This window comes from Rhamphochromis sp. 'chilingali', assembly GCF_963969265.1.
Source record: "Rhamphochromis sp. 'chilingali' genome assembly, chromosome: 3".
Classification (NCBI taxonomy): Eukaryota; Metazoa; Chordata; class Actinopteri; order Cichliformes; family Cichlidae; genus Rhamphochromis; species Rhamphochromis sp. 'chilingali'.
This window is the reverse complement of record NC_137931.1, coordinates 11,327,496-11,399,584: the sequence shown is the minus strand read 5'-3', so window position 1 is coordinate 11,399,584 and position 72,089 is coordinate 11,327,496. Positions and strand designations below refer to the sequence as shown.

At 41.2% G+C, this 72,089-nt stretch overlaps 1 long non-coding RNA gene across 1 annotated transcript; it reads left to right on the top strand.

Moving 5' to 3' along the window:
• The first annotated feature begins 32,290 nt into the window (after positions 1 to 32,290).
• Positions 32,291 to 48,448, top strand: LOC308393388. Its single transcript, XR_013970970.1, has 3 exons — positions 32,291 to 32,525; positions 37,395 to 37,484; positions 44,689 to 48,448. It is a non-coding gene; the product is annotated as an uncharacterized lncRNA (long non-coding RNA).
• The last annotated feature ends 23,641 nt before the right edge of the window (positions 48,449 to 72,089 follow it).

Genomic DNA, 72,089 nt, shown 5'->3' with positions numbered 1-72,089 from the left:
ATTTTAAACTATTCTGCTATTTCTGCTAATTTGCGCTATGATTTTTGCTATTTTTTGCTATTATACTTTTTAAAATATTAAGCTTTTTTCCTTTAATTTGTCCCATTGAAATGAATGGAAAACTTCCAAAATTCTGCTAAATTTTGCTTGTTTTTGAAACTTAACTACTTGCTCATACTTTCGCCTAGAAAAACCATTCAAACTTTAAAATGTTCACAAATTATTGGGCTATTCATGTATGATTCAGCTTTTTCAAATCTTTTACCGTTTTACTTTTATGCCTCTTAAAGTTTTGAGTTGCAAAATTGTGATTTTTCACAAAATACATGCGTTGTTATGGTTGCTATGCTCTTGGCTTCCAGTGTGACACTGAAGCTTTTGCAGTCTTCTCTTCATGTCCGAACAACTTTTTGCTACTTGCTCAATTTTCACTCAACTTCCACAAATTATACATCAAAACGTAGGTATTTTTGCTGGCTTTCAGAAAATGTCACTATCATTGTTGTGGGATTTATAGAATTTTGGCAAATCTCCTCAGACCAACACAAGGTCTCAAAACTCTCCATATAAAGTCAATGGAGAGCTTGTTCAAAATCACCGCTGCAGTTCTGTAATGAGAGGCATATTCGAATCGTCATATCTCCTTAACGAAGCAAAGTTAAGACATGAGGCTTGTCCCAGTATATCTTCAGACACTCGTGACGCTCACAATTCAAGAATTTCTTTCTCACGTATTACCGTTCTGAAATGAGTTGGACTTGTTTGAGGGTAGGAAATTCGTCCGTCGCTCAGATTTCTTCAAATTTCAAACCCTGGAAATGAACCACTTTTTTCTCTCGTCATAACTTTTTGTTGGATTTCCACAGAGACCTGAAAATTTCCATGACTGTTCACCAAAGCCTGCTGTCTCTTATGGTGAAAGAATGATATCGATACTCCAAATAGATTTCGAGTTACAAAGCGTTGTTTGAGGGCAAGTCAAGCCAGTTTTTGCTTCGCTCTACTCAGTTATGGTGCATTAGAAGTCAAATATCTTTAATAATTCACATTTTAATGATAAATTGTCAACACTGGAAGATTCCCCCATCTCTTCTGAACAAAACGGTGTAAGAATGACCGCTCTAGCCCCTACGGTTAGGAAATTATGGTCATTTGTTTGAGGGGAGTCGTCATTATGAGAAATAGGCTGCAATAATCCTGTGCCTCTCTGTGCTGCATGTGTAAATAGATGCACCTGTTTTGGCGGGAAAAAGTACACAGGCTCTCTGATTGGTGGATTCAAATTCAGCAGCTCCCAGGCTGACCTAGAAACTTACTTCTCTCTCCCTGTGCATTTTTTTGCTGATTTTTTCATTTAACAAGTATATTTGAGGGACCCTCAGCATGTTCATCATTTTTTCAGCTGTCCATTTTGCTTTTCCAATTTTTCTGTTTAACTTATTACTATTGTGCTAAATCATACTATTTCTGCTATTTTATAAGATTTGTGCAAAATATAGTATTTCTGCCAAATATAGTATTTCTGATTATTTATAGTTTTTCTACTAAATCATAGTACAGTATTTCTGCTTTTTATAGGATTTGTGCTAAAACATAGTATTTCTACTAAATGTAGTATTTATGCTTAATCATACTATTTCTGCTTTTTATGGGATTTGTGCCTAATATAGTATTTCTGCTTTTTATACGATTTTTGCTCAAACATAGTATTTCTGCTAAATGTAGTGTTTATGCTTAATCATCCTATTTCTGCTTTTTATAGGATTTGTGCTTAATATAGTATTTCTGCTAAATTATAGTATTTCTGCTTTTTATAGTATTTGTGCTAAAACATAGTATTTCTACTAAATGTAGTATTTATGCTTAATAATAGTATTTCTATATATTTCTGCCAGGTCCCCAGGCAGCCAATCCTCTGTGAGGACTGAGACATTCAAATTTTCAAATCAGGGCCTGCACGGTTTCCCAGCCAATCATATAAGTGTCCTGAGGCATTCAAATTTGCATATTGGGGCCTTCATGGCTTCTAAGCCAGCCAATCATATCTGAGGGCTGAGGAATTCAAATCCACAAATCAGGGCCTGCATGGCTTCCCAGGCAGCCAATCATATATGTGGCCTCAGGCATTCAAATTTGCATATTGGGGAATTCGTGGCTTCTAAGTCAACAAGTCATCCATGTCGTATATCTCTAAAAATTCACATTTTAATGATAAATTGTTAACACTGGAAGATTCCCCCATCTCTTCTGAACAAAACGGTTTAAGAATGACCGTTCTAGCCCCTACGGTTAGGAAATTATGGTCATTTGTTTGTGGGGAGTCCTCACTATGAGAAATAGGCTGCAATAATCCTGTGCCTCTCTGTGCTGCGTGTGTAAAAAGATGCACCTGTTTTGGCGGGAAAACGTAAACAGCCACTCTGATTGGTGGATTTAAATTCGGCAGCTCTCTCCCTCTGTGTCTGTCTGTGTGTGTGTGTGTGTGTGTGTGTGTGTGTGTGTGTGTGTGTGTGTGTGTGTGTGTGTGTGTTTAGTGGGAGAGAGAGGACCCTGCCCTTATTTGGCAGCATGTCATTGTAGGATTTAAATTGAATATAGTTAGACTGGTTGACTGGATTAGAGCCTGTGTTTGTGTGTCCCTCTGTGCATTTCTGTTTCAATATGCCTCCATATTTGTAATTTTGTAAGTTATTACTATTCTGCTAAATCATAGTATTTCTGGTACTTTTCGGTACTTGTGCTAAATACAGTATTTCTGCTAAATCATACTATTTCTGCTTTTCATAAGATTTGTGCATAATATAGTATTTCTGCTAAATTATAGTATTTCTGCTTTTTATACTATTTGTGCCTAATATAGTATTTCTGCTTTTTATAGGATTTGTGCCTAATATAGTATTTCTGCTTTTTATAGGATTTGTACCTAATATAGTATTTCTGCTTTTTATACTATTTGTGCCTAATATAGTATTTCTGCTAAATTATAGTATTTCTGCTTTTTATAGTATTTGTGCGAAAACATAGTATTTCTACTAAATGTAGTATTTATGCTTAATCATAGTATTTCTATATATATATCTGCCAGGTCCCCAGGCAGCCAATCCTCTCTGAGGACTGAGACATTCAAATTTTCAAATCAGGGCCTGCACGGCTTCCCAGCCAATCATATATGTGTCCTGAGGCATTCAAATTTGCATATTGGGGCCTTCATGGCTTCTAAGCCAGCCAATCATATCAGGGCTGAGGAATTCAAATCCACAAATCAGGGCCTGCATGGCTTCCCAGCCAGCCAATCATATATGTGGCCTCAGCCATTCAAATTTGCATATTGGGGAATTCGTGGCTTCTAAGTCAATAAGTCATCCATGTCATATATCTCTAAAAATTCATATTTGAATGATAAATTGTCAACACTTGAAGATTCCCCAATCACTTCTGAACAAAACGGTGTAAGAATGACCGCTCTAGCCCCTACAGTTAGGAAATTATGGTCATTTGTTTGAGGGGAGTCCTCACTATGAGAAATAGACTGCAATAATCCTGTGCCTCTCTGTGCTGCGTGTGTAAAAAGATGCACCTGTTTTGGCGGGAAAACGTAAACAGCCACTCTGATTGGTGGATTTAAATTCGGCAGCTCTCTCCCTCTGTGTCTGTCTGTGTGTGTGTGTGTGTGTGTGTGTGTGTGTTTAGTGGGAGAGAGAGGACCCTGCCCTTATTTGGCAGCATGTCATTGTAGGATTTAAATTGAATATAGTTAGACTGGTTGACTGAATTGGATCTTGTGTGTGTGTCTCTCTGTGCATGTGTGTTTCCTCATGTGTACATATTTGTAATTGTGTGGCTGTCATAAATTTTTTTTCAGATTTTTGTCATTTAACAAGTATATTTGAGGGACCCTCAGCATGTTCAGCATTTTTTCAGCTGTCCATTTTGCTTTTCCAATTTTTCTGTTTAACTTATTACTATTGTGCTAAATCATACTATTTCTGCTATTTTATAAGATTTGTGCTTAATATACTATTTCTGCTTTTATAGGATTTGTGCTTAATATAGTATTTCTGCTTTTTATAAGATTTGTGCTTAATATAGTATTTCTGCTAAATGTAGTATTTATGCTTAATCATATTATTTCTGCTTTTCATAGGATTTGTGCTTAATATAGTATTTCTGCTAAATTTAGTATTTCTGATTAATTATAGTTTTTCTACTAAATCATAGTATAGTATTTCTGCTTTTTATGGGATTTGTGCTAAAACAAAGTATTTCTACTAAATGTAGTATTTATGCTTAATCATACCATTTCTGCTTTTTATAGGATTTGTGCTTAATATAGTATTTCTGCTAAATTATAGTATTTCTGCCAAATTATAATATTTGTGCTAAAACATAGTCTTAATTTAAAATTACAATATTCATAGTTCATCACAGTGTCTCTGGTAAATCACAATATTTCTGCTCTGTTGTACTATTTTTCTAAATCATAGTGTTTCTGTAATGTTTAAGTATTTTTGGCTAAATATATTCTTTCTGTTATCTTATACTATTTCTCCTAAATTCTTGTATTTTTGAGAAGTTATCATGTTTCTGGTAAGTTACAATATTTCTGCTAAATTCTGCTATGCTATTGTATCTCTGCCAAGTATTATGTTTCCTCTAAGATATTGCAGTTCTGCTAAGTTATTCCATTTTAGCAAACTTCTTTTGCTTCTGCAAAGTTTTTACAATTTCTGCAACTTTTCAGCTTTTTCAGCTACTTTTTGCATACAGCTTCAGCTTTAAGCATCCACACTGCATTTTCGCAGGAAATGCAAATTTTTCTAGTTAAGTGTGCCTATGCGAAGGCACACTTATTACTATTGCTCGGATTTATTATTATTAAGTGTGCCTATGCGAAGGCACACTTATTACTATTGCTCGGATTTATTATTAAGTGTGCCTATGCGAAGGCACACTTATTACTATTGCTCGGATTTATTATTATTGTGTGGATGCTTTAAGCATCCACACTATTGAGTTCCTCTTGGGACTTCCGTACACTTTTTGGCACTTAACTACTTCCGCAATTTTCAGCCGATTTTCACCGTTCAAATTTTAAACTATTCTGCTATTTCTGCTAATGTGTGCTATGTCTTTTGGTATTTTTCACTATTATACTTTTTAAAATATTAAGCTTAATTTGTCCCATTGAAATGAATGGGAAACTTCTGCAATTCTGCTAAAATTTGCTTGTTTCTGAAACTTAACTACTTCCTCATATTTTCACGTAGAACAAGCATTCAAACTTTAAAATGTTCACAAATTATTGGGCTATTCATGTGTGATTCAGCTTTTTCAAATCTTTTACCGTTTTACTTTTATGCCTCTTAAAGTTTTGAGTTGCACAATTGTGATTTTTCACAAAATACATGCGTTGTTATGGTTGCTATGCTCTTGGCTTCCAGTGTGCCACTGAAGCTTTTGCAGTCTTCTCTTCATGTCCGAACAACTGTTTGCTACTTGCTCAATTTTCACTCAACTTCCACAAATTATACATCAAAACGTAGGTATTTTTGCTGGCTTTCAGGAAATGTCACTATCATTGTTGTGGGATTTATAGAATTTTGGCAAATCTCCTCAGACCAACACAAACTCTCAAAACTCTGCATAGAAAGTCAATGGAGAGCTTGTTCAAAATCATCGCTGGATTTCTGTAATGAGAGGCATATTTGAATCGTCATATCTCCTTAACGAAGCGACTTTAAGACATGAGGCTTGTATATCTTCAGACACTCCTGACGCTCACAATTCAAGAATTTCTTTCTCACCTATTACCGTTCTGAAATGAGTTGGACTTGTTTGAGGGTAGGAAATTCGTCCGTCGCACAGATTTCTTCAGATTTCAAACTCTGGAAATGAACCACTTTTTTCTCTCGTCATAACTTTTTGTTGGATTTCCACAGAGACCTGAAAATTTCCATGACTGTTCACCAAAGCCTGCTGTCTCTTACGGTGAAAGAATGATATCAATGCTCCAAATAGATTTCGAGTTACAAAGCGTTGTTTGAGGGCAAGTCAAGGCAGTTTTTGCTTCACTCTACTCAGTTATGGTGCATTACAAGTCAAATATCTTTAATAATTCATATTTTAATGATAAATTGTTAACACTGGAAGATTCCCCCATCTCTTCTGAACAAAACGGTGTAAGAATGACCGCTCTAGCCCCTACGGTTAGGAAATTATGGTCATTTGTTTGAGGGGAGTCGTCACTATGAGAAATAGACTGCAATAATCCTGTGCCTCTCTGTGCTGCGTGTGTAAATAGATGCACCTGTTTTGGCGGGAAAAAGTACACAGGCTCTCTGATTGGTGGATTCAAATTCAGCAGCTCCCAGGCTGACCTAGAAACTTACTTCTCTCTCCCTGTGCATTTTTTTGCTGATTTTTTCATTTAACAAGTATATTTGAGGGACCCTCAGCATGTTCAGCATTTTTTCAGCTGTCCATTTTGCTTTTCCAATTTTTCTGTTTAACTTATTACTATTGTGCTAAATCAAACTATTTCTGCTATTTTATAAGATTTGTGCTTAATATACTATTTCTGCTTTTAATAGGATTTGTGCTTAATATAGTATTTCTGCTTTTTATAGGATTTGTGCTTAATATACTATTTCTGCTTTTTATAGGATTTGTGCTTAATATAGTATTTCTGCTAAATGTAGTATTTATGCTTAATCATACTATTTCTATATATTTCTGCCAGGCAGCCAATCCTCTGTGCGAACTCAGACACATATCACATATCAGGGCCTGCACGGCTTCCCAGCCAGCCAATCATGTCTGAGGTCTTCCGTTTCCTCTCTCGTCATATCTCAGCGACGGTTGTACAAAGAGCAATGAAAATTGCAGTCAAAGTACACCAAAGTCCGCTGATTCACCCAGCACAAGAAATATGCCTCTAGTCCACCTAGTTTTTGAGTTACACAACGTTTTGTAACTCCAAAAAACTGCGTTTTTCGCCTCTCACCGCGATCTAATTCTGACTCCTCATCACCCTGTTTTTCAAGACGGCTCCTCTCTTTCCCAGTGGCGCAGTTGGTAATGACACGGGTCTGCAAGCCAAAGATCGTGGGTTCGATTCCACCTTGGTCAACATGTTTTTTTCCCTACAAATTAATACACTGTCACAGACCAGTAATTCATATTCATCATTTATTACAATTCTGCAAACTGTTATGATTTTACCAGCTTTTCTAATATGGACCTCACATTCTTAACACTCCATGGCACAAATACTTTTCCCTTTAGGCTCTGTGTATGTGTGTGTGTATCAATATTTCTCCCATTTTAAAGTATTACTCCTCTATAATTGTATTTCTGTTAAATCAAAGTACTTTTACTACATCTTAGTACTTCTGCTCAATCATAGTATTTCTGCTCAATCATAGTATTTCTGCTACTTTTTGGTACTTGTGCTAAATACAGTATTTCTGCTAAATCATACTATTTCTACTATATTATTTTTTCTTTCTAAATATAGCATTTCTGCTATATAATTGTATTTATGCTATGTTATAATATTTGTGCTAAACCAGAGTATTTGTGCTAAAACATAGTATTAATTTAAAATTACAATATTCATAGTTCATCACAGTGTCTCTGGTAAATCACAATATTTCTGCTAAGTTCTGCTATGCTATTGTATTTCTGCCAAGTATTATGTTTCCTCTAAGATATTGCAGTTCTGCTAAGTTATTACATTTTAGCAAACTTCTTTTGCTTCTGCAAAGTTTTTACAATTTCTGCAACTTTTCAGCTTTTTCAGCTAGTTTTTGCAGACAGCTTCAGCTTAAAGCATCCACACTGCATTTTCGCAGGAAATGCAAATTTTTCTAGTTATTGTGTGGATGCTTTAAGCATCCACACTATTGAGTTCCTCTTGGGACTTCCGTACACTTTTTGGCACTTAACTACTTCCGCAATTTTCAGCCGATTTTCACCGTTCAAATTTTAAAATATTCTGCTATTTCTGCTAATTCCTGCTATGTCTTTTGGTATTTTTCACTATTATACTTTTTAAAATATTAAGCTTAATTTGTCCCATTGAAATGAATGGGAAACTTCTGCAATTCTGCTAAAATTTGCTTGTTTCTGAAACTTAACTACTTCCTCATATTTTCACGTAGAACAACCATTCAAACTTTAAAATGTTCTCAAATTATTGGGCTATTCAGGTATGATTCAGCTTTTTCAAATCTTTTACCGTTTTACCTTTATGCCTCTTAAAGTTTTCAGTTGCAAAATTGTGATTTTTCACAAAATACATGCGTTGTTATGGTTGCTATGCACTTGGCTTCCAGTGTGCCACTGAAGGTTTTGCAGTCTTCTCTTCATGTCCGAACAACTTCTTGCTACTTGCTCAATCTTCACTCAACTTCCACAAATTATACATCAAAACATAGGTATTTTTGCTGGGTTTCCGAAAATGTCACTATCATTGTTGTGGTATTCATAGAACTTTCGCAAATCTCCTCAGACCAACACAATGTCGGAAAACTCTCCATATAAAGTCAATGGAGAGTTTGTTCAAAATCACCGCTGCATTTCTGTAATGAGAGGCATATTCGAATCGTCATATCTCCTTAACGAAGCAAAGTTAAGACATGAGGCTTGTCCCGGTATATCTTCAGACACTCGTGACGCTCACAATTCAAGAATTTCTTTCTCACGTATTACCGTTCTGAAATGAGTTGGACTTGTTTGAGGGTAGGAAATTCGTCCGTCGCTCAGATTTCTTCAAATTTCAAACCCTGGAAATGAACCACTTTTTTCTCTCGTCATAACTTTTTGTTGGATTTCCACAGAGACCTGAAAATTTCCATGACTGTTCACCAAAGCCTGCTGTCTCTTACGGTGAAAGAATGATATCGATACTCCAAATAGATTTCGAGTTACAAAGCGTTGTTTGAGGGCAAGTCAAGCCAGTTTTTGCTTCGCTCTACTCAGTTATGGTGCATTAGAAGTCAAATAGCTTTAATAATTCACATTTTAATGATAAATTGTCAACACTGGAAGATTCCCCCATCTCTTCTGAACAAAACGGTGTAAGAATGACCGCTCTAGCCCCTACGGTTAGGAAATTATGGTCATTTGTTTGAGGGGAGTCGTCATTATGAGAAATAGGCTGCAATAATCCTGTGCCTCTCTGTGCTGCGTGTGTAAATAGATGCACATGTTTTGGCGGGAAAAAGTACACAGGCTCTCTGATTGGTGGATTCAAATTCAGCAGCTCCCAGGCTGACCTAGAAACTTACTTCTCTCTCCCTGTGCATTTTTTTGCTGATTTTTTCATTTAACAAGTATATTTGAGGGACCCTCAGCATGTTCAGCATTTTTTCAGCTGTCCATTTTGCTTTTCCAATTTTTCTGTTTAACTTATTACTATTGTGCTAAATCATACTATTTCTGCTATTTTATAAGATTTGTGCAAAATATAGTATTTCTGCCAAATATAGTATTTCTGATTATTTATAGTTTTTCTACTAAATCATAGTACAGTATTTCTGCTTTTTATAGGATTTGTGCCTAATATAGTATTTCTGCTAAATTACAGTATTTATGCTTTTTATACTATTTGTGCTAAAACATAGTATTTCTACTAAATGTAGTATTTATGCTTAATCATACTATTTCTGCTTTTTATAGGATTTTTGCCTAATATAGTATTTCTGCTTTTTATAGGATTTTTGCTCAAACATAGTATTTCTACTAAATGTAGTGTTTATGCTTAATCATACTATTTCTGCTTTTTATACTATTTGTGCTTAATATAGTATTTCTGCTAAATTATAGTATTTCTGCTTTTTATAGTATTTGTGCTAAAACATAGTATTTCTACTAAATGTAGTATTTATGCTTAATCATAGTATTTCTATATATTTCTGCCAGGTCCCCAGGCAGCCAATCCTCTGTGAGGACTGAGACATTCAAATTTTCAAATCAGGGCCTGCACGGCTTCCCAGCCAATCATATATGTGTCCTGAGGCATTCAAATTTGCATATTGGGGCCTTCATGGCTTCTAAGCCAGCCAATCATATCTGAGGGCTGAGGAATTCAAATCCACAAATCAGGGCCTGCACGGCTTCCCAGCCAGCCAATCATATATGTGGTCTGAGGCATTCAAATTTGCATATTGGGGAATTCGTGGCTTCTAAGTCAACAAGTCATCCATGTCATATATCTCTAAAAATTCATATTTTAATGATAAATTGTCAACACTTGAAGATTCCCCCATCTCTTCTGAACAAAACGGTGTAAGAATGACCGCTCTAGCCCCTACGGTTAGGAAATTATGGTCATTTGTTTGAGGGGAGTCGTCATTATGAGAAATAGACTGCAATCCGGTTGTTCAGTGATGACGCGACGAATCCTACTTCCGGGTCTAAAGTAGTCTGCGTTTAATATGGCATTTGTGTTGTTAACATGTTTAATGTTATGTATTTTCTTCTATTTGATCTCAAAAAGCTCCTAAAACAGTCAGCGATCACTGTTGACCTCCCTCGGCTTTTATTACCGCTAATCATTTATTTAAGCTCAGTTTTTAAAACCTTAGGATGTAACTACAGCCCAGCCCATGCAGCAGTATATGAATGACTAACCTCGTATTGTGGATGGATTATCTCAGTTGTTCTCCTGGCTGAAGTTTGGTCCGTTTACAGCATCCTGCCATGCGATTACATTTGTTCCTGACCACCGAGAACACTCACGGTAACTTTTATCAAGTGGAAAAAAAGTTAGCTTGTTTATATTATGCTAACATAGCTGTGTCGCTAGCGGTCACGTAGCACATCATTATATACCAGCTAGCCAAACTTCAGTAACCCTACAAACGTCACTGCTGTTTAGCTTTCTGTCTTCATTTATGTTGGAAGTGATAACAGAGCTGTACGTTTTAATTTGTTTCCAAAACCCCGCAGTCAGGACATGCTATATTGTATTTAGATAGAAGCTAGCGAGCTAACTCCCTGCTAACTTCTAACTCCGTTAAATGTCATAAATTCTGTTTTCATGGATGCCTGGATGTTAAACTCAATTGTTACACCTGGTAGAGCAGAACGCTGATCATTTTATTAAAGATGAAAGACTTTAGACAGTTTTTCAACTCTCAGTAATGCCATAGTGATCGTTTGATATATGGACCTGCAGCGGAGTTTAGACCCAGACACGGCTAGTGACGTCAGACTGAACAACCGGATAAACCTGTGCCTCTCTGTGCTGCGTGTGTAAATAGATGCACCTGTTTTGGCGGGAAAAAGTGCACAGGCTCTCTGATTGGTGGATTCAAATTCAGCAGCTCCCAGGCTGACTGAGCTAGAAACTTACTTCTCTCTCCCTGTGTGTGTGTGTGTGTGTGTGTGTGTGTGACAGAGAGAGAGAGAGAGAGAGAAGGCCTTTTAATGGGATGATCTCATTCTAAGATTCAAATTCAATATATTTAGACTGGTTGACTGAATTGGATCTTGTGTGTGTGTCTCTCTGTGCATGTGTGTTTCCTTATGTGTACATATTTCTGATTGTGTGGCTGTTATATATTTTTTTTGCTGATTTTTTTCATTTAACAAGTATATTTGAGGGACCCTCAGCATGTTCAGCATTTCTTCAGCTGTCCATTTTGCTTTTCCAATTTTTCTGTTTAACTTATTACTATTGTGCTAAATCATACTATTTCTGCTATTTTATAAGATTTGTGCAAAATATAGTATTTCTGCCAAATATAGTATTTCTGATTATTTATAGTTTTTCTACTAAATCATAGTACAGTATTTCTGCTTTTTATAGGATTTGTGCCTAATATAGTATTTCTGCTAAATTACAGTATTTCTGCTTTTTATAGGATTTGTGCTTAATATACTATTTCTGCTATTTTATAAGATTTGTGCTTAATATACTATTTCTGCTTTTAATAGGATTTGTGCTTAATATACTATTTCTGCTTTTTATAGGATTTGTGCTTAATATAGTATTTCTGCTAAATGTAGTATTTATGCTTAATCATACTATTTCTATATATTTCTGCCAGGCAGCCAATCCTCTGTGCGGACTCAGACACATATCACATATCAGGGCCTGCATCATATCACATATCAGGGCCTGCATGGCTTCCCAGTCAGCCAATCATGTCTGAGGTCTTCCGTTTCCTCTCTCGTCATATCTCAGCGACGGTTGTACAAAGAGCAATGAAAATCGCAGTCAAAGTACACCAAAGTCCGCTGATTCACCCAATACAAGAATTATGCCTCTAGTCCACCTAGTTTTTGAGTTACACAACGTTTTGTAACTCCAAAAAACTGCGTTTTTCGCCTCTCACCGGGATCTAATTCTGACTGCTCATCACCCTGTTTTTCAAAACGGCTCCTCTCTTTCCCAGTGGCGCAGTTGGTAATGACACGGGTCTGCAAGCCAAAGATCGTGGGTTCGATTCCACCTTGGTCAACATGTTTTTTTTTCCCTACAAATTAATACACTGTCACAGACCAGTAATTCATATTCATCATTTATTACAATTCTGCAAACTTTTATGATTTTACCAGCTTTTCTAATATGGACCTCACATTCTTAACACTCCATGGCACAAATACTCTTACCTTTAGGCTCTGTGTATGTGTGTGTGTGTGTGTATCAATATTTCTCCCATTTTAAAGTATTACTCCTCCATAATTGTATTTCTGTTAAATCAAAGTACTTTTACTACATCTTAGTACTTCTGCTCAATCATAGTATTTCTGCTAAATCATTGTTATTATGCTATATTGTAGTATTTCTGCTCAATCATACTATTTCTACTATATTATATTTTTCTTTCTAAATATAGCATTTCTGCTATATAATTGTATTTCTGCTATGTTATAATATTTGTGCTAAACCAGAGTATTTGTGCTGTATCATAGTATTTCTGCCAAATTATAATATTTGTGCTAAAACATAGTCTTAATTTAAAATTACAATATTCATAGTTCATCACAGTGTCTCTGGTAAATCACAGTATTTCTGCTATGTTGTACTATTTTTCTAAATCATAGTGTTTCTGTAATGCTTAAGTATTTTTGTCTAAATATATTCTTTCTGTTATCTTATACTATTTCTCCTAAATTCTTGTATTTTTGAGAAGTTATGTTTCTGGTAAGTTACAATATTTCTGCTAAGTTCTGCTATGCTATTATATTTCTGCCAAGTATTATGATTCCTCTAAGATATTGCAGTTCTGCTAAGTTATTCCATTTTAGCAAAGTTCCTTTGCTTCTGCAAAGTTTTTACAATTTCTGCAACTTTTCAGCTTTTTCAGCTACTTTTTGCATACAGCTTCAGCTTTAAAGCATCCACACTGCATTTTCGCAGGAAATGCAAATTTTTCTAGTTATTATTATTCTTTTTCCGCCTGAAATTTTGGACCTTAACTCGCCCCACAGTTTTGAGACAAGGTTCACATATGATATATCATTGTGTGCGGCTGGAGCTGGAATGAGTTGCTATGACTTTTGGTGTTTATTACTTCTATAGTTTTTTAAATATGAATATTTTAATGCAAGTTTTTTCCCATTGAAATGAATGGAGAACAAGAAAACTTCATTTGTGGTGTGCTGGCTCACTCTAGTGGTATGTCGGGAGTAATGCGAGGCGGCCACTGTGTCCCTGTGGACGCTTTTATTTTGTATAACTACCGGAAGTAGTTCCTGTGTACTGACGCTAGCTGGGTAGCTAGCGCCGCGTCGCTTAAAAAGCAGCCGGGCTTGTCTTAAACTTAAGAGGCTGACACTCGCTAAACCACCCGATCGCTCGCCAAGCGACTGTTTCACACTGGACTTATTTTTCGTTTATATGGGCCGATGATGCTGGTCGATGAGGAAAAACTAACTGAGTTGTTTGGTGGTGGCTAACGCGGAGCTAGCTAGCCACCGGTATGTGTCTCTTTCCCCTCATATGTGGGGAAAGAAACATGTGAGGCGGCCGCCGATCGACCGGTTTTCAGGTGAGAATGTAGGTGTGTAAACGTCAAATATCTGCTCGTTTTGTCAAAACATCCCATATTAGCAACAGATTTCTCACGATGTTGCTGCTAGCCGGCTAGCTAGTTTGGCCGGCCGGCTAGCCGGCTAGCTAGCTCGGCTAGCTAGCGCCGCTTCGCTCAAAAGCACCCAGGCTTGGCTTTCAGTGAGGCGTCTCTAACTCCTTTCACCCCCGATCGCTCCGCAAACAGTCTTTGTCTTAGCTGGACTTATTTTTCGTTTATATGGGCCGATGATGCTGGTCGATGTGGAAAAAATAACTGAGTTGTTCATATACCGGTGGCTAGCTAGCTCCGCGTTAGCCACCGGTATATGTCTCTTCCCCTCGTATGCGGGGAAAGAAACACCGATCGACCGGTGGTGGCTAACGCGGAGCTCAATCGTGGATAAGGGAAACCCAATGCAGGAGAAGCAGGCGGCTGGTGAACTGAATTTCAGGTAAGACGTTATTAACTGCACTCTATTTGGGTCAGATATAAACCGAGTTTAGGTGTAGTTTATTTTCGTTGTGCTGACAGTTACAATAACTGTACTGCGTGCTAGCTAGCACGACGGAGTTTCTATACAGCTGTGCGCGCTAAGTTACTGATTTTGAACTTTATGACAGCCTCCCCTATTTTCAGGCGAGAATGTAGGGGTGTAAACTTCAAATATCTGCTCGTTTTATCAAGAAGTGCCATATTTTATCAAGAAGTCCCATATCTCTCACGATGTTACTGCTAGCGCCGCATGGCAGCTAGCTGGCTAGGGCGGCTTGGCTGACACCTAGGCCGGGCTGACTGATACCCAGGCCGGCTCACGCTCTCGTTTCACCGCCGCATGGCGGCTAGCTGGCTAGCGCGGCTTGGCTGCCACCCAGGTCGGGCTGGCTGACACCCAGGCTGGGCTGGCTGACACCCAGGCCCGCTCACGCTGTCGTGTCACCCCTAGTCTTTCGTGATGACTCTTGGTTGGCTGCTGGACTTATTTTTCATTTATATGGGCTGGTGATTCAGTATGAGTGTCCGGTGAACTGAATGTCAGGTAAGACGTTATGTATATGTAAGGTAGTGACTGGAATAAGTCACAAGGTGTCGCTGTTGAGCTGCATATATGTTGTAAATTTTAGCAATTTTGACCATTTGTCCTCTGCAGGACACCGTAGTTCAGATTTCTCGTTCGCGTGGGCGCCATCTTGGTTCAGTGTTTACTGTGATGTGCAAAGGTAAGCACTGTCAGTGGCGAACTGCATTGGTTTTGTTTAAAAATAAGTGTTCCACTGTGTAAAATAGCGGTTTGTCATTTAAGCCGAGCATATATTTTGTTTATTGAGAGGTTCATGTATTGTCTGATGAGAGTATGAGACAAAGATATACTTTTCTTTCTTACTCTCATATAAAATATTTAGCTTTTATTAAATAGTTATCTGAATCTTACAACCAAAGTTTGTATAATAATACACAAGATTGGCTGTAGACCATTGTTAATCATTCAGAACACTGTGTAAAAATAACAAAAAACAAAAAGTGAATGAAAAGTGCATAAATATTTATTTTACGTGTTTGATGTGTGTGGCAGGGCGTGGTCTGCAGTGCCGCTGCAGGGGAGGTGGACCCACCTCAGCGGCATCTGCAATCACGCCTCTCAGGTGTAAAGTCTGTGCTCTCTCTGCTTTTTTTTTTTTTTTTGTGTATGTGTCGGGCTATGAGATGAAAAGCTACAGCCGGCTGTGTGGGTACAGCAACTATGTGTGAAAAGTGGTCCATAACGTAATGCTTCAAAGTGTGTTCATGCAAACATTGTCGGGTCTGCTTATGAACCTCTGCGCACAGCGTCTACAAATTGGGGCTGTACGAAGTCACCTCATCTTTACACAAAACCGTAAGCTGTCATCTGTGAGGCGCGAGCGGTGTTTGGTTTTACCATAGTTCATGGTGGAGAATGGCTGCTCTGCTGAGTTTTGCTCTCTGTAGCCGTTTGAATGGCAAACTATACTGATTAGCGGCGGCATAGGCACACTTAAAATTTCTTCAGAAATTTTCGCTTTCTAGTTATTATTATTCTTTTTCCGCCTGAAATTTTGGACCGTAACTCATCCCACAGTTTTGACACAAGCTTCATATATGTTATATCATTTTGTGCGGCTGGATCAGGAATGAGTTGCTATGCCTTTTGGTGTTTATTACTTCTATAGTTTTTTAAATATGAATATTTTAATGCAAGTTTTTGCCCATTGGAATGAATGGGAACGAACGAAAGTGAAACTTAACTTACTTTGTGGTGTGTTTGCTCACTCACTTAATTTGTGGTGTGTTGGCTCACTCTAGTGGTATGTCCCCGTATTTGGATTACCATAATGACGACAATATCAACGGCGCGCACAGCGTCGGTGCTTTCAGGAACCATTGGAATTCTTAAGGTTGCACGAAGCATTGAATAGTTACGGTAACGGCAAGGGTGTATGCTTGGTGGAAAACTGCATATCCCACAATTCAAAGCACGCCTCTACCAGTCAAACAATGGCGGCTGCCACTTGGTTTAATATATTCCTCTTATTTGTGTTTCTAGGTCACAAAGTAAACTTTTAAGATATTTTCAGGTGAGAATGTGGGTGTGTAAACGTCAAATATCTGCTCGTTTTGTCAAAACATCCCATATTGGCAACAGATTTTTCACGATGTTGCGCCGCTTCACTCAAAAGCACCCAGGCTTGGCTTTCAGTGAGGCGTCTCTAACTCCTTTCATCCCCGATAGCTCCGCAAACAGTCTTTGTCTTAGCTGGACTTATTTTTCGTTTATATGGGCCGATGATGCTGGTCGATGAGGAAAAACTAACTGAGTTGTTTGGTGGTGGCTAACGCGGAGCTAGCTAGCCACCGGTATGTGTCTCTTTCCCCTCATATGTGGGGAAAGAAACATGCGAGGCGGCCGCCGATCGACCGGTTTTCAGGTGAGAATGTAGGTGTGTAAACGTCAAATATCTGCTCGTTTTGTCAAAACATCCCATATTAGCAACAGATTTCTCACGATGTTGCTGCTAGCCGGCTAGCTAGTTCGGCCGGCCGGCTAGCCGGCTAGCTAGCGCCGCTTCGCTCAAAAGCACCCAGGCTTGGCTTTCAGTGAGGCGTCTCTAACTCCTTTCACCCCCGATCGCTCCGCAAACAGTCTTTGTATTAGCTGGACTTATTTTTCGTTTATATGGGCCGATGATGCTGGTCGATGTGGAAAAAATAACTGAGTTGTTCATATACCGGTGGCTAGCTAGCTCCGCGTTAGCCACCGGTATATGTCTCTTCCCCTCGTATGCGGGGAAAGAAACACCGATCGACCGGTGGTGGCTAACGCGGAGCTCAATCGTGGATAAGGGAAACCCAATGCAGGAGAAGCAGGCGGCTGGTGAACTGAATTTCAGGTAAGACGTTATTAACTGCACTCTATTTGGGTCAGATATAAACCGAGTTTAGGTGTAGTTTATTTTCGTTGTGCTGACAGTTACAATAACTGTACTGCGTGCTAGCTAGCACCACGGAGTTTCTATACAGCTGTGCGCGCTAAGTTACTGATGTTGAACTTTATGACAGCCTCCCCTATTTTCAGGCGATAATGTAGGGGTGTAAACTTCAAATATCTGCTCGTTTTATCAAGAAGTCCCATATTTTATCAAGAAGTCCCATATCTCTCACGATGTTACTGCTAGCGCCGCATGGCAGCTAGTCGGCTAGCTGGCTAGGGCGGCTTGGCTGACACCCAGGCCGGGCTGACTGATACCCAGGCCGGCTCACGCTCTCGTTTCACCGCCGCATGGCAGCTAGCCGGCTAGCTGGCTAGCGCGGCTTGGCTGCCACCCAGGTCGGGCTGGCTGACACCCAGGCTGGGCTGGCTGACACCCAGGCCCGCTCACGCTCTCGTGTCACCCCTAGTCTTTCGTGATGACTCTTGGTTGACTGCTGGACTTATTTTTCATTTATATGGGCTGGTGATTCGGTATGAGTGTCCGGTGAACTGAATGTCAGGTAAGACGTTATGTATATTTAAGGTAGTGACTGGAATAAGTCACAAGGTGTCGCTGTTGAGCTGCATATATGTTGTAAATTTTAGCAATTTTGACCATTTGTCCTCTGCAGGACACCGTAGTTCAGATTTCTCGTTCGCGTGGGCGCCATCTTGGTTCAGTGTTTACTGTGATGTGCAAAGGTAAGCACTGTCAGTGGCGAACTGCATTGGTTTTGTTTAAAAATAAGTGTTCCACTGTGTAAAATAGCGGTTTGTCATTTAAGCCGAGCAAATATTTTGTTTATTGAGAGGTTCATGTATTGTCTGATGAGAGTATGAGACAAAGATATACTTTTCTTTCTTACTCTCATATAAAATATTTAGCTTTTATTAAATAGTTATCTGAATCTTACAACCAAAGTTTGTATAATAATACACAAGATTGGCTGTAGACCATTGTTAATCATTCAGAACACTGTGTAAAAATAACAAAAAACAAAAAGTGAATGAAAAGTGCATAAATATTTATTTTACGTGTTTGATGTGTGTGGCAGGGCGTGGTCTGCAGTGCCGCTGCAGGGGAGGTGGACCCACCTCAGCGGCATCTGCAATCACGCCTCTCAGGTGTAAAGTCTGTGCTCTCTCTGCTTTTTTTTTTTTTTTTTTTTTTTTTGTGTGTATGTGTCGGGCTATGAGATGAAAAGCTGCAGCCGGCTGTGTGGGTACAGCAACTATGTGTGAAAAGTGGTCCATAACGTAATGCTTCAAAGTGTGTTCATGCAAACATTGTCGGGTCTGCTTATGAACCTCTGCGCACAGCGTCTACAAATTGGGGCTGTACGAAGTCACCTCATCTTTACACAAAACTGTAAGCTGTCATCTGTGAGGCGCGAGCGGTGTTTGGTTTTACCATAGTTCATGGTGGAGAATGGCTGCTCCGGTGAGTTTTGCTCTCTGTAGCCGTTTGAATGGCAAACTATACTGATTAGCGGCGGCATAGGCACACTTAAAATTTCTTCAGAAATTTTCGCTTTCTAGTTATTATTATTATTATTATTCTTTTTCCGCCTGAAATTTTGGACCTTATCTCGCCCCACAGTTTTGAGACAAGGTTCACATATGATATATCATTGTGTGCGGCTGGAGCTGGAATGAGTTGCTATGACTTTTGGTGTTTATTACTTCTATAGTTTTTTAAATATGAATATTTTAATGCAAGTTTTTTCCCATTGAAATGAATGGAGAACAAGAAAACTTCATTTGTGGTGTGCTGGCTCACTCTAGTGGTATGTCGGGAGTAATGCGAGGCGGCCACTGTGTCCCTGTGGACGCTTTTATTTTGTATAACTACCGGAAGTAGTTCCTGTGTACTGACGCTAGCTGGGTAGCTAGCGCCGCGTCGCTTAAAAAGCAGCCGGGCTTGTCTTAAACTTAAGAGGCTGACACTCGCTAAACCACCCGATCGCTCGCCAAGCGACTGTTTCACACTGGACTTATTTTTCGTTTATATGGGCCGATGATGCTGGTCGATGAGGAAAAACTAACTGAGTTGTTTGGTGGTGGCTAACGCGGAGCTAGCTAGCAACCGGTATCTGTCTCTTTCCCCTCATATGTGGGGAAAGAAACATGTGAGGCGGCCGCCGATCGACCGGTTTTCAGGTGAGAATGTAGGTGTGTAAACGTCAAATATCTGCTCGTTTTGTCAAAACATCCCATATTAGCAACAGATTTCTCACGATGTTGCTGCTAGCCGGCTAGCTAGTTTGGCCGGCCGGCTAGCTAGCTCGGCTAGCTAGCGCCGCTTCGCTCAAAAGCACCCAGGCTTGGCTTTCAGTGAGGCGTCTCTAACTCCTTTCACCCCCGATCGCTCCGCAAACAGTCTTTGTCTTAGCTGGACTTATTTTTCGTTTATATGGGCCGATGATGCTGGTCGATGTGGAAAAAATAACTGAGTTGTTCATATACCGGTGGCTAGCTAGCTCCGCGTTAGCCACCGGTATATGTCTCTTCCCCTCGTATGCGGGGAAAGAAACACCGATCGACCGGTGGTGGCTAACGCGGAGCTCAATCGTGGATAAGGGAAACCCAATGCAGGAGAAGCAGGCGGCTGGTGAACTGAATTTCAGGTAAGACGTTATTAACTGCACTCTATTTGGGTCAGATATAAACCGAGTTTAGGTGTAGTTTATTTTCGTTGTGCTGACAGTTACAATAACTGTACTGCGTGCTAGCTAGCACGACAGAGTTTCTATACAGCTGTGCGCGCTAAGTTACTGATTTTGAACTTTATGACAGCCTCCCCTATTTTCAGGCGAGAATGTAGGGGTGTAAACTTCAAATATCTGCTCGTTTTATCAAGAAGTGCCATATTTTATCAAGAAGTCCCATATCTCTCACGATGTTACTGCTAGCGCCGCATGGCAGCTAGCTGGCTAGGGCGGCTTGGCTGACACCTAGGCCGGGCTGACTGATACCCAGGCCGGCTCACGCTCTCGTTTCACCGCCGCATGGCGGCTAGCTGGCTAGCGCGGCTTGGCTGCCACCCAGGTCGGGCTGGCTGACACCCAGGCTGGGCTGGCTGACACCCAGGCCTGCTCACGCTCTCGTGTCACCCCTAGTCTTTCGTGATGACTCTTGGTTGGCTGTTGGACTTATTTTTCATTTATATGGGCTGGTGATTCAGTATGAGTGTCCGGTGAACTGAATGTCAGGTAAGACGTTATGTATATGTAAGGTAGTGACTGGAATAAGTCACAAGGTGTCGCTGTTGAGCTGCATATATGTTGTAAATTTTAGCAATTTTGACCATTTGTCCTCTGCAGGACACCGTAGTTCAGATTTCTCGTTCGCGTGGGCGCCATCTTGGTTCAGTGTTTACTGTGATGTGCAAAGGTAAGCACTGTCAGTGGCGAACTGCATTGGTTTTGTTTAAAAATAAGTGTTCCACTGTGTAAAATAGCGGTTTGTCATTTAAGCCGAGCAAATATTTTGTTTATTGAGAGGTTCATGTATTGTCTGATGAGAGTATGAGACAAAGATATACTTTTCTTTCTTACTCTCATATAAAATATTTAGCTTTTATTAAATAGTTATCTGAATCTTACAACCAAAGTTTGTATAATAATACACAAGATTGGCTGTAGACCATTGTTAATCATTCAGAACACTGTGTAAAAATAACAAAAAACAAAAAGTGAATGAAAAGTGCATAAATATTTATTTTACGTGTTTGATGTGTGTGGCAGGGCGTGGTCTGCAGTGCCGCTGCAGGGGAGGTGGACCCACCTCAGCGGCATCTGCAATCACGCCTCTCAGGTGTAAAGTCTGTGCTCTCTCTGCTTTTGTTTTTTTTTTTTTTGTGTGTATGTGTCGGGCTATGAGATGAAAAGCTACAGCCGGCTGTGTGGGTACAGCAACTATGTGTGAAAAGTGGTCCATAACGTAATGCTTCAAAGTGTGTTCATGCAAACATTGTCGGGTCTGCTTATGAACCTCTGCGCACAGCGTCTACAAATTGGGGCTGTACAAAGTCACCTCATCTTTACACAAAACTGTAAGCTGTCATCTGTGAGGCGCGAGCGGTGTTTGGTTTTACCATAGTTCATGGTGGAGAATGGCTGCTCCGGTGAGTTTTGCTCTCTGTAGCCGTTTGAATGGCAAACTATACTGATTAGCGGCGGCATAGGCACACTTAAAAATTTTTCAGAAATTTTCGCTTTCTAGTTTTGTTATATTGTAACTTCTTCTTCTGCAATGGGAAAGTGTTTCTTCCTTCCTTTTAGTTGTGCTGAGCTAAAGTAGGGAATTATCCACAGAGTGGCAGAGAGTCTCATCACATATGATTGGCCAGTATTATACCATGGTGACCTAGCATTGTCAGAATCACAGCTGAATGCTCCATTCCCATAACTACTACACACTCACCTCAGGGGAATTCAAAAGCAAGCGCTGCTGTTGGACCTTTGCTAGTCAGGTGTAGAAATAGTACATTTTGCTTTTTGCATAGGTTTACTGTGGGTTAAAATAGTATGTACTTTACTACGCAAATTTACCAGTTTGTATAGTAAGGGAAATTTAGGGCTTTTTATTCTTTTGGGAGCATTAGCCGTGCTAACTAAGCATCTCTTTGTTGAATTTTGTTCAGAAAATCTTCCTGATAATATGCAGTTTCCACAGCTTTTCATCTTGCAACATAAGGTTGGAAACTCTAGTTTGTAGTCTTTGGCTGAGTATCTGTCGTGTTATTTTGTTAACATGACACTGGGTGCATAACCCCAGGCCTATCCAAAACTTTACAGGGATCACAATGTGAGCTAGGTTGAGGACAGGAAGAATCCCCAAAGGAGAAATCAGGAGAAGAGACACGTGACCTGCTCTTTTGACCTGCTGCCACAGTAATCCCCCTAAAGGAGTGTGGAGGGAGGAACCATTAGCACTGCATAAAACAGAAAAATAAGAGCAGCACTAAAAGTAATTGCAAGAAGGAGGATGTCCGTGGGAATTCTTATTAAAATGTAAATATTTCTGCTCAATAATATTATGATCTGAAGCTTTTCTTTTTCCAAAGATGGGTTGAGGTACAGTATTTTAGGTAATTTATCTGGAGGTTTTCAGGGTTGCCTTTTTTCTTAGCTTAAATTGTTAGCTTAAATTGTAAGCTTTTGTTTTTAGAGTGCTACTTCTCTTTAGTCTTACAACTCAGAATAAGGGATGCAGTATACAAGAAGACACTGAGCTATCTAAAGCTTTTAAGCTGTCGTCCATCTATTCCCGAGAGCTTTTTGGATGATTGATGCTGTGTAGAGAGTATACACCTTTTATCTACAATAAGGGACAATGTGAGGACAGATGACTGTGATTTCAAATGTCACTGCCTCTAAGAAGCTTTCTCCTATGTTCAGACAGACATTTTCAAGAAAACTCAACTTATGTCTTTAGGAAATGGGCCACTTATTAGATAATTTCAGAAAAGTAGCTTTTATTGCTTTAGTGCTCTTGGTTTATTAGCCCAGCTGGACTCAATAATTGAAATACACAGCTGAGCCAGTTAGTTTTCTGAAGCCAAGGTCTCTACCCAGACTGTGCACGTGTAACCCACATAAAATTAGGGTACCACTTTAAGGAGTGATAGATATGAGGAGAGATGGATAGCCTGCCCAACCAATCGAAATGCACAAGTCCCACTATGCTTTGGCCAATGGGAAAGCATCCTGCCGTTGTGTGTCCCACCCACCTGCTCTGTGTTTGCTGCTATGTGTGGAGGTAGTCACGTGCTGACAGGAGAAAAAGAGAGCTGCGCTGCAAAACTTCGATCCCTGAGAAACTGGAAAAAGTATTAGATATAAGTTGCAACTAACTGTGCTGCACATAAGTTGGTTAAGCTGGTTATCAGCTACCTTCCATGTTAAAAGTAGCCACAGTGAGTAAACAGGCGAATGCTGCAGTTTTCTGGCGACTTTAGAAAGTACCGTGTGGAGCTAAACTGTTAGCCTTTGTTAGCTCTGGTTGCTATCAACTGCCTGAAAGTTCATCTCAATCTGCTTCCAGAAGTAAGATAACACTTGAAGCGCAACTTATGTTTATTTTCTTTCACGTCGTATTACTGTTATCAAAGAGAATAACAACATGTCCTGTTACATTATTTAGCGCCCTGCATGTTCCGACTGAGACCATACCATTGTCTTCGGCCGTGATGCACTGAGATCGGTGAGCACATATTCTATGTCTCAGTTAAGTCTGTTTTGCATTTTATCGTTGAGAAACTGAATTCATCTCAATTGTTTGAGTAATAATTGTCGCATATGCACTGACTTTACTTGGTTTAATGCATAGTTTGTGTAAGAGAGATGTTTTATTTTTGTAGTAGTAGTATGTAGTATTTTACGTGCAAATTGATGTCGAGTATGATGTCAACAAAATCCTAAGTTGTGAATTATAGCTAGAACAGCATAATTAATATTTGAATTGCTCTTCTGACCCTGTCTGTTGACAGGTCAGGTTTTTTTTTTTTTTGTATGCTGAATTGTTCCTGAGGTGGATTCCTCCGGTGAAATAGATGGCGAGCCTTCCCACCTGGACTGAGAGAGACTGAGATTCGCTTCTTTTCCACTTGATGATCTGCTGCACCTTGCGGTGTGGTAGGACTGTATCACTCACACTTTCACACACAGCTGGTTATACATGAGACCACTGACTGACATTCTCTCACCCCTATTTTCTTTCACACCCTGGGAATTTTTTGGACTTTACCCCTTGGACATTTTTTATTTGGGACTCTGAATAACAAGCTGTTGTGTAGAACATTCTCCACATGTGAAAAGAGTATGAGATTTTCATTTGAATGTACATTGGATTTGTGTAATCTGTTTCTATAAGAGTTAAGGAGTCAGGTTACTAGGGTGCACCCGAGCATTGAAACCCGAGCATTGAAACCCAAACATTGAAACCCGAACACTGAAAACCAAAAGTAACCCTTGGCCAAGTCATTGTCTTAGTAGTTTTAGTTTTCTTTCATTTTTTGTAAGTTTCCTTTCTACCATTGTAAAGTGTCTTTAACCTCTGCTTGTCAACCTTATGGTTTATTTCACTAAAGTTGGCTGGTTCTTTTGAGTTACATTCTTGTCTCTGTGTCTCATTTAAACCCACCTCTGTGCCCCTATAGTCGAGCCTATTGGCCCATTCATATATTATTTTCAACAATTCCCCTTACTGTATTACACACACAATCGTGAACACCATGTGAGTTTATTGTCCAGTCACAATGTCAATTTATCTATGCTAACAAAAAAAAGTTAATTCCTGGTGTTTATTAGCCCCAAACTGCAATTAAGAACAGCAATTGTTAGATTGACCGATGTTTTTAATACTAGATAATAACACTTCAGTGAGTGGACATACCAGCAGCCAACAGATGTGACTTCAATACTCTCAACCATAAAATGCATTACAATAAAGCATGCAGTAGAGTAAAAAGAATCATATCAGATTTTACATTTAAGTGTGACTTTAAGGATGAAAAACGCTGGGCCCCGGTCTGGATGGGCCTGGGCCCCCTTTCCCTGGTGGGTCACGGAGTATGGGGGTACCTACTGGGGTCAGCGGGGGAGCTGGCCCCAGGGAGGGGTCACTTGCCCCTCCCTTCCTTCCCTCCCCATCTCCAGCTGCCTCCCTCTTCCCGCTCCATCACAACCACCCACACATGCAGGACCTTGGAGTAGGGGTATGTCACCAGGGTGCAGAGGAGGCCACCCCCCCCCCCCCCCCCCCCCCCGTCCCCTTCTGGCTGCCCCTGCCTCAATTTTATCCCACAACTTAGACATTCACATTACTCACACTCTCATTACACATACATATAGGATCTTGGGGGTGGGCACGATACACGGAATCCAAAGTACCATCAGGGTGTACACCCCACCCCTGGCGTCGTTGCCCACCTCTCAATGTTAAATACACGTAGACATTGAGGGCCAGCAGGAGGGGCCATGCGCTTACCTGCTGCTCTCTGGCAGGTAGCTCCATGCCCTCCTGGGTTTTAAATGCACCTTAGAACACACATGCATCAACACTACAATGAGCGGGTGGAGGGAGGTTTGGAGTCTTCTCTCACCCCCATTCTCTGCGACCTGCTGGAGCGGGGGGGGCTAGGAGGAGGAGTTGGCCGTCCGACTGCGGTCTGGAGTGTGGGGCCTCCCTGCTGCTGCGGAGTCGGGGCGGTCTGCCTCCCCCCACCGCAGGGAAAAGGGTAACACCACCTGGGTCTGGGTGCAGTTCCCCCCCCTCCAGGGGCAAGGGTACCTAGACCCGGTTTGTAGAGTATGCTTGGGGAGTGTGATCGTGTGTACAGCGTCTCTTTATGTCTGTCTCCACGTTGGTTGAGTGTGGAGTAAGTGTATATGAGAGCATGAGGGTGGGAATGGATGTTTGTATATGTGTGTGCCTGTATTTCTGTGTCTATATGTCAGGTTGGGTGTCAGGCGCCACCTCTCTGGGGACATCTTAGGCCCTCCAAGGTATGGAGGCCTATCTCCCCCTACCACCACTTCCCCTGCCAGTGGCGGACTCCCTCAGGCGTTGGTGGTTCTTTGTGTCCGGGGATGGGCGTCCAGGTACACACCGGCTCACTCCTTGGCGGCCGCTTATCGGGGCCTGGAGCCTGGGGCTCGCTCGGGCCACTTCGGATGTGGGGTGCCCCCGGCCTCTCGGCCTGGGGCTCGGTCACTCAGGCACGGCTGGCTGCCGGCGGAGCTCACGGGCACGTCACTGCAACTCCCCCTGGCTTCTGCTCCGCGGCTGCTGAGTGAGCCCTCATCTGGGACTCTCCTCAGCTCTTTCTGGGACAGTGGCGCGGCTGCCCCTCTGTTGGTCTTCCTTGGTCTCTTGTGTTCTGGGGGCCTCTGGATGTCTGGAGTTTTGATCTCCTCCATACCTGCTTCATGCCCTGGAGGACGGGGCTGTGGCCCCCCCACACCCTCTAGCAGATCATTACATGAAGGAACCTTTTAAAAAACAAAAAACAAGCGCGTCCATGCTCACAGGTGTACACACGGGTGATCACACCCACAAACTACACCCTTTTTGGCTCCTACCTCAAAGCACACTGTGTTCTGTTGATCTTATGTGCTGCACAATAATGTTTAATATTTAGTATTTACTGTCATATTCCCATATATCATTGTGATGTTGTTTATTCTATTACTCTTGTTCTCTTCTGCTTGTTTTCTTTTTTCTTTCTCAGCAGGTGACCCAGGTGATTGATATATGCATTTTTTTTCTTTTTTTCTTCTTTTTTTTCTTTTTCTGCTCATTCTGTTGGTTTTTGGTTTTTGCCCTTCTCCCCCATCCCTCTTCTCAGCTGTTTCTCTTTCCCTCTTTCTTTCTCCCCTTCTTTCCCCCAGTCAAGTCTGTCCCATGTTCAGTAAGTGAAAATAAAATAAACAATAAAAGGTGAATCAAATGGACCATTATGGCAAGGCTGGGATGGTCAATTTGGTAAAGTAAATCCGTTGGGCATCTTTCTTTGCCTTTAGACAACAATTCTGATGGCAAAAGAGCCAAACGGGACAGGCAAAAAAAAAAAAAAAAAAGGATGAAAAATGATGCATTCACTCACCAGAACTGTGATTTTTTTTTTTTTTTTTTTTGTTTAGTCTGACTATAAGAGATACATTTTGTCTCTCTCTTTTTTTCTTTTTGTATTTTACATGTAAGCCCAAGAAGAAAATAACAGAGTTTAGCATCCAACAATAGCCCTGAGCCAGCATTAAAGCTCGTGTTAACACATTACTTTTGATTGACAGAGCTCTTGGCTGGATTCGGCTGTTATATAACCTCATTGGCAGAACTCAATACCATGTCTTGATTCACATAGAGTACCTAAAATTGAGTGTAGCTGGTGTGGGTTACAGGCTACAACAACACAGAAACTGGTAGCAAAAACTGGCTTCAATGCAAATGTAGGACTGGGCATTAATAACATCCAATTTTTATTATCCAACTCATTCTGATGTTGGGAATAAATATTGGGATGAGATTCATTAGGAGCTATTAAGTACCAGCACAGACCTAAATTTCTGCCCAATGAGATTCTGGTCTGGAAGAATAGTGAAGCAGCAGAGCAGAGGAAATTTGTCTTGTAATTTGAGGACAGTGTGCTTTTTTTTTTTTTTTCCCCAATACAGATTTCCAAAACTGATGTGAATTCAAAGCAGCTACCTTCCAGAGACAGACTCCCTTATCAGTACTGCATGGAATGGCACCATTGTACATCAACCATGACAAATGAACTACACACTAAAACATTATCACCACATTGTCATACGACTGAATGACTACCATCTATCAAAATTCAGTCTGTAGCACTTCGGAATATAATATGTTCATTATGTGGTATTTGAATTTAGAAAACTCATAAAGGCAGCTGATGAAAATGCTATCATAATGGCCTTTAAGAAAAGGTATACTGTGGTAGTGAAAAGTCATTACTTGCATGATAATTGTGTTTAGCCTGTATATAATACAAGTCAAAATATTAAGAACTAAAGGACAATCTTTCAAATCAAATCCTTTGCAGTCTTAATAGTCTAATTCAAAATGGTAGAACTGTAGAATTGACTCAACCTTGAAGGCAAGGCCTGTGGGCTAGTTTTTTGTAGTCGTTCTAGCTTGTCAAGTTCTTCCATAGGAAAATAATCATTTAGGAGGTTCACTGTTTAACTGCCCTTGAGAATAAAACTTTCCAGAATAGGGGAAAAAAGAAAACACTCATAGCTTATCAGTTTCTTCATTTTTACTTTGCTTCAACTGATACATGTTGTACACAAATAAGATGAAAATTATAAGTGCAGTTATTTCAAACAACAAAATGATAACTGTTAACGATAACTTTTGTTAATCCTTACACGTTTTCCCTTTCAGTAATCAGGTCTAATTTTAAGCACCCTCTCGTTTTCCTAATATCAATTTAGCTGGTTGGGGTTTAGCATCACTTGATGATATGGATTTACTCAAGTATTTCTTTTTCACTACATAGCTATTAACTCAAGCAATGCAGCAAATTTTAGCCCACTCTTCTTTACAATGTTGCTTCTGTTCACTGATATTTGTGGGCATTTGTTTTTGCATGGCTCTATTCGCAATTCCCGAGTCTCAATTTTCTTTTCCAGTCATTATGTTGTAGATTACAGTTTAGGTCAAGTGTTAGCTCCCTGACAGATGGCCTCATACCCAAACCAGAATGCTAGAGGACTTTGCAGTCAGCACAATACCCATGTCCAGGGGCTGAAAAGAGCAAATCTTTACGACTTTACCAAAAATGGTGCATTATGGCCAAATGTCTCAATTTGGTCTCATCTGTCCAAAGGACAGTGTTCCAGAAGTCTTGTTAAAATACATCTTTGCAAACCTACACCGTGCTGCCATGTTCGTTTTGTGGAGAAGTTGCTTTCACCTGGCAACCCTTCCATACTTGTTCAGTCTTTTTCTATTGTCTTAGTCTATTGTACTTTCAGGATTTTTAATATTTAATGTGTTAACTGAGGCCTGTATGGATTCTGAGAGGGAGCTCTTGGGTTTTTCACAATTTCAGTGAGATTTGCAGAGTCTGACCTTGGGGTGAATTTCTTGGGATAGCCACTCTGAGAAGACTGGCAATTATCTTTAATGTTTTCCACTTGTGAATATTGTTGTTTTCTCATCATGGAATGAAGGACTTCACATTGTTTGGACCTTATAACACTTGCCTGGTAGATGGGCAACAACAACTGCTTCTCTAAGATTGCTGCCAGTGTGGAATTGTTTACTCACATGTGAATGCTTCGGACCTGCAAACTGTCAAAACCTCTGCTTTTCTCACACTAGCTTATTATCAGTTAATCAGATTCAGCACCTGGCTGTTGGTTCCCCTTATAATTTTTATGGAAGCAGCATGGATGTGTTTAGTTTTTCACAAAATCAAGAAGCCAAAATCCTTCTTGCATTTTGGCTCAGGTTTGATTAAATAAAAAAAATGACATGTAATTTTCCGTGTGTTTTAGTTTATCTGAGTTACATATAAACATTTTTAACACCTGGTAAGGACCAAGTGATTTTATTTCCCCTGACATGAAAAACTTTGAGTGTACTCTCGTTTTACCATGAGTGAACATGAGTAGTACCCTAATCATGCACAAGCTCACCATTTTCCCAGCCCTGAAAGAGAAAGCAGGCATTTTGTTCCCCTTTGCAATCAAATAAATGCAACATTTTCTCTGCAAAACAACGGGAGGGAGAAATGAACCAGCGGGATACCCTACTTAAGCTGTTTAAAACAAGACATATGTGTACACAGAACTTCAGACTGAAGTGATTGTGTTACATGACTGGAGAGAACTTGCAATGACTGCTCAATAAGACATTCCTAGATCCTAAGTACAACTGACATGAGAGACCAAAGACAGGGGTTTAAGACCCAGATATCCAGTCAGCATCAAACAGTAACACAGCTGGGATTCATGTTTTAACGTACGCGAATATTAAACACCTGACATGATTCTGGCATTCTATATGATGATAATGACACCTGATATATGTCAATTAAATCTGACAAGAAACCTGTACTTATTGATATATTAATCCAATTTCAGACATTGCAGAAGAAATGCTGAATGGTGAATTATCATGCACTCTAATTGCTTAATATCACAGATTAAACATTTTATTGCATGTTTGTGATGTGAATGCACTATGTAGGCATGAATACAGCATTAATTTCCAATGCCAAGGATTAGTCTGATCACACGGCCTTTATCTACACAGCATGGGTGGTAAAGGTTTGCCTGCAGCTCTTTTTCTTCTTCTTTTTTTCTTTCTTTCTCTTTTTTTAATGAATGTGAGTAACCAGACAGCAGGGGGAGGAGCTCAAACATGCTGAATAAGATATCACTTGGCTCAGACTGGATTTGGCCTACCTCATTCACATCAGAATGAGCCTGTCACACTGATCATACTGTACTTCCCACATGTTCTTCTTTCTCTTCTTTGCTGATGGCCATTACCATACCAACACACAAAAAAGCAGAAAGTACTCAGACTGGTCATTCTGTTGATTTTGAAAAAAAGACAGAGTTACATATCCCTGTCTTGATGCATTCTCAATCATCCAGGAAAGTAAATCTTCAACGTTTCGTCACTCATCCAAGTGACTTCTTCAGTCTCAGCTGACTGCAGGTTTCCCCAATCTTATAAACAGTACATTTGCATAATGACTGAAACCAGCCCACTGAAGGAACTAATCAGTGATGAAAATACTTATGAGCCCCTGAAACGAGACCCAGGAAGTGGCTACAGGAAAAGGGTTGTTAGGTTTTGTATTGTTTATTATCATTTATGCTTAGAAATATTTACTTATGTATGCTTAGAGTTTTATAATTAGTTTTAGATTGGTAGAGGTTTGATCCTTAATAGTCTGCAAACTTTGTGTGCATTCCAGAGCACTCTAGGAGCATGAGAGAGGTCGTACCTTGTCTTATTGTTTTACGGTAGGATTAACGTAGCTACGTCTGTTCTAGTCTAAGTGCTTTTTGTTTAGATGAACTGTTGGATTTTCCAGACCAGCAGGTTAAGGGAAGTCGTTTATGGGGTCACACTCTGAGGTGGTAATGGGGGTTGGTAGAGGCCATAAAACTAGAGTGCTGAAGAGGTCTGCAGCTTTGGAGATAGCTGAGACCCATGTTGACAAACAACAAAACCAACTGGTATGTTTGAATGTCTATTCTACATACATTTGGACTCTGGTCCTATGGACAGTGATGGAAACAACTGGAAGAGACATTCATGACGCCCTGCCGAACTAAAACCACTCTGCACAGATGATGAGTGATCACCGCAGAGCTGGGATGTTTTTGAAAATGTTACTTTCTTATTTTAACTATTAAATCAACAATTCATTTGTTTGCTCGTAGGATGCAGTTTGCCATTGGATGAGATCAATGAGGAATGGGATAACTGCTAATACATTTGTCAAACTGTGTACTTTTACAGTAATTTAGGGTGATTTGACATATGCTGTGTATAAAAATGTTTGCATTGAAACTGTAAGACATGAGGTGATCATAAATGGGAACTTTTCTAGCATAAAGGTCAAAAAAGGGGGGAATGTTAGGTTTTGTATTGTTGATTGTCATTTATGCTTAGAAATATTTACTTATGTATGCTTAGAGTTTTATAATTAGTTTTAGATTGGTAGAGGTTTGATCCTTAATAGTCTGCAAACTTTGTGTGCATTAGAGAGCACTCTAGGAGCATGAGAGAGGTTGTACCTTGTCTTATTGTTTTACGGTAGGATTAACGTAGCTACGTCTGTTCTAGTCTAAGTGCTTTTTGTTTAGATGAACTGTTGGATTTTCCAGACCAGCAGGTTAAGGGAAGTCGTTTATGGGGTCACACTCTGACCACACACACACACACCCACACACACACCCACCCACCCACCCACCCACACACACACACACCCACCCACCCACACACACACACACACACACACACACACACACACACAGGCAAGGTACTCTTTGTTTGTATGTAGACATCGTATGTTAATGACCCTATGCATATTCATGTGACCACAATAAAAGGAGTGCTATGGGGAACCTGGCTGAGAGTCTGACGGAGGTCAAGTGGTGGAACGACACTTGACTCCAGGCAGGTCTCCCTCATGCATGAGTAACATGAAGAACTTTGCCTACTTGGTGTTCAATGCTTTTGCTGTGTAATTATATTGTCTTCAATGTTCCAGCGAATAGGTTCAAGCTACAAACCTATCATTAATTGGTCCTTCGAGAGCCGGAGCCCTGGAGTCGACATTCACCGAGGGGAGAAGAGGCACGCTGAAAGACTGACGTCAGCCAGGAAGTTCCTGTAGTAAAGTCCCGAGACGTGAGAATTTGTCATCGGGCCTGTGGATTAGCTGTCTGTTTTCTCTCCTTGATGAATGGCGATCGGCGGGATCCGAGGCTATACTACACGCTAAGCAACACCGAGTAAGTTTAGAGTCCAACTCTATAACTGTACGTCTTCGCCGCTCAGTGGGGCGTTGTCCGTGGCCGCTCAGTGGGGCTAAAATTCGCCGTCTTAGTGGGGCGATGTACAAAGCCGCTCAGTGGGGTTTTTTTGTACAGAAGCATTAAGTCGCAGAGTTGCGCAGTTCGAACTTTTTTGGTTTGCCGTCTTAGTGGGGAGAAATGTAGACCGCTTTGTGGGGTCCGCCACTTTGTGGGGAATTGAGAAGTTCCGCGGGGTCCAGATTGTGCTGGACAATAGGCCTATTTTGTGTTGTTGTTGTTGTTGTGTTTGAGTGTGTTTGTGTGAGTGGGTGCGGAGCAGAACACGTGGTCTGTGACACCGGCTGTTGTTGTTATCATGGGTTCCTAAGCAACCAAGAGTGAGTCAGAGGGTGACAGACGTTTATGCTGGACTTTGCTCCTGGCAGCGCAAAGTATTTAAATAAAAGTGAGCGACGGCTCCTTAGCTGCGCGGGTTCACGCGAGCACGGTCGCGCGGGTTTCACGCGGACCTGAGCCGTGCGGTTAATCACAGGCTTATAAATGGAAGAGATTCAAATGTTAGAAGTTTTCAGAAAACACACCAGCCTTGAAGAGCGTGTGGAGAAGGCCAGTCCACATCAGCAGCACTTAAGATATGCTCTGGTGAATGGCTTTCCCCCACCCCTTGCTGACACAAAATGTTTATTCTTTAGCTTGCCCTGTTCGACAACAGCCTGTGCTCCAGACCATAGATTTAATTGGGGTGGATAGTTGTTAAAAGTAATCTGCATTGAGCTTAGGGTTGCTCAAATTCAGTACAATGACATATGAGGTGAAGTGATATAGGCAAATATTTAAACTAATGAAGTGCATAGAGGCACTTGACCTGTGTGAAAGACTGTCGTCTTATTATGAGCCATTGTTGAGCTATAGAGCACACCTGTGAAAACAACTAATATGCTGAACCTTGTATGAAACATCTAAAAGTACATGATGGAGAAGCTGAATTGAATATGAAAGTGCAGGTCTTTGCCACTGTGGGCAAAGCACGCAACCACTGTGTGAGGTTGCGTTGCGGTCTCTTCTGAGCTGATGAGCAAGCTACACATTATCAGATCGAGAGCTGTCTGAGAACTCCTCAAAGAGAGGGAAACAGAACTATGATAACTGTGATAACTGGAGTGTGCAGCGTTTCCGTGAGCAGTTTTCCTGCATCTTGACTCATGTGTGTAGAGTGTTCATAGCATCAGCATCATGTTTTTGTTTATTTGTTTTGTTGGTTTGAAAATAATTAAATAAACTTGTGATCATGCCTATGGATCACCATGGCACATATCACCAGCCATATGATTTATTTATGCAGATGAAAAAGTGAGTGTGAATGTGTCTGATGTCACAGTGTCTTTGTGCGCTGTCTAAAAGTAATTGCCTTTGATTGTGAGAGTGGTGATTCTGCAGGTCACCAGCTATTGTAAAGAAAAAAAAAAGCAACAAAAGAGTGAAAAAGAGACAAAATTTACATTGTAGATGAAAATTAATCATAGGAAAAAGGTTTTGTGTTGATCAGCCAAGAACAACTACAATCTCATTTTCTGCTTTTAAGAAAGGACTGTTCACAAAAACACAGAGAGATGTGTGTTGATTAAGCAGTGATGATAATAATGAACATGTCTTAGTTTGTCACTTTCAGGTGAAAAGCAGACCTGAATCAATTTTCCACATGCAGCGGTCGGAAGAAAGTTATAGTTTAACATCATTGGAAAAATGCAGGCCAAGTTTCTGGCTAACTTATTTACAGCACCATGTGTCTCTCAACCTCACAAGCGAGCTCTCATTCCTCCCTGAAGACAAGGAATGCAGCTCCAAAGAGCAATAACATGGCAGAAAAAGAGACAGCAGCAAAGTCCTGAGCAAGAGTCCCAGCAAGCAGCAGCAATGTGGACAAACAGCATCAGAGAAGAAGAGCAAACCCATCATCCTGCCTGATCGGATGAATGGCACTGTGTTTCCAATAAGCTGCAACTTCACTGTGCATGTGAAGAAAACGTTTGAGGAGAACTGAGGAGATTGTTGAAGTTTGACATTTGCCACCTTTGGAGTAAAATGGCAAGAAGAGACAGAGAAACACAGGACGGAGCTGAAGGAGAACTGCTGGCTGTTGGACTGTTGAAGTGGGAGAGGACAACAGAGTGAGAGGAGTGGTGAGATCACATAGGAATTTTGTTATTTAATGTGGGAAATCAAAATTTGGGTTAGCAAACCTGGGGAAAAGAAAACTGACTGCTTAAGTTGGAAAATTGAGAAGGAGTCTGAAACACTGCAAAAAAGAAACATATACAAAATCACACACACAAGCAGAACATGCATTAACCCTACTAACACTTCCAAACACAAGAGAGCTCATGAAAATTAGACAACATCTTAAGCATGTGAGTCTGTCCAATCTTGTCCAAGTCACCTCGTGTGATGCAAAGACCAGTGGACTCATAGCACATTAGTTAAGAAATGATCAAATAATAGCAGAGAAGTGTGTAGGAAAGGCAGCTTTAAGAACATGCCCTGCTGGAGATGCAGCTCCACAGACATTGATTAAACCTGCCTAATAACACAAACACACATGCAATGAAGATCAGCTTGTTATCTCTCATCAGTGTTAAAATAGTGTCAATTTAACAGACACTTGTTATCAAATACTAAATTTATCCAATGCAAAAAACTGACTCTCTAGGTTGCAGGACAACAGTTTAATTTTTGTGGGAAAAAAGATTCTGGTTTGACCAACCAGTGATCAGACAATAAATTTAGTTGTTGATATAGTAAATTGGGAGATGCTTGCTGCTTGATTGATGCAGCACAAGTGATTTACTGTATGAGGGAAATTCTATTTTTGTGCTAACATTTTGAACATGCATTTCTGTTGTCCTGTCATCTTAGTGGGTTAATAGCTGATATGCAAATTAGTTGATTGTTCTTTGATTAATGAAAGGTAACTGAATTCTATCACGAGTGAATGGGATGTGTTGGAGTTTGTTGTGTGTTGAGTGGAGACTGTAAAACACTGAGTTTCCTGTTTTGATGTGCGAGTGAATCCTGTACCTAGATACACAACTCTGAATACGTCAGAACAAACTTCTTTTGTGAAGTGCATGACAGCATGTCTCATGTTTTATGATGAAGGGAAATAGGAAAACTGAATAAAATCTGTGGCCTAAATGAGTGAAGAGCACAGACCTGGGGATTAAACTCATAGCTAATAAAACATATTAGGCTTATGTTGTGTGTTGTGCAGCTGATGGTTGGTTTGGAGTGAATCTAGCTGATGATTTTTCTTTTGTTGTGAAGTTGAGCCTGCCAATTAGTATGATGGTATGATAAACCATGCTAATGGTATGATTTACCCTCCTGAGATGAGGAGCTTGTGTCATGACTTAACAAGGGCTTTTATTTTGATACTTTCACAGTGCACTGAAAGTTTTGTTCAATAATTTCGTTTGAGCAGATCTGCACGATTAGAACAGAAAGCGCTGTATGACACGTCGTCGAGAAAATTGTTACAAGTGAGTTTCTCCACATTAAAATGGGCTCTGGAGAAAGCCACTTATTTGGGACAATTAGAAAGTAAGTTCCTGTCCAAAAAGGATTCAGCGATTTAATCCGAGCTAAAGTTCTTCTTTTTCTTTTTGAAATGATGTCATTTTGCTGAGAGTGGAAACGTAATGTGACAATCGATTCCCCTATCAGCAAAGAAAGAATGAATGTATGAATGAATGAGTGAAAAAAAAAAACCTGATTGGTAAAAGCTGACAAAAGCTGACAAGACTTTACTGATGTAACACGACTGTGCGAAGTTAACCCCCACCTGACAAAGGTGCAGATAAATTTATGTGTGTTTCCTTTTACAGGAGCAGAAAGATGACAGCAACATTCGAGGTTGCGTGATGATTTAACCTTTTAAGTGCCACTTTCTGTGTCTGTGCATTTACCAGGGGTGTTATTCACTACCTTGTGTTGCTCACAGAGGAAACTGTGAGAAAGTGTGTATACATCTGTGCAGCGCTAACATTTGCATTTTCTTTTCTACAGCATTACAGTTCTTCATGTGAATTGATGATGTGATTTATACCAGGACAACTGGTTGATGTTTTTTCCTACTACAGGATTTCTGGGTTTATGTGTGAAGAAACTGTGTTTATAGGTTATGAGTGGTGATGCTGTTGCACTGTGTTGATGGGGAAATGTGAAGGTTACTTTGGCAATGTGAAAAACATATGAGGAATTTCCTGTGTTGAAAACTAGTGTCACTTCTTTCCACAGCTATGGATGGCTAACTTTATGGTCTTTTTATGGCACCTCTGGAACCTGTCGACCTGCGTCTGACCACCGTCTGACCACGGTCAACGTGTATTGCTAATGTTTGTTTTTCTAAGAGTGCATGTAGAGGATTCAGCAGAAGCGGACAAGTGACATGAGAAAAACAAATGAGAGATGCAGTGTTTATGGAATAGTTTAATATGGTGCTCATTAGCTGGCCACTTTTGAGCCCATAGTAATATATGAGTGGAGTGACTTTGCTTAAGGGAAGTCACCGATTACATTAATGTTGACTGAGTACATGGGATGATCCATGTCTGAGGCAAATTATGGTAATAGTTGTACTTTACTAATTTGAGAAAACCTGCACATGACACTTGTCTTGCTGATGTTGAATGCTTATTACTCTTATGATACAATTGTTTACAAGTGCGAAGTTTGATTTTACTTCCAGATCTTGTTTTCCAGGCCATGATGGTGTGTATGCAGGCTCCTGGCAGAGCCAGGTGTTAAGCAAACTTAATATGCAAAACACGCTAACATCTTTTATTGCAGGGTTACGGCGCTACTCCGGAGGAGACACCCTGATGTTGCCTGGGACAGGATCTAGCTAACCTTTTTCTTTAAGACAGGAATCCAGGTTTGGTGAGTTGACTCATTGGAGCACACACACACACACACACACACACACACACACACACACACACACAGGCAAGGTACTCTTTGTTTGTATGTAGACGTCGTATGTTAATGACCCTATGCATATTCATGTGACCACAATAAAAGGAGTGCTATGGGGAACCTGGCTGAGAGTCTGACGGAGGTCAAGTGGTGGAACGACACTTGACTCCAGGCAGGTCTCCCTCATGCATGAGTAACATGAAGAACTTTGCCTACTTGGTGTTCAATGCTTTTGTTGTGTAATTATATTGTGTTCAACGTTCCAGCAAATAGGTTCAAGCTACAAACCTACCAACTGTCTGAAGCAGTTAGAACAAGACAAGGCTATTGACCGGACCTCATATCACAGGCTGTACCCAGTGGAGTCTACACCAAGTCTGTATGGTTTACCAAAAATACATAAACAGGGTGCACCTTTAAAACTGATTGTCTGCATGATCAACTCTGTCACCTATAACATCTCCAAGTTTCTGGCTTCGATCCTCAACCTGCTGGTGGGCAGCTCTGAACACCACATCCAGAACACCCTGGAGAAGGTGAGAGATGTCATTATGGAGGCAGATGAAACCATGGTCTCGTACGACGTTACATCTCTCTTCACTTGCATCCCAGTCACGGAAGCGTTGGAGGTAGTCCGTAAGAGATTACAGGATGACACAAACCTCAGCAACAGGACCACTCTCAGCATTGACCAAGTGTGTTTGCTTTTGGAACTGTGTCTTCATTCCACCTACTTCATATACAAGGGTCAGTTCTACAGGCAGAAACATGGGTGTGCCATGGGCTCCCCAGTCTCACCCATCGTGGCCAATTTGTACATGGAAGAAGTGGAAAAGAGGGCTTTGCTATCGTACCCTGGAACACCACCAAGCCATTGGTTCAGATATGTGGATGACACCTGGGTGAAAATCAAATCTCAGGACGTATCACAATTCACGGATCACATTAACTCAGTGAATCGACACATCAAATTCACCAGGGAGGATATGAAAAGTGGCAGGTTAGCCTTCTTAGACTGTGAGATTTCCATCGGTAATGGGGGACATCTAAAGACTGACGTGTACCATAAACCTACACATACGGATCAGTATTTAAGGTTTGACTCTCATCATCCACTGGAGTACAAAATGGGTGTCATTAGGACGCTACAACACAGAGCGAACACCATCCCCACTGACACAGCGGCCAGGGAGGCAGAAGAACAGCACATCAAAAAGGCCCTGAGTAAATCAGGGCCTTTTACCAACATGTCACTCCAATCAGACCAGGAGTGACATGTTTAGCCGCATGTTCTCCTTAAATTGCTGGCTGTCTGAGTGGTGTCCCAGAAACGATGTGGGCTTCATAGATAATTGGCAAACGTTCTGGAGGAAACCTGGTTTTGTTAGGAGAAACGGCATCCATCCCACTTTGGATGGAGCAGCTCTCATTTCTAGAAATATGGACAAATTTATTAAACCCCCCCAAAATATGACTATCCAGAGTTGGGACCAGGAAGCAGAGTTGCAGTCTTACACGCCTCTCTGCAGCTTCTCTCCTCCTGCTACCCCCCCAAAAACCCATCTCCACAGAGACTGTGTCAGCTCCCAAAAAGACAAAAAACAAACTAAAAACCAGCAATAAACAACTTAAACATAAACAATCATAAATAAAGAACAATACAGTATCCATATCTGAACCAAAGAGTAAAACAGTGAAATGTGGATTATTAAATATTAGGTCTCTCGCCTCCAAGTCTCTGTTAGTACATGACTTAATAATTGATCAACAAATCGATTTACTCTGCCTTACAGAAACCTGGTTGCACCAGGATGATTATGTTAGTTTAAATGAATCAACACCCCCGAGTCATTCTAACTACCAGAAATCTCGAAGCACAGGCCGAGGGGGCAGTGTGGCAGCAATTTTTCACACCAGCCTATTAATTAACGAAAGACCAAGACAGACTTTTAATTCATTTGAAAGCCTGATGCTTAACATTGTCCACCCCAGCTGTAAAACTCAGAAACCAGTCTTACTAGCTATCATCTATCGTCCACCTGGGCCTTACACAGAGTTTCTGTCTGATTTCTCAGACTTTTTATGTGATTTAGTTCTCAGCTCAGATGAAATAATTATTGTGGGTGATTTTAACATCCATGTAGATGCTAAAAATGACAGCCTCAACATGGCATTTAATCTGTTATTAGACTCAATTGGCTTCTCTCAAAATGTAAAAGAACCCACCCACCACTTTAATCACACTCTAGATCTTGTGTTAACATATGGCATAAAAACTGAACATTTAACAGTGTTTCCTGAAAACCCTCTCCTGTCTGATCATTTCCTGATAACATTTACATTTACAATAATTGATTACACAGCAGTGGAGAGTAGACTTTATCAAAGTAGATGTCTTTCTGAAAGCACTGTAACTAAGTTTAAGAATATAATCCACCCACTGTTATCATCTTCAATGCCCTATACCAACATAGAGCAGAGCAGCTATCTGAATGCTACTCCAACAGAGGTCGATTATCTTGTTAATAATTTTACCTCCTCACTACGTACGACTCTGGATACTGTAGCTCCTGTGAAAACTAAGGCCTCAAATCAGAAGTACCTGACTCCGTGGTATAATCCTCAAACACGTAGCCTAAAGCAGATGACTCATAAGCTGGAGAGGAAATGGCGTGTCACAAATTTAGAGGATCATCATTTAGCCTGGAGAAATAGTTTGCTGCTTTATAACAAAGCCCTCTGCAAAGCCAGAACATCTTACTATTCGTCACTGATTGAAGAAAATAAGAACAACCCCAGGTTTCTCTTCAGCACTGTAGCCAGGCTGACAAAAAGTCAGAGCTCTTTTGAGCCAACCATCCCTTTAACGTTAACTAGTAATGACTTCATGAACTTCTTCACAAATAAAATTTTTATCATTAGAGAAAAAAATACCAATAATCATCCCACAGATGCAATATTATCTACAGCTACTCTTAGTACCATTGATGTCAAGTTAGACTCTTTTTCTCCAATTAATCTTTCTGAGTTAACTTCAATAATTACTTCCTCCAAACCATCAACGTGTCTTTTAGACCCCATTCCTACAAAACTGCTCAAAGAAGTCCTGCCATTAATTAATTCTTCGATCTTAAATATGATCAACTTATCTCTAATAATCGGCTATGTACCACAGGCCTTCAAGCTGGCTGTAGTTAAACCTTTACTCAAAAAGCCATCTCTAGACCCAGCAGTCTTAGCTAATTATAGGCCAATCTCCAACCTTCCTTTCATATCAAAAATCCTTGAAAGAGTAGTTGTCAAACAGCTAACACATCATCTGCAGAGGAATGGCTTATTAGAAGAGTTTCAGTCAGGTTTCAGAGCTCATCACAGCACAGAAACAGCTTTAGTGAAGGTTACAAATGATCTTCTTATGGCCTCTGACAGTGGACTCATCTCTCTGCTTGTCCTGCTAGACTTTAGTGCAGCATTCGATACTGTTGACCATAATATCCTATCAGAGCGATTAGAGCATGCTGTAGGTATTACGGGTACTGCGCTGCAGTGGTTTGTATCATATCTATCTAATAGACTCCAATTTGTGCATGTAAATGGAGAGTCCTCTTCACACACTGAGGTTAATTATGGTGTTCCACAGGGTTTGATGCTAGGACCAATTCTGTTTACACTATACATGCTTCTCCTAGGCAGCATCATTAGAAGACATAGCATAAATTTTCACTGCTATTCAGATGACACCCAGCTTTATCTATGAAGCCAGATAACACACACCAATTAGTTAAACTGCAGGGATGTCTTAAACACATAAAGACCTGGATTGCCGCTAACTTTCTGCTTCTTAATTCAGATAAAACTGAGGTTATTATACTCGGCCCTGAAAATCTTAGAAATATGGTATCTAACCAGATGCTTACTCTGGATGGCATTACCTTGGCCTCCAGTAACGCTGTGAGGAACCTTGGAGTCATTTTTGACCAGGATATGTCCTTCAACGCACATATTAAACAAATATGTAAGACTGCTTTCTTCCATTTTCACAACATCTCTAAAGTTAGAAATATCCTGTCTCAGAGTGACGCTGAAAAACTAGTTCATGCATTTATTACTTCTAGGCTGGACTACTGCAATTCATTATTATCAGGATGTCCAAAAAACTCACTGAAAAGCCTTCAGCTAATCCAAAATGCTGCAGCAAGAGTACTGACAGGGACTAGAAATAGAGAGCATATTTTTCCTGTTTTGGCTTCCCTTCATTGGCTCCCTGTTAAATCCAGAATTGAATTCAAAATCCTACTCCTCACATACAAGGCCTTAAATAACCAGGCCCCATCTTATCTTAATGACCTTGTAGTACCATATCACCCTATTAGAGCACTTCGCTCTCACACTGCAGGCCTACTTGTTGTTCCTAGAGTATTTAAAAGTAGAATGGGAGGGAGAGCCTTCAGTTTTCAGGCCCCTCTTCTGTGGAACCAGCTTCCTGTTTGGTTTCGGGAGACAGACACTATCTCTACTTTCAAGATTAGGCTTAAAACTTTCCTTTTTGCTAAAACATATAGTTAGGGCTGGACCAGGTGACCCTGAATCCTCCCTTAGTTATGCTGCAATAGACGTAGGCTGCCAGGGATTCCCATGATGCATTGAGTTTTTCCTTTCCAGTCACCTTTCTCACTCACTATGTGTTAATAGACCTCTCTGCATTGAATCATATCCGTTATTAATCTCTGTCTCTCTTCCACAGCATGTCTTTATCCTGTCTTCCTTCTCTCACCCCAACCGGTCGCAGCAGATGGCCGCCCCTCCCTGAGCCTGGTTCTGCCGGCTTCTTCCTGTTAAAAGGGAGTTTTTCCTTCCCACTGTCGCCTTGCTTGCTCATAGGGGGTCATATGATTGTTGGGTTTTTCTCTGTATCTATGAAGTGCCTTGAGGCGACTTTTGTTGTGATTTGGCGCTATATAAATAAATTGAATTGAATTGAATTAAATGTGGTTATCCCAGCTCGACTTTTGTCAAAGCTGGAAAGGCAACTAAAAAAAGCTCCAGCCAATCCAGGAGAGAAAGACAACCGCTGCCCAAGCAAAAACCTGTAGTCATCCCATATGTGTCAGGAGTATCGGAGCAGTTGAGACTCATTTTTTCTAAACACCGGGTCTCTGTGGCTTTTAAACCCTAAAACACGCTGCGCCAAAAACTGGTCCACCCCAAGAATCGGGTCCCCCAACACAAACAGAGTAACATAGTGTACGCTGTTAAGTGCCAGGAGGATTGCCAGGATTTATACATCGGGGAAACCAAACAACCTCTGGCGAAGCGGATGGCACAACACAGAAGAGCTACCTCGTCAGGCCAGGACTCTGCAGTCTATTTACACCTACAGGCCAGCGGACACTCTTTCAGTGATGAGGATGTACACATCTTGGACAGGGAGGAACACTGATTTGAGCTCGGAGTCAAGGAGGCCATTTATGTGAAAAGGGAAAGACCATCTCTGAATTGAGGAGGGGGCCTAAGGGTACATCTTTCGCCATCTTACAATGCTGTGATTGCAGCCATTCCCCAACTCTCTGTGAATGGTACTCAGTGGTCTTTGATCAGTGGGTTTTGGTCAGTGGTTGTTGATCAATGGTCATGAGAATTTGCATAATTAAGATTAAGGAACTGACCTCCCAGCCCATTGTTCCTTCAGTGGGCTGGTTTCAGTCATTATGCAAATGTGCTGTTTATAAGATTGGGGAAACCTGCAGTCAGCTGAGACTGAAGAAGTCACTTGAATGAGTGACGAAACATTTCTCCCACAAAACGCTATGTCCAGATGAACAGAATCAACTTTTGGAGATACATCTCCCTGTACATATGTACAAGGATATGTGATTCTTTCTATGTATCAAATATTCGTAGCTCTGTAGATTTGATACATATCCTTGTACATTTTGCTTATGTATATAGGACCACATTGTATCCTCCTTTTATATTTTATTTTCCCTTGCTGTAAGAGCTCTGTAGCACCAAAATAGTTTTATTCTATTCTATTCTAACCAATAACGCTTTAAGTATGTACTGTGTTTGGATGGCCAAAGTGATTAACTTAAATGGGTTGATGAATGTAGTTTTTCTCATTAGTCTTCAAAGTGATATTGAGGAGCTATTCAAATCTGAAAAAAAAAGATCTTCTGAAAAAGATCCAACTCCAGTTGGCAGACTTATGAGCCCTGCATTATAAGTACACTGATAAATATCATTAAGACTGTCCTTTAGCTTCTAGTCCCAAGGTTTTAATAGACTACATGAATGTCACTGTTCGTATGACCATTAGTTGTATTTGTTGAATCTTAATGCTTGTGTAGTTGTGCCGAATTGTATGCCCTTGTGGGAGTTATATGGTACATTTAAGTTACTGTGTCTTTGGCAGACAGCAAGATATAGGCTATAGGCTAGTTAACCTTAGCAGAGCTTCCCGTCACTCATTAACTTAGCTGAAACTCCCCACATGGATTTGGGCAACCAAATAGAGTGTTGCTGCTGCTGAGCCACATCTTGGTCCTCCACCAGCCAAAACAACGTGATCAATTTCTGTGTGGAAGCTTTTTACAGTCAGTGCAGATGAAACCAAAGTAATATGTAATGTCTGCAAAAGTCAAATCAGCAGAGGCAGAAATATCAAACATCTGTCAACAACTGCTATGCATAATCACATGAACTTAAAGCATCCTCTCTTGGTACTGTCTGCTAACCCCCCACCAGCACCGATTCATCATCACAGCCATGTTCTGCTCCTGCAAGTCAGTTTTGCTGTCTCTTCAGTGTCCTCCAACAAGGACGGCTGGTGGTGGGGTTCATACTGTTCACAATAGTACTTTATCAGTTGTTGATTTAACCATGGATGAGTCAATGGAGTTTCTGTTATTTTCTTTTCAATGAGGTTCCTTGTTACATATTCATTGCTGGATTTATGCAAAAACATCAACTAATATTGCATATCGATAATTATTATAATGGATATAATTAAAGAATACTTACACTATAGCATTAATTAATTTTAAATTTTACTCGAATACAAATGTTTTTCCCCCCTCAACAAATACAAATACAAATACAGATACAAATACCGGCTGTTTTACACATCTCTAGTACGCCATTTCATTTTGCTTCCTCTTGGTTTTCCTAGTTCTGCTCCATTTCGTGCTCACCCCTAAAAACAAATCAGGAGCTACAGGCAGGGATTTATTTGGAGTGACAGGAAAATCTTGGAAAGGGCAGTCTGGGTGAGTGACAGCAACTCAAGCTACACCTAACTGAATTTTATGTATGATATAATATGTGCTGCCATGATGTTTGCGATTTAGGCACTGTCCTAACATCCCACAGAAACACCCACATCATTTCAAGGATTGGGGAGTGACAATAATACTTTTCTCCCAAGGCAATGTGGCAGTAAACCCTACCCTCAAGGTCACACATGTTTCACAAACATTTTTTTGCATGCCATCACACCGCAAAACGAAAGACACCAAAATGTGCCAGCGGGGCCTTTTGTATTTGCAACCCGTACATGTCACTGTCTCTACAGTAAGCCCCCGTTTTTATTTTTTTTTTTTTTTGGGGGGGGAGGGCTTTCTCTGCCTTTTCTATTTTCTTTAATTTGTACGTTCTCATCTCATTTGCCCTCTGTCCTGCCTGTGAACCAGAAATCCATTTTGGTTTGCTATGTCAAAGGATATCTCGTTTCCTAAAATACATCTGGAGAACAGAAGAAAGGAAGGCCATGCAGAGGATCTTCTATCAATGCTGCACAGCAGGAACAGCTAATAATGCATAAAAGGTGTCACACTGCTGGAATACAGAAGTCATGGATACACTCTGCCTATATATAGGGAGTGCAGAATTATTAGGCAAGTTGTATTTTTGAGGAATAATTTTATTATTGAACAACAACCATGTTCTCAATGAACCCAAAAAACTCATTAATATCAAAGCTGAATGTTTTTGGAAGTAGTTTTTAGTTTGTTTTTAGTTTTAGCTACTTTAGGAGGATATCTGTGTGTGCAGGTGACTAATACTGTGCATAATTATTAGGCAACTTAACAAAAAACAAATATATACCCATTTCAATTATTTATTTTTACCAGTGACACCAATATAACATCTCCACATTCACAAATATACATTTCTGACATTCAAAAACAAAACAAAAACAAATCAGCGACCAATATAGCCACCTTTCTTTGCAAGGACACTCAAAAGCCTGCCATCCATGGATTCTGTCAGTGTTTTGATCTGTTCACCATCAACATTGCGTGCAGCAGCAACCACAGCCTCCCAGACACTGTTCAGAGAGGTGTACTGTTTTCCATCCATCCATCCATTCGCTTCCGCTTATCCTTTTCAGGGTCGCGGGGGGCGCTGGAGCCTATCCCAGCTGTCATAGGGCGAAAGGCGGGGTACACCCTGGACAGGTCGCCAGTCTGTCGCAGGGCTAACACACAGGGACAGACAACCATTCACACTCACATTCACTCGCACATTCACACCTAGTGACAATTTGGATTAATCAATTAACCTATCCCCACAAGCTGCATGTCTTTGGACGGTGGGAGGAAGCCGGAGTACCCAGAGAGAACCCACGCAAACACGGGGAGAACATGCAAACTCCACACAGAAAGACCCCGGCCTGATGGTGGAATTGAACTCAGGACCTTCTTGCTGTGCGGCAACAGTGCTAACCACCGTGCCACCGTGCTGCCCTGTACTGTTTTCCCTCCTTGTAAATCTCACATTTGATGATGGACCACAGGTTCTCAATGGGGTCCAGATCAGGTGAACAAGGTGGCCATGTCATTAGTTTTTCTTCTTTTATACCCTTTCTTGCCAGCCACGCTGTGGAGTACTTGGACGCGTGTGATGGAGCATTGTCCTGCATGAAAATCATGTTTTTCTTGAAGGATGCAGACTTCTTCCTGTACCACTGCTTGAAGAAGGTGTCTTCCAGAAACTGGCAGTAGGACTGGGAGTTGAGCTTGACTCCATCCTCAACCCGAAAAGGCCCCACAAGCTCATCTTTGATGATACCAGCCCAAACCAGTACTCCACCTCCACCTTGCTGGCGTCTGAGTCGGACTGGAGCTCTCTGCCCTTTACCAATCCAGCCACGGGCCCATCCATCTGGCCCATCAAGACTCACTCTCATTTCATCAGTCCATAAAACCTTAGAAAAATCAGTCTTGAGATATTTCTTGGCCCAGTCTTGACGTTTCAGCTTGTGTGCCTTGTTCAGTGATGGTCGTCTTTCAGCCTTTCTTACCTTGGCCATGTCTCTGAGTATTGCACACCTTGTGCTTTTGGGCACTCCAGTGATGTTGCAGCTCTGAAATATGGCCAAACTGGTGGCAAGTGGCATCTTGGCAGCTGCACGCTTGACTTTTCTCAGTTCATGGGCAGTTATTTTGTGCCTTGGTTTTTCCACACGCTTCTTGCAACCCTGTTGACTATTTTGAATGAAACGCTTGATTGTTCGATGATCACGCTTCAGAAGCTTTGCAATTTTGAGACTGCTGCATCCCTCTGCAAGATATCTCACTGTTTTTGACTTTTCTGAGCCTGTCAAGTCCTTCTTTTGACCCATTTTGCCAAAGGAAAGGACGTTGCCTAATAATTATGCACACCTGATATAGGGTGTTAATGTCATTAGACCACACCCCTTCTCATTACAGAGATGCACATCACCTAATATGCTTAATTGGTAGTAGGCTTTCGAGCCTATACAGCTTGGAGTAAGACAACATGCATGAAGAGGATGATGTGGACAAAATACTCATTTGCCTAATAATTCTGCACTCCCTGTACTTCCCAGCTTCTTCAAGAAGCCAGTTTGAGACAATCTGAGCCTATCCTGCAGGAAGTAGCCATCAGAAGACAGGTACTGTGTGGTCAAAAAGGAATACACATGGTCAGAAACAATACCCACGAAGTCCATGCATTGTATTCAGAGATGCTCTTCTGCATACCATGGTTATAGCAAGTGGTTATTTGAGTTGTTGTTGCCTTCTTATCAGCCCAAAGCTTCTGTAACCTCTAGTTTATATATATATATATATATATATATATATATATATATTAGGGGTGCAACGATACACAAAATTCACGGTTTGGTTCGATACTTTGGTGTCACGGTTTGATATTTTTTCAATACAAAAAAATGTTTATGCGTTTTTAATTTGTCATTTATTAAAATTATAAATATATATTTTAACTCAAAAGTACAGTTTTTAAATTTAATGTTGCTAAAACAACAAAGTAATAAACAAATAAATCTATCTGATCGAGAAATCACTCATCTTTGGAAAAGAGTTTATTACAGAGAAATGTCTCTTTCCAAAATAAAAGCTATACTATAGCTTCTTCTGGGCTATATTCTCAGAAGCATATTAAACATATCAGGTGCCCATAAGGAGAATCATGTGCTAAAGGCTGTCTAAATGACTCGGGTAAAGTTTGTAGCATGCGTACTTGTTGTTTTTGTCTGCTTCCACTTGTCTTTGCACTAGGATGATGTCGCCGTAAATGTGCAGTCATATTCGTTGTGTTCCCACTAGTGCTGTCAGCGTTAATCTGAAATGACGTTAACGCCACAACACGGCAAATCTCCGTTAACGAGCTACCACGGATCGCCCTGTGCGTGGGGCTGGACAGCGTCAACACGTTAACGAGCAAACTGCGCTAACGCAGTAGTTCCCACCCATGTAATTGAGCATAGCGTGGCACATCCGGCATACTGTTTTACTTTTGTCCATGACGCGCTTACCTTCAAGGTCATACTTTACATGAAGACCAAAATAGTTCCAAACGCCACATCTGAATGAGGGTGGGGGAGGTTCAATTTGCCATGTTGCAATGAGCTTAGCTTCTGTCTTGCTAGCTTGTGCTGCGCTCAGTAGTGTGTTGAGAGCTCAGTGGATCTGCGCTCGACAGTGCAGCCTAGGTGGAGTAGTCGAACGCAGATCCACTGAGCTCTCAACACAGACAGCATCGTCAGAAGAAAAGTTGATAAACTAAATTAAAAATTTTGTATTGTTCGATACATATGCGTACCGAACCGAAAGCACTGTATCGAACGGTTCAATATCGATACGAGTATCGTTGCACACCTAATATATATATGTGTGTGTGTGTGTGTGTGTGTGTGTTCGTGCGCGTTTCATTTTTCCAGATAAGTGAGGGCTCTGTGTGCTGCCAAGGCCATGGGGTTGCCTGTAATTCTTTTTCTTCTGTAGGCAAATTGAAGAGAGTCCAGCAAGTCATGGAGGGAGGATCAGATGTGCCTTCTGACCAGCTGCTCAAGGCACTTCATGGTGACTAATGTTAGTGCAATAGTGTAGTAATCATTTAGACATGAGACCACCGATTTCTTGGGGGTGGGAATGATGGTGGACGCCTTGAAGGATGTGGGGACCATTGACTGCTTCAGGGAGAGGTTGAAGATGTTCAGGAACATCTGGATGCAGATGTACCAAAGTCATGTTTAAATGACATTCACAGTACATTGCTAAATATTTCCTGCTGTTTTTTTCAACTTTTCACTTCCTTCAATTTCATACGCTCACCGAACTGGTCGAAGGGACTTAGACCCAAAGACAGGAAGTGAAGCGAAGAACTGCAGATCTACAAAGTGAAATGCCGTCTTTTCTTGTTTTGCTGCCTTGTTTTTTCCCTGTTTGAATTCCTTAGTTGAAGGTTTGTTAAATTATACCCTATACGTAGAGTGCTTGATTTGTTTCAGTATTTCAGTTCACTTTAAGAAGTTAAGCTTCACAATATCAAAGTTTAATGGATAGTTTACACACCAACTCTGACAAATCAAATGGGCAAACACATGCTGAGAGGCAGAAATCCAAAAGGCCACCCAACAAAAGTGCACGATTAAGAAAAGTTTTTTTTTCTTCTCTCTCTAAATAAACAGCTAGAGCACATGGGGAGAGCTTACACTAACTGAAAGGGCAACAATCACAGTACACAAGCAGCAGTTTGGAAGTACTTAAGCAGCTCAAGAACCCTCCTGATATGATATCAGAGCAAATAGAAACATGAGATAAATAACCTTAGAATAAATATTGAACCTAAAACCTCACCAAGAATTTGCAGGTATTTCTTTGCTTGGAAATGACTTGAAGAAATTCCACCTTTCACATGAAGACTGCTTTTATTTTTCCTTTTAGGTCACCAAAAAGTCTTTGACATTCCGTATCCACTTCTTCTGACTGCAAAATCTCAGTGTCATCAGCTGAGATGTCGTTCATTAAACGACCCCCCGCTTTTCACTAATTCTGTTTATAGGCATCTCCGTGTGATGATTTCCTTGAATACCTTCATTACAGGAATCATCAATCAAAAATCATTTTGAAATACCACATAGTGACAGCATGGCTTAACGTTGTGATTACACGCCACTAATGAGAAAATAAATGTTGGCCTGTTTCTGAATGAAAAATCAAGGCCTAAGAGTGGCCAGCCGGCCGGGACAGTGCTTTCAATGAGTTGACATTTATAATCAAAGGCTGACATCTGTCATCACTCCCTGAGGGGCCTTGTCTGTTGTGATTAAAGTTCAGATGAAGCATATTTCCATAATAAGTGCAGTTGATTCAATGAAAGCCTTTTTTGGAGTTTTCCCTCTCTGACTATTTGTTGAGGGTTGGTGTTCGATGCTGTAAATGCACCTTAAAATGAAACGTGTGCATCAGGCGACTCTGTCCTTATAATTGATCAGAGAGCAGGGCGTGACAGTTTTAAAACCACATGTCTGATTATAGTGATTTTGAAAACCCATCACAGTGATTCAATGGTGACTAGTGGTTATCGGCGTGATGATATTCCTGGAAATGAGAGAAAATTATAGTGGGGAGAACCAGAGCCTCGGCCTCTGATATTTTCTAAATACCAAGAGGTCACCGTAATTTCACACCATCCTCATTGCCAAATTAGATGTGATCGTGAAAGTGGGTACAAATTCCACAACCTGGGGTGTAAACACCTTGGCACATGACAGCTAACAAAAGCGAAGATGAGTTTTTTCATATCACTAATAAAAGGTGATGAACAAAATTTTAATTATTGGTTGTTAGAGATCTGCCTCATGCGAGCTGGATCAGTATCGTAGCTGGCAACTGTAATGTCAGTAAGCTTGTCAGTTAAATGGCACACTACTTCAGAACATGCATATCTCTTAGCCATGAGATGCATTATGTTTAAATTTAGTGCAGATGTTGAATTTAAAACCATTCTCCTTATCTACAAAGTAGAGATGGCACGATACCACTTTTTTATGTCTGGTACCGATATTATAAATTTGAATATCTGCCGATACCGATATGATTCGGATATAGTGTGTTTTTTAATCAATAAAACTGTTTTTTTTTTATATCTTGCTGCATTTTGTATAAGTTCATACTCAAGTTAAACAACAACACTAAAGCTATTCTGTTATACCTGTATGTAAAAAAATACACTGCACCCAAAATATTTCATAGTTCAGCAACACTGATCAATCTAATAAACTTAAACCTACTCCATCCTTCCTATTCTGGTATTTTAAAGAGTACTTAGCAGAAATATTAAGCAACCTAACTAATAGGGTTGTAAACTCCCAGCAAAAAAAAAATAGGGAACCACCCCCCACCTCATGATTCTTAATCGATGTAATCAACTTTAATTTGGTGCAGGTTGGAAAAAAAATGTCCAGAAATCATTTATTTTTTCAAGAATAATTAAAAAGATTCAACATCTTTCTTCAACAGAATTGCAGACTGCACAGATGGTATCTTCCCAAAGGAAAAAGTACTATAGCTTACTAGGGTATATTAGACTTAACAGTACTATATACAATAATGGACTTCTATACATCTTACTAGAGATGGACCGATCCGATATTACGTATCGGTATCGGTCCGATACTGACCTAAATTACTGGATCGGATATCGGAGAAAAATAAAAAATGTAATCCGATCCATTAAATATCACGAAAGCACCTCACAAAACTTGCAACACGCCGTAACTCACCTCAGAACGTTAGCACGTCGGAGCAGTAGGCATCACGTGATAGAGCGGCTGTGGCATGCGGGACCTGTCGGTGGTCTGGATAGCATGTGGAGCTTCGCTAGCAACCCGGCATTTCATCTCCGACAAAGTTATCCCCGAGAGAAGTAAAGCAAGTGTGTAAGTCCATCTCTGAATGTTTGTAAAGCATTCCTGCGTTAAGCTTAACAAGCGACTGCCTCTCCTGCTGCTACTTCAATCATGAAACTGCTTAACGATCAGCTGATCGGCTTTTCTGTCGCGAGTCCGTGTCTCTAGTTTGCTTTTGGCCCACTTTGCACCAGAAAGAGGAAACCAGCGGCTGAACAACAGCAGCACGTTTAAGCTTGATCAGCTGTTGTTAGAATGTATTTAATATTACTTTCTACTCGAGGATCTTTTTCTACGTAGCTGACAGCTGGTAACTGTGCAGGGGCGGATCTAGCAAAGTTTAGCCAGGGGGGCCGATAGGGCATTAACAGGGAAAAGGGGGCACAAAGACATACTTTTCTTTCTTATTCTCATTTAAAATGTCGAGCTTTTAATAAATAATTATCTGACACCCAAAGTTTTAATTTGATGTAAAAGGAATAGAAGTCAATTACTGTATATAGTGACTATTAAGTCTAATATATATACCCTAGTAAGCTATAGTACTTTTTCCTTTGGGAAGGTACCATCTATGCAGCGTGCAATTTTGTTGAAGAAAGATGTTGAATCTATTTAATATTTTAATATATTGAAAAATAATTTATTTCTGTGCATTTTTTTTCACACTGCATCAAATTAAGGTTGATTACGTCGATTAAGCATCATAATCAGAATCAGAATCAGAATACTTTATTGATCCCTGGGGGAAATTATTTTTTGTTACAGTGCTCCATTTTAAACCAACATTAAGACAAGACAGACAATACGCTAACTAAGAATAGTACAATATATACATATATATACATACATACATACATAAGTCACTTATAAATAAATATTTGGAAAAGAAACATGTGTAGTTGTAGCAGCAAACAGTGTGTTAAGTGGATGCGTTGTACAGGGAGATGGCCACAGGCAGGAATGATTTCCTGTGTCGTTCAGTGGTGCTTTTCGGTAATCTCAGTCTCTCACTGAACGAGCTCCTGTGACTGACCAACATGTCATGGAGTGGGTGGGAGGTGTTATCCAACATTGTCTTTATCTTGGACAGCATCCGCCTCTCCGACACCACCTTGAGGGAGTCCAGCTCCATCCCCACAACATTGCTGGCCTTACGGATCAGTTTATTAAGTCTGTTGGCATCTGCGACCCTCAGCCTGCTCCCCCAGCATGCAACAGCATAGAGGATCGCACTGGCCACCACAGACTCATAGAAAATCCTCAGCATTTTCTGGCAGATGTTGAAGGACCTCAGTCGCCTCAAAAAATAGAGACGACTCTGGCCCTTCCTGTAAAGTGCTGTGGTGTTTTTAGCCCAGTCCAGTTTATTGTCAATGTGTACTCCAAGGTATTTATAGTCCTCCACAATGTCAACACTGACCCCCTGGATTGAAACAGGGGTCAAGTGTTTCCTGGTCTTCCTGAAGTCCACGATCAGTTCCTTGGTCTTTGCCACGTTGAGCTGCAGATGATTCTGCTCACACCACGTGACAAAGGAGTCGACCACAGCCCGGTACTCTGTCTCATCATCCCTGCTGATGCATCCAACCACCGCAGAGTCATCAGAAAACTTCTGAAGATGGCATGTCTCTGTGCAGTGGCTGAAGTCTGTGGTGTAGAGGGTGAAGAGGAAGGGGGAGAGGACAGTCCCCTGTGGTGCCCCTGTGTTGCTAATCACCTTGTCAGACACACACTGTGGGAGACGTACATATTGTGGTCTTCCTGTCAGGTAATCAACAATCCAGGACACCAGAGAAGCATCCACCTGCATCGCTGCTAACTTATCACCCAGGAGGGTCGGCCTGATGGTGTTGAAAGCACTGGAAAAGTCAAAAAACATGACCCTCACAGTGCTCGCCGGCTGGTCCAGATGGGTGTAGACACGATTGAGCAGGTAGATGATGGCGTCCTCTGTTCCGAGACGAGGCTGATAAGCGAACTGAAGGGGATCCAGATGTGGTCTTACTATGGGTCACAGCTGGTCCAGGATGAGCCTTTCCAGGGTCTTCATGATGTGGGAGGTCAGTGCCACGGGCCTGTAATCCTGGGGGCCACTGGGACGAGGCGTCTTTGGTACAGGGACGAGGCATGATGTCTTCCACATCACCGGGACCCTCTGCAGACTCAGACTCAGCATAAACAGTTTATGAAAGACTCCACACAGCTGGGGGGCACAGGCCTTGAGGACAAGGGGACTCACTCCGTCTGGTCCAGCAGACTTGCCTGAGTGAAGTCTCCTCATTTGCATCTCAACCTGGTATTGAGTGAAGGTGATGGGTGGGGGAGGGGTGTCAGGAATCTCACAGGAGGCAACATGTGAAGAGAGAGGCTGGCACAGTGGTGTGGCTCTGGATTCCAGGCTGACTGCAGGTGAGGTTGTGGGGGTGGGAGCAGACACTGTGGTGTCGAATCTATTGAAAAACAGATTCAACTCGTCGGCTCTATTCTCACCTCCCTCAGCTCCCCTGCTGTTGGTTGGCCTGAATCCAGTGATGGTCTTCATGCCCCTCCACACCTCTCTCATGCTGTTCTGCTGGAGTTTCCACTCCAGCTTCCTCCTGTAATTGTCCTTAGCCTCTCTGATCTTGTCCTTTAGTAACACCTGGACCTTCCTCACCTCCTCTTTGTTGCCCCCTCTGAAAGCCCTCTTCTTGTTGTTGAGGAGGGCTTTGATGTCCTTAGTCACCCACGGCTTGTTATTTGGGTAACAATGAACAGTCTGAGCTGGAACAATGGAGTCGGTGCAGAAAGTTATGTAGTCTGTGATACACTCAGTAAGCCCATTGATGTCCTCGGCGTGAGGCTCACAGAGTGTTTCCCAGTCGGTCACCTCGAAACAGCCCTGTAGTTCCGCTATTGCCTCCTCTGACCACCTCCTAACAGTCCTGGTGGTCACAGGTTCCCTCCTCACAATTGGCACATAGCGGGGGGTGAGGTGAATCAGGTTATGATCTGACCTACCAAGTGGGGGGAGGGAGGAGGAGCTGTATGCATCCTTGACGTTAGCATACAGTAAGTCTAAAGTTTTCTCTCCCCTGGTGGGACAGTCCACATATTGTTTGAATGTTGGTAGTGTATTGTCCAGTGATACATGGTTGAAGTCACCCGAGATCACAATAAAGGCACTCGGGTGCTGAGTCTGTAGCCGAGCTATGGCAGAGTGGATAGTGTCACATGCAGCTGTGGGGTTAGCAGAGGGGGGAACATAGACAGCCACCAAGATGACGTGAGAGAATTCCCTGGGTAAATAATACGGCCTGAGTCCAACAGCACACAGTTCAGTGTCCGGGCAACAAATCCTTTCTTTGATTGTTATGTTGGCAGGGTTACACCACCGGTTGTTAACTAAACTATTTTAAAAAACACTTTTGTTGATTAAAAAAACACTATCGGATTCATATCGGTATCGGCAGATATCCAAATTTATGATATCGGTATCGGTATCGGACATAAAAAAGTGGTATCGTGCCATCTCTACATCTTACATCAGATTAAAACTTTGGGTGTAAGATTCAGATAATTATTTATTAAAAGCTACACATTTTAAATGAGAATAAGAAAGAAAAGTATGTCTTTGTGCCCCCTTTTCCCTGTTAATGCCCTATCGGCCCCCCTGGATAAACTTTGCTAGATCCGCCCCTAAACAGTCACCAGCCATCAGCTACGTAGAAAAGGATCCTGGTCTAGAAAGTAATATTAAATAAATTCTAACAACAGCTTATCAAGGTTAAATGTGCTGCTGTTGTTCAGCCGCTGGTTTCCTCTTTCTGGTGCAAAGTGGGCCAAAAACAAAGAAGAGAGACGGACTCGCTACAGAGAAGCCGATCAGCTGATCATTAAGCAGTTTCATGACTGAAGTAGCAGCAGGAGAGGGAGGGAGGGAGAGAGAAGAGGCACTCGCTCCATATATCGGTTGTTAAGCTTAACGTGGGAATGCTTTACAAGCATTCAGAGATGAACTTACACACTTGCTTTACTTCTTTCTGGGATCACTTCCTCGGAGATGAAATGCAGGTTTGGTAGCGAGGCTACAAATACACACAGCCACTCTATCATGTGAGCACACTGCTCCGACGTGCTACGGTTATGGGCCGAGTTACGCCGTGTCGCAAGTTATGTGAGGTGCTTTTTTGATATTTAATGGATCGGATTACATTTTTTATTTCTCTCCGATATCTGATCCAGTAATTTACGTCAGTATCGGACCGATACCGATACGTAATATCGGATCGCTCCATCTCTACTACAAAGTATTAAATGATCAGACACCATCACAACATACAGAGTGCATAGTGGCATATAATACAGATAGAGTTATTTGCTCTCAGAGTGCAGGCTTAGTTTTGGCTCCTAGAATTTCAAAAGTAGAAGCAGTGGCAGATCCTTCAGCTATCAGGCTACTTTTTGTGGAGCCAGCTACTTGTTTGTCCTCAGGAGCATACCCTCTCCTTCACTCCCACTATCGAATGTCTTCCATTCCCTGTGGTTTGTGTTTTGTCATGATCACTTAAGGGTTAGGGTTCCAATGCACATGTGCCACCATTGTTGGCATTTTCAGCAGTGGACAGGGGTCAGCATGGGCACCTTTCTGACATGTTTCTATCAGAACCAGCATCACATTTTTTGATGTGATTGTGGAGTACCTGGTGTCACGGCCGGGATGGTCGGTGTGCTTGAGGAGCGGACCCAAAAGTAAGAAACATGAGAGAGAACTTAGAGAGAATTTAAACAAAAAGTGAGCCTTTTATTCTGTCTGTTAGAAAACTGTAGAAACCAAATGGCTATGATGAAAGCTAAATTATAACCTAAACTAGTGGAAAAACCTGGGGGAACACAGCTGACACAAGTGAACATGACGACACAAGGGAAGCAAAACTAAACACACTGAATATGGAACACGAGACTCTTCAGAATAAAAAAGGAAACAAAATGTGACATAGACATGACAACACGAGCTTGACAACATTGAACACAGCCATAAAACACATGACAGACTGGGGAGAAACGGAACACAAGGAGAGACACATGAGGACAGATAAGAGAGATGAAAGCACAGGCAAAACTTAACATTACACATAGAGGACAAGCAGACTACACAAAGAACAGACTCAAAACTAAAGTGACCTTGATGATAACATAGACTAGACTAAACCATAACTAAAAATAACGCAAGAACTTAACATATTCAAAAATAATCTAAGAAATCAAAAATGCAAAATAAACGGGTCCATCCAGGTCATTGACCCGGTGTTTTCAGTTCTGGAGCTTTTGTCATTGTTTAATTTCCATGCCTATTTCCTGTTTTATTGTGCTAGTCATCTGTCTGTGTGCAATAGATTTAATTCTACTTCCTCTGTTTCATGCGTTAGATTTATCCCAGCCGTGTTCTCACCTGTTTCCAGCCCTCCTCATTATCCAGTCCATTTAAGCCCTCATCCCATTCATCAGTTCTTTGTCTCGTCATTGTAAACTCCTCGTGTGTGTTCCCAGTTTATTCAGTCATTTATGTTCAGTTCATCCAACCTTATAATAAATGTGTGAGTCCTGCATTTGGGTCCTCTTTCTCCATTCTCCACACACCTGACCGTGACAAAAACATTCATATTATATGCTATTATTGTGAGCATCCTACACCACACTCAAAGCACCCCAAAGTAAATTCTGTCTGCAGCTATTGTTTATATATTTACTGTGCTCCCATACAGCCTTCCAAACTAGGGGCATCACCACATATATTGACTACAGAAGGAAAATATATTCTGCCACATTCTAAGAAAGTAATGCTTCTCATTGATATTCATTGTGTGAGAGATTTCAAGGAATGTTGCCTTTATATTAAGTCAACCAATCTTTTATTCCTAGACATACATTTCCATACCTCTATAATATCAATGGCATCTGATATGATGGTGTATAGAACTGCTATATTTCAAATGCATATCAAAGCCTTGCCCCACTAATAAATAGCTGTTCGACTCTTGTCGCTGGCTAAGCTTTGTGAGTGCACAGCAACATTTCCATGCTGAGCACCACTGGGTTCCCCCTCATCAAATATATTACCCCTGCATCCCTCCTCCTTAGCACCACACTGCGCTACCAGCTATTTATAGCACAAACATATTGATCACTCTCTGCACCACCCTCTATCACTGTGTCCAGACCGAGAGAACGAAAGAAAGCGGGACAGTTTTATGACCCTCAGCGTGCTTGTGTGCACTATCTTTGCATACGTGTACACCTCAAGATGGGGGAATATTCAGTGTTTGTGTGTCTATATACAATATACAATACAATACAATATATGTGGGCTCCGGGAGAAGGACTGCACTGTAACTCAGTTCCAGACAGAGTTAACTCTGATTAAACAGCCTCATGGGACTATAAAATCCCTGGATATAAAAACAGGCAAAACACTGCACCAGTGCTACCGCTTTAAAGCTACAGTATTGAAATCAGCCCCTGACATCCCATAGTTTCCTTTGGTTAATTTAAAGACATTAAAAAAAAACATGAAGAATAAACAGACAGCTGTTCAGTTTATCATTCAGGCTTCATTTCCAACGTGAAAACATAAATAAGGAAGGAGGAGTCAGTAAAAAAACACGACGCATATAATGTCTTCAGGGTAAGTACCCTGCTGTGTATTGTGCTGGGAAAATACTATTCTGATAGAGGTATATATAAAGGTCAATGAAGCAAATGATAGTTACATATCAGTTGCATTTCATTTCTCCTTAATATTCAGCACATTCATAGGCTGCATAAAATTGGACCATAGACCATCATTATGTTAGCATGTTCGAGTACTTGGTTATCAGCTAATACTAGGAAAATGCATCCATATATTATAGGCTACATATAAATGTAGCCCTGTCTGCAATTATTCGGGCTTGCAGTATAAAGAAAAAAGTCTACTGTTATAAGAAATGGTTAAAATATAAATAGTTGATAAAAGGTTTAAAAATCATATGCTTGGGTACAAATGTATTTCATTTACAGTTAAGAGTCCAATAAATATAAGGGTTTCATGATTTAGAGTTCATTTTCTGTGCACAATAAATATGTTGGGGTGTAACCTAAGTTTATTTACCCATCTAATGTCAGTTATCTCAATATTGTATTGTCATTGGTTGTTGTGCTGACGAGCCAGTCAATGTCACTCTTCTCTGCTATGGGGGCGGGACGAGTGGTAATGTTTGTGTGAATCTGTGGGAGCGGACACAGAAGCTAAGTCTGAAGAGAGAGATGTCGTAAGGCAAACGTGGTGTGGATTTTGCATCTAAGTGTATCGTTGAGGTCGACTACCCGTGGTCCTGATATTACTTATTTGTGATCTGCAAGAGAAGCCGATGGACGCTCTGAAAGGAGAGGGAGAGAGAGGTTTCTGCCCGGATGGACCCTGCTGTTTTCTCACCCCTGGCTGTTTCCTCGCCCCTGACTGTTTTCTTACCCCTGACTGTCTTCACTACTGGTGAACTAACTGCCCGTTTCTGATTGCCCCACTAACAAACTCATTGGACTCGTGAGTACTAACTGGAACTAAAGTGCACGTATTTTGTTTATGGCTCAGTTTGAGTGAAGCGGCCATCAGTTTTAGGCCTCACCGCACCCGAACTTCGAATCAGGCCTGCAACAAGCACCATGCTACAGGTGTAGTGTGGACAGGTTAAAGTGTGTGTGTGTGTGTGTGTGTGGGCCCACTGTTACAAATTTGGTTTAATTTGAGTAAGTGTGTAGTTTTAATCAAAGTTATTATCAAAGGTTGAAATTCATCCATTTTAAAGGTGTGAGCTGTTCTAACTGAAATAACAGTTGGCACCTAAGAAAGAGGTATTTTGTGTGGATAATCTTTATTTATAATCCATGTAGTCACATTTACAGTATTTTTTGTTTGTTTATTTTAATTCAATTCATTTTATAAAAGTAACTGTTTATATTAATTTCTTTGCTGTCTAAATAAATACCTGGTGAGGGATAGATTTGTGTAAAATACAGTTGTGGTGGTCCTTATTAGTTAAATTAGAGGGTATCAGTTATCATTATTAGTAGCACTACGAACCCAGGCCCAGTCTCATTGTACTATATACTCTAGCTTTACCATAGCTACGTGGGACCTGGGTTACATAAATGGAGGCACCGCTGGGATATTTAACTAAAGTAAACTAAATTTATTTTTGGACCAAGAGGAAAACAGGTTGACCCCACAACTGTTAAAGTGTTAAAGTAGTCAAACGTGCAACAAAAAAAAAAAAAAACAGACCAGATAGCAATGATGACACAACAAATGAACAGACCGTCACAACTTGAGTTGGTCAACTGGTGCAAAGGGGAATCAATAGATTTGAAACATGCTCTACTATTGTATGGGGTACCGGAAGGTGTTTCGAGAGATGAAATAGAAGAAACAGCAGGGACTATCAAAGCTTTGGGAAAAGTAGTAGTTAAGGGAAAAATGTTTAACTCTCAACTACAATCATTAATGGTGTTGTGTGAGTGTCGTGAGGAGATAAACCCCACGACAGTCCCCCCTGAGATAATGCCAATAAGTGGTGGAAGTGGCTGGAAAGCAGTGTACTACATTGAACCTCAGCCAGATGACTTTGAGGGAAAGTTACTCACTTTTCTGCAGAATGAAGGGAAAACCTTAAAGGATATCCAAGGGTTACGCACCCACGGAGGGGAAGTGGATGGTAATTCTGAAGCCATCATCCGTGCAGTAGGTGAGTTAATGGTCAGAACAAACAAACAGCCTGAAAGCCATTCATATAGACGTCTAAGGACATTTTCCGTGGTCATTCCCACCCCAGCTGGGGAAGAAGTCTTGGATATCTGGTTGGAGCAAGCGACACTCCTAGTAGATGAAGGCGAGTGCTCCGATAAAGAAAAACGTAGACGCATACTGGAAAGTCTCAAAGGGCCTGCCTTGGAGATCATTCAGGCTGTGCGTCTGACTCAACCTGATGCTAGTTCCCAGGACTACATAGAGGCCATAGAGACCATTTTCGGCAGAGTAGAGTCCGCAGAGGAGCTCTATCTGTCATTCAGAGCCCTTCTCCAACAGCCTGGTGAGCACCTGTCTGTTTCTGCGAAGATTAGAGAGGTCTCTTGTTAAAGTAGTCCAGGGAGGTGGCTTACCAGTTAGTGCTGCTAACAAAGCTCGGTTAGAGCAGTTAGTTAAAGGATCCACTTCTGAGCTTATGTTGCTTCAGTTGAAAATAAGGGAGCGAATGGAAAATCCTCCCTCATTCCTGAACTTGTTAAGAGAGGTGATGGAAGAGGAAGGCCGTCAAGCAGCCAAACAAAGCCAGACCACATCTAAGTGTCACCAAAGGGTTCGCACAGTTAAGGTGGAAAAGGAGAAAGAGTCTGAAGCGGTCACTCAGAGTGAACTGCTAGCTCGGATTCAAGAGCTGAGAGCACAGTTAGAGGAAAGAAACCACTCAGGAGTTCAACCACTGTCTGATTGCACTTTCAAACCCCAAACAGAGAAGCAAAAACAGAAAAGTGATTCGCAGAGTGAAATACGGTCACTCAGAAAGCAAGTGAAAGCACTAGAAAATAAAATGAGTGTGATGGCGGTGAAGTCTACAAGTGACCCCCCACAAGAACACTCAACTCAGTCTCGCAGACACAAAGCAGCTTCTTGCCCCAAGCCTGCTTCTTTTAAAGCATCATCTGCTAGAGAGAGTGATGAATATTTCTGCTATAAGTGTGGAGAAAATGGTCACATAGCTACAAGGTGCACTGCACCTGAGAACCCGCAGAAAGTCATAAGAAAACTCATACGATTAGTACGAGGAGTATCTGGTCCTAACAAGGAGGACCCAAATCCTACAGGAGAAGAGCAATGCGTTGCTCGGACCAACAAGGTTGAAGTCCCAGAAACTGACACAGGCCTGCCTGAGGGTCTTGTAGGCCCGTCATTTATTCACACAGTCAAAGTCAATGATGTGGCCTGTGATGCTCTTATTGATAGTGGGTCTAACGTGACTATTATCTTTGAAAGCTGGTATAACCAACACTTGGAAGATGTCCCTATAAAACCTCTCTCTCGCTTGGGACTCTGGGGACTTGCTGACACAGAGTATCCCTACAAAGGCTATGTTGTTGTAGAGATGGAGTTTACCAAGGAGATCACTGGTGTCTCCGGGCGAGTAGAAGTGCTCGCATTGATTTGTCCTGACCCGAAAAACCAGCAACAAACCCCCGTGTTGGTGGGCACCAATACGTCTCTGTTCCGCCGCCTATGGGACTTGGTGCAAATGAAAGGTGACCAGAACACAGCTCATTCCATGAGAATTCAGTCTGTGTATGCCCCCATTAGGGCACAGGAGCAACTGCCAAAAAATGATGTGCTGGGACAGATAAAATGGAAAGGGCCCTGCCCTCTTTCTATCGCCCCAGGAGCAAATTGCTATGCCACCTGCAAAGTAGACAGGCACAGTGCCCCCTCCAAAGACCTTATCTTGATTGATGCACCCTCTACCCAGTTACTCCCTGCCGGCGTGCTGGTACAGCCAGGTGTGCTCTCAGATGCTGGTATAGACAGCAATAGCTTGAATGTACTCCTCCAAAATGAGTCCACCAAGACAGTCTCCATACCAGTGGGATCTGTCATTGCTGAAATGTTTGCCGTGGATACAGTCACCCCAGTCCAACCCTCTGACCTTGCCACTGAGAAAATAGATCCAAACCTCTTCGATTTTGGGGACTCCCCTATCTCTGAGGAGTGGAAAAGTAGACTTCAGCAGAAGTTAGCTGAGAGGAGAAATGTCTTCTCAGTACATGAGTGGGACGTTGGCTTGGCTAAAGGGGTCGTCTACATGACCCTAGACCTTTCAGGGAGAGATCAAGGAGACTAGCCCCAGCCGACATTGATGATGTGAGGCGACATATACAGCAGCTGTTGGCTGCTGGCATTATAACGGAGTCCCGTAGCCCATATGCCTCCCCAATTGTTGTTGTGCGGAAAAAGAATGGGGCTATAAGAATCTGTATTGATTACAGAACACTGAACAACCGCACTACACCTGATCAGTATACAATGCCACGCATTGATGATGCCTTGGACTCCTTGTCAGGCAGCCGATGGTTCTCAGTCCTAGATCTGCGTAGTGGCTACTATCAGATAGAAATGGCTGAGGAGGACAAGGAAAAGACGGCATTTATTTGCCCCCTGGGCTTCTATCAATTTGAGCGCATGCCACAAGGGATCACTGGAGCTCCTGCAACGTTCCAACACTTAATGGAAAAGGCTGTTGGGGACATGCATCTTCTGGAAGCCCTTGTGTACTTGGACGACATCATTGTCTTTGGCAGAACGCTTGAAGAGCATGAGCAACGCCTCTTCAAGGTGTTGGACAGACTAGAGGAGATTGGTTTGAAAGTCTCCATTGACAAATGCCAATTCTGTCGTCCTCAAGTTAAGTATGTGGGTCACATTGTATCCACCAATGGAATAGCCACTGATCCAGAGAAGGTTGAGGTGGTGAAACACTGGAAAGTGCCCACTCACTTGAAACCTCTCAAGTCTTTCCTCGGATTTTGTAGTTACTATCGGAGGTTCATAGCTAACTACTCCGCCATTGTCCGTCCTTTGTCAGAACTCACCAAGGGTTATGCACCCACTTGGAAAGACCCCAAAGCCAAGAAGAGTGTAGACCCAAACCACACCTATTTTAAAGCATCCGAGCCGTTTGGGGAACGATGGACTCCAGCCTGCCAGGCTGCTTTTGAACAGATCCGTGAATGTCTGATCAATGCTCCAGTATTGGCATTCGCTGACCCCACCAAGACATACATCTTGCATGTGGACGCCAGCATGAATGGTTTAGGTGCTGTCTTGAACCAAGAACACCCTGAGGGCCTAAGGCCGGTAGCTTTCGCAAGCCGAAAGCTCAAAGACTCAGAACGTAACTATCCAGTTCATCAACTGGAATTCTTGGCATTAAAGTGGGCCGTTGTGGATAAATTTCACGACTACCTGTATGGTGCCAAATTCATTGTCAGGACTGACAATAACCCCTTAACGTATGTATTAACCTCGGCTAAGCTCAGTGCTGTAGGGCATCGCTGGCTCGCTGCCCTCGCCACGTATGATTTCACCATACAGTACCGCCCTGGGCGCCACAACATTGATGCTGACTTGCTGTCCCGACAGTATGCCCAAGAGGAAGTTGGAGAATGGACTTCCATCCCGCCTGCTGGCATTAAAGCTCTCTGTAAACGAGCCTGCATCAGGGAAGGAGCAGTTGTACCTGACAGATTGGTGGATCAACTTGGTGCTCCTGCCTCTGCAGTACCAGAAGCCTATGCATTTCCTGTGAATCTCAGCGTAAACATCCTCGATCAGCTGAGTCCAAAAGACATTCAAACATCACAAGATATGGACCCTACCATTGGGCCATTGAAGAAAGCCATCAAGAGCAATAAAGAGTTTGCTCGCTCTAAAACTGACTCGCCAGAGACTGTGATGCTCCTCCGTGAAAGTCGCAAATTGGAGTTGAGTGATGGATTACTCTACAGAGTAAAAGAAAAAATGGGTGGAAAACAAAGCCGGCAGCTTGTCTTGCCAGCAAGATACAGGTCTATGGTGTTAAGGTCTCTGCATGATGAGTGTGGGCACATGGGAGCAGAGCGAACAACAGAACTGATTAAAGAGAGGTTTTACTGGCCTCGTATGGCAGCTGAGATTGAGCAGTATATTCGCACTTGTGGAAGGTGCATCTCCAGGAAGACGCTCCCTCCCTGACTGTTTTCTTACCCCTGACTGTCTTCACTACTGGTGAACTAACTGCCCGTTTCTGATTGCCCCACTAACAAACTCATTGGACTCGTGAGTACTAACTGGAACTAAAGTGCACGTATTTTGTTTATGGCTCAGTTTGAGTGAAGCGGCCATCAGTTTTAGGCCTCACCGCACCCGAACTTCGAATCAGGCCTGCAACAAGCACCATGCTACAGGTGTAGTGTGGACAGGTTAAAGTGTGTGTGTGTGTGTGTGTGTGTGTGTGTGTGTGTGTGTGTGTGTGTGTGTGTGTGGGCCCACTGTTACAAATTTGGTTTAATTTGAGTAAGTGTGTAGTTTTAATCAAAGTTATTATCAAAGGTTGAAATTCATCCATTTTAAAGGTGTGAGCTGTTGTAACTGAAATAACAGTTGGCACCTAAGAAAGAGGTATTTTGTGTGGATAATCTTTATTTATAATCCATGTAGTCACATTTACAGTATTTTTTGTTTGTTTATTTTAATTCAATTCATTTTATAAAAGTAACTGTTTATATTAATTTCTTTGCTGTCTAAATAAATACCCGGTGAGGGATAGATTTGTGTAAAATACAGTTGTGGTGGTCCTTATTAGTTAAATTAGAGGGTATCAGTTATCATTATTAGTAGCACTACGAACCCAGGCCCAGTCTCATTGTACTATATACTCTAGCTTTACCATAGCTACGTGGGACCTGGGTTACATAAACCTGATAACAATTGCTAAATAACACAGAAGAAAAATAATAACGTCTCATAAAATAAAACTGTTTCATTCAGGAAAAGCAGAGCACGTCTTGCGTAGTTGGAACCTCTCAGCAGGCTGTATTATGTTAGCTAATTCCCCTCCATTAGCTCAGTGATCTGTATTTGTGAAGCCTTGTTACCTACAGCATTATGCATTACCATATCTGACTAACAAATCAGGCCCATTTATATAGTTTGTTTACTTTTCATTTAGTTGATGAGTTAGGAAACTTGCAGCTTTGCCCTGTGATTTGGATTCTTTTTACAAAAAAAAAAAAAAAAAAGTGAAAAAAAAATCCAAGTGAACTTCAAGTGAACCAAAATGGGTCACTACAAACCATTTAACAGCGTTACTACAAACCACGTAATTTGTACAAACCACGTGGTTTGTAGTGACGCTGTTACTTTTGTTGATGGGAGCAACAAAAGTAAACATAGGAAGAAAGTCTGGACTATTGGAGAACTCATTTACATTCATTTTGCAGCTAGTTGCTAACAACAGACATTTGCACATCTATAGTAGATTGCCACATCCCAAAATGCAAAGCATACATTGTTACGGGAAATTGCTTAGCTCAAAATTGCAATGTACACCAAGTAGTTGGTTCTGATCAAAGTCAGATCATGTTCACACCATAAATGAACTGTGCCAAAGGGGAAATGAACCATAGCTCTATTTAAATACCACAGATGTAAAAATATGTTTAGTCAAAAGAGAAACACCCATAATATTAGCTGTAAACAAAGAGATATATATTTTTTAAAAAGGCATGTAATGCAGTTTTTATGACGAGAGAAATTATCCACTGAGTACCAAACTTGTTTTTGCACCTGGCTGTAAACATGCTTTGCATTGCTGTAAAACTGGGCATTTTTAACACGGGATTCTGTGGGGAATCACTCGCTTTTTAAGCCAGCCTTAAATGCCCACTCCAGGAGCTGCGGTTTTTGGCCAGGCTTGTCACAGGTTGTCTCTTGGATACATCCTTAAAATGTAAACATCCACTTTTATGAGCAGTGATGTTTTTTTTGTTGTTGTTGTTTTCTTTTTCTGACATACCCAAAAAAAGGACACAGTGGTGATTGACACTTCCCCTTAACCAACTATGTAAATTCTTTTGATTTTGCCAGACTTGAAGCATTTGATTTCACACGTTTTTCTGCCTCCACTCACAGGTTTGCATCATGAGTCAGAGAAGCTGTCCCTGCTTGCCAATCAAAGCTGAATATTATGGCTCTCCAGTATGTTTTCGTGTCAAGTTCATTTTGGATAAAATGACCATTAACATATTCCACATTTGGCATTCTGTTTGTTTTACTTTTTAAATCTCTTTCATTTGAAGAATTTATCTAGTTTCAGCATGAAAGAAAATATTGTGAAAATTCACATGAAATAGCCAACATAAACCATTTATCCTTTTAATATAGGCACAGGAATGGATTGAATCTGTTAAAAAATGAGCTTGTACCTGTAGCTCTTATCAAATGTTATCCTAGTCTCCCTTTTGTATCTCCTTTTTATCTTTACTGTAAAACATACACTACCAGATAAAGAACCTACGCAAATATCAGATAGTCAGCATGTTGTTTGGTTCTCGCCCTCTTCAAATGGCTCAGTTTGGACCACAGTAAACACATGAATCTACCAGAATCCTGCAGAATATTGTAATCCCCTCTCTTTGCTCCCACACCAGTAGCTGTCTCATCAGATTTGATAATCAGAAAATGACAGGAGCCCTCACACTCCTATCTTCTTGGCAAATATGTTTCTCGGAGGCCATGTGGAGATTGTGATTGTGGAAAAGCTCAAAAAATCTGCTTGGGGTTTTGGGGGCTATGACAAAAGAATTTGTGGGTGTTTATCAAGCTGTCCAAAAGCCTCAGTGTGGACTGAAAGCCAGAGCATGTGCTTATATTTGGCTTAAGTGGGTCCAACATGGCAGCTGTTTGGCCACAGGGATTTTCATTATGATCTGGCAGTGAGGTAATATATTGAAAGGGAAAAGCCAGCAGAAAAAAAGCAAACAAGCTACTGTATTTTTACCCAATGATTCTGCTGGCTGTTTGTGAGAGTATTTTTATGGCAGATTTCTTTTTTTTATATGTAACAGCTTCCTATCACTTCATAACCTGGGTATTTAAGAAGGAACTCTTCAAATTTGCTTTCTGAACATACACAGCAACTTTATTCATATGAGCCACTGTGACTGGATTGCTAATAAATGTTAATAGATTATTTTCATTTTATTTTTAAGCCCTAGTCCCACAGGGCTAGAAACTAGCCAATGACCCTGCTGGCAACCATTGGTTAATGGGGAATATACAGTGGGGCAAAAAAGTATTTAGTCAGCCACCGATTGTGCAAGAACCCCCACCTAAAATGATGACAGAGGTCAGTAATTTGCACCAGAGGTACACTTCAACTGTGAGAGACAGAATGTGAAAAAAAAATCCATGAATTCACATGGTAGGATTTGTAAAGAATTTATTCGTAAATTAAGGTGGAAAATAAGTATTTGGTCACCTCAAACAAGGAAAATCTCTGGCTCTCACAGACCTGTAACGTCTTCTGTAAGAAGCTTTTCTGTCCCCCACTCGTTACCTGTATGAATGGCACCTGTTTGAACACATCATCTGTATCAAAGACACCTGTCCACAGCCTCAAACAGTCAGACTCCAAACTCCGCCATGGCCAAGACCAAAGAGCTTTCGAAGGACACCAGGAAAAGTATTGTAGACCTGCACCAGACTGGGAAGAGTGAATCTACAATAGGCAAGCAGCTTGGTGTGAAAAAATCAACTGTGGGAGCAATCATCAGAAAATGGAAGACATACAAGACCACTGATAATCTCCCTCGATCTGGGGCTCCACACAAGATCTCATCCCGTGGGGTCAAAATGATCATGAGAACGGTGAGTAAAGATCCCAGAACCACACGGGGGGACCTGGTGAATGACCTGCAGAGAGCTGGGACCAAAGTAACAAAGGTCACCATCAGTAACACACTACAACGGCAGGGAATCAAATCCCGCAGTGCCAGACGTGTTCCGCTGCTGAAGCCAGTGCATGTCCAGGCCCGTCTGAAGTTTGCCAGAGAGCACATGGATGATACAGCAGAGGATTGGGAGAATGTCATGTGGTCAGATGAAACCAAAGTAGAACTTTTTGGTATAAACTCAACTCGTCGTGTTTGGAGGAAGAAGAATACTGAGTTGCATCCCAAGAACACCATACCTACTGTGAAGCATGGGGGTGGAAACATCATGCTATGGGGCTGTTTTTCTGCCAAGGGGACAGGACGACTGATCCGTCTTAAGGACAGAATGAATGGGGCCATGTATCGTGAGATTTTGAGCCAAAACCTCCTTCCATCAGTGAGAACTTTGAAGATGAAACGAGGCTGGGTCTTCCAACATGACAATGATCCAAAACACACCGCCCGGGCAACAAAGGAGTGGCTCCGTAAGAAGCATTTGAAAGTCCTGGAGTGGCCTAGCCAGTCTCCAGACCTCAACCCCATAGAAAATCTGTGGCGGGAGTTGAAAGTCCGTGTTGCTCGGCGACAGCCCCAAAACATCACTGCTCTCGAGAGGATCTGCATGGAGGAATGGGCCAAAATACCAGCTACTGTGTGTGCAAACCTGGTAAAGACCTATAGTAAACCTTTGACCTCTGTTATTGCCAACAAAGGTTATGTTACAAAGTATTGAGTTGTATTTTTGTTATTGACCAAATACTTATTTTCCACCCTGATTTACGAATAACATTCTGTCTCTCACAGTTGAAGTGTACCTCTGGTGCAAATTACTGACCTCTGTCATCATTTTAGGTGGGGGAACTTGCACAATCGGTGGCTGACTAAATACTTTTTTGCCCCACTGTGTATATATATTCAAGAGTTAGTGGGCAAACATGATTTAAGAAATAATTATTTAATTTCTCACTAGCATCTGCCACAACCAGTTATGGCTGCTTCTTCGTGACCCTGGGTCTGCCAGAGACTTCTTCCTGTTAAATGGGAATTTTTCCTTACCACTATCAGAAAGTACTTACTCCTAGGGGGTCGTCGCAGGCCATTAACAAAAAAACCCCAAATTTCCATAATGCCCACCCAATCTTAAATCGTCACTCAAGAGTGAACCTTCTCTATCAAAATACAGAAGAAGGTGATGTATTTCCTTGAAATTGCATTTTTTTTTTCAAGTAAAACGGGCTGTAAGCCATAACTTGGTACTGGTACTTAGTCACATGCAAACTGTTAAGGCCAACTTCAGGTCCAGTAAATTTAGGTCACACAAACCACTTCCTACTACCAGCCTGAAATCATGTTTTATATAAATAAATACATTTATATCAATATGTAACTGTACATGCATGTGAGTAAATTCAAACTGAATTTCCATTATTACTGCAGCCCTCCTGCAGTACCATCATAGCCCATCAGAAGGCCCACACTTTTGGAATCAGTGCTTGACGGTCTTTATCACATACTAAAAGGTGCCTTGAAGCAATTGTTGTTGGGATTAGGCACTATATAAATAAAATTGAAATGAACTGAAAATTTACCGGATTACAATATGCCTGTTTAGAATTACCTGCAATCACCTGCCAACTAATCTCCCAGCACTACTTAACCATGATAAGTTATATCAGAAACCAGAAATAAAAAACGTTTTCCTTCAAAGTAAATGTGGCAAGGGTGTGGTTTCTGGGTCTGCTGCAGTTGAGGGGTGGTGCCAGGGAGGCTGATAGGGCAGGTGAAGGTGATTGTGCTGATGAGGTCTCCTTCCTTTTTAGTGACGCTGGGGACCGGAGATGGGAGAGATAAGTGTGGAGTGGGGAAGCAGCTGAAAAGCTGAATGACCCGACAAGACATTGGTGCTGAACCACGAAAGAATTAGACAAATAAAAACCCTAAAAAGCTGTCACCTGAACGTTGTGTGGGGTCCGGGACACCAAAGTCTTTGGGTTCTGAGGAGAGTACAGTTGCAAAGCTGAAACTTAAAGGAATTGAAGGAAGGAGACTTCATCAGCACAATCAACTTCACCTGCCCCTTGATCCCACTGCACCACCCCTCCACTGCAGCAGAGCCAGAGACCACACCCCTGCCACACTAAAATTTGCACCTTTTGAAACACGCTGACCAAGTTGGGCTGGGACACAACTTTTAGTTTAAGAGCAATCAGTTGCAGAGTGTGTCCAGACCGGTTGGCATCTTCCATGCAAACTATGGTCGATGCCAGCAGGTAGCCAGCAATCACTCACTAACCAGTCAGGCAATACATATTTTTCTCTCAAAGCCAGCTGCATCACATTCAATATGATAGATGTGATGCTCTTGATCAATGTGTGCATGATGTCAGGCAAGAAACCCTACACAAGTTCTTAAACTTTCTCAAGCAGTAATGATCATCCTTTATGCTGTTCGCAGCAACTATTCATCAGACAAATAAATGTGGTTAAACTAGTGACATCACCACAAAGCTTGGCATTTTCAGTATTTGTTTATATCACATCGCGTGGCTGTTTGTATCACTCATTTGTTTTCGGTTTCAAAAACGCTACACCCCTATCCACCAATGTGAATCTAATTCAACCAAACATTTCTTTTTTATGTTGTTGACTGAAACATTTTAGAATATGTCTGTGAAGGTTCTCAGTCATCCAGGTCATCATATTCTAAGGAGCTTGGAAAGAAAAGCGTCTGCACTTCTATAATATAGAATATAATTTAGAATATATCAGTATCACACTCAGTAAAAGATTCAAAACTAAGATATTTGAGTACCTTCAAATAACTGACAAAAATATATGTGTACCTGCCCTTTATAACAACACATTTTTAAGATGTTCTTAAAAAGGTTACCAAGGTGTTAGAAAGCAGTCTCCCTTGTAAAATTTTGTTGACCCATTCACCCACCACCACTACCTCCTCCCTTATCGTTTTATATTACCTTCACCTGACTTCCCTCCTGTGCCTGTGTTATAATTACTATGTTATAATCATCTACTATTTAGATGACTTGAAATGTAAACATACAGTGTTGGAGGGCACTTGCTGAAATGACTGATGATGTTCTTCTTGGGACGAAAGTACAGAGCTCGGCAGATCAAGTAGATATTTTCAAAAGTCATAATGAATCACTTCTTTGCTGAACTGTGGTGGACTCAACATAGAAAATCCAAAGTTGGTATAACTAGTAAATGTAGAAGTAAGCTTTATTCCAGTTACATTATCTATAAAAATACAGTATGGGAATGGTTGGAATCACAGATTTAACTCCAAACTTTAAAATTGTATTCTAATACAATTGGCTCTTTGTCCAAGACCAACCCTTTCAATTCTACAACTAAACAATTTAATTTTCTTAAAGTTTGAAAAGAAAATTTCTTTTTTTCCCCAATTTATGCATGCTGTTTTAGAAGTGGCATTTGCATTGCATTTAAATTGCAATTAAATGCAAAGAAGCAACACAGAAAAGAAAAAAAGCAACTCATTAGGTTTGGCCTGTGGCCACACTTAGATGGAGATTTGTCATCCAGGTCCAGAAGGCTGAAAAAATATAATTCTAAATAGCTTTGAAGCAGTTAGAAATACAGTTTAACTCATTGTATTGTAGTGTTCAGGTGGCCCCACTTTTCTTGTGCAGATTGTGTCTGCTCTGCTGAGCTGCTTGTTGTTGCTATCATTTGTTGGCAACGTTATCTCGTTCCAGCCTTATCTGCTGGTTGTTTCTGTATTTCTGTTGCCCCTTTGTCATGTCTGTTTGCGTCTCTATGTTAATCCCCAAGTGCTTTCCATCACTGTGTTTGTTCACGCTGTTACTCAATGGTTT